This window comes from Capricornis sumatraensis, chromosome 8, assembly GCF_032405125.1.
Source record: "Capricornis sumatraensis isolate serow.1 chromosome 8, serow.2, whole genome shotgun sequence".
In the NCBI taxonomy this organism is placed as follows: domain Eukaryota; kingdom Metazoa; phylum Chordata; class Mammalia; order Artiodactyla; family Bovidae; genus Capricornis; species Capricornis sumatraensis.
The window spans coordinates 110,688,047-110,760,135 of record NC_091076.1 but is presented as its reverse complement, the minus strand read 5'-3'; the positions used below and the strand labels follow the sequence as shown (position 1 = coordinate 110,760,135).

The window sequence follows — 72,089 nt, the reverse complement described above, 5'->3', positions numbered from 1 at the left end:
CATAAAGCCCATCCCAGTGACGACGGGAGTTGTCTGTACAATGCAGTGAAGCCCAGACAGCCCCAAAACACAGTGAAGAGAGAGGCAACCACGCCCGTCAGGATGGGTCTCTTTATCAGCACGCAGAGGAGGAAAGCCAGTGCTATCTGAAGGAAGAAAGAAAAGTTCCAGGGGGTATATTTTTTTCCTCTGAGTATCATGAATTGCAATATTCACTCGTTCATCACGTGAACAAAAACTTTCTCAAAAACATACAGAAACCAGAGTACAAAATGAGAAGCTCTAGGCTACCAATACCCTGAAGAAATATGGACACTGGCTTATATATCTGAGACTTGAAGTAGGATGAGAAATGCATTTTGCCAACTCACCAAAGACAGGCCATACAGGGTGAAAAGCGTGACTACCACCATGAAGCCAGTAAGGATAATCATTTGGAATAATTTTATGACCAGAGTCATGAAAATGGATACAACAGAGACGAAGCCAGCATACATGAGCGCCCAGGAGAGCCTACGGCAGAAGCAGAGAGTTAATTCAGAATGTCGCACGTCCACAGACACGCGAGAGGCGGTATACGAGAGCTCACAGCGCACACTCTGGGAACGAACAGACTGGAGTCACATTTATTATAAACGTGAGGCTCTGTGCACTCTAGCGGTGTGATCAGGGGCAAGCCTCTTTTCTCACTTCGTCTGTAAAATGGGATTAATCGTGTTAACTATCTCATATGGTTGTTTTGAGGATTCAATGAAAGAAAGCCCATGAAGACTTTTGCCTAGCAATGATTAAAATTATCTCAACAAACACAGAATGAAAGTTAAAATTAACATTGCCACGGTTGCTCAGCTGCCAAGTCGTGTCTGACTCTGCAGCCCCGTGGCCTGCAGCACGACGGGCTCCTCTGCCCTCCAGCATCTCCCCGAGTTTGCTCAGCCTCAGGTCCTTTGGGTCAGCGCTTCTATCCAACCATCTCATCCGCTGCCACCCTCTGCTCCTTTTGCCTTCAGTCTTTCCCCAGCATCAGGGTCCTTTCCAACGAGTTCCCCCAGGTATTAACGTGGGATACACAGGTGACTCACCAAAATGCTGACTGCTGCAGACCCATCCCTGTCATCAGCTTCTTAAATTTTTTCCGTTCCTTTGTAATGTTTAACGATGCAACATACACGAAAGGGGAGAAGTAAACAATACAGATGAAAATGAACCACTCGTTTATAATCTCTCCCTTAGAAATGAAAGGGGGCGTCCTCATATTTACTCCAACAACTGATGTCAACTCTTCCATAACAGAATGATTCGTTGTGACCTAAATTGGGATGTTAACAAACACATTAAATAGGTTAACCACAGAAGAAATAGACTAGAAAACAACATTCATTGTTTTTTTCATTTTCATATAGAAGAGTTTATATATTTCTAGCAGCTTAAAATATGGGGAGATAGAGGTGGAGGGAGGAAGATGAGGCTGGATACATAAATGACTCTCACAGTTCAGGCAAGAGATGAACATGACCTGAATAAATGCCGGTGGCAGAACTGAAGAGAGGTAAGTAGAGCTGAGCTTACAGTTGACAGGGCTGGATGAGAGAGAAGACGTAACGGTGATGCACCAGAAGTGACCTCTGATAACCCCCCAGTTAAGTGACTGGCTTTGGCATTCACTGGAGGGAGAGAAAGGGCTTCCCAGGTGACTCAGCGGGTAAAGAATCCACCTGCCAATGCCATCCCTGGGTCAGGGAGATGGCAACCCATTCTGGCCTGGAGAATCCCCGTGGACAGAGGAGCCTGGTGGGCCACGGTCCACGGGGTCTCAAAGAGTTGGACTCGACTGAGCACGCATGCATGAGATGGAGAAACTTTTTTAAAGACTGGGTCACATTTAGAGAAAAACACCCACATTCAGGTTGGAACATACCAATCTGAATTGCTTATGGGGCATCAAGTAGTCAGCTCCTCAGGACTACAGTGGAGCAGGCCTTGCCCATCACCTGTGTTTGTGAACGGTTTTACTGCGATGCAGTCAGCACACTGGTTTATGAGTGCTGCCACATGAAAAATGGAAAGCTGAGTATTTGCAACAGAAACTGTTTGGCCCCCAGACCGCAGAATACTTGCTCTCTGGTCCTTTAAAGGACGAGTTTACTGGTCAACAATTAAAGCAGGGTTCTTACAGTTATCAGCATGTAAGCTGTAAATGAATTTATGGTAAAGGATGGCACCGTGTGGAGAAAGTATGGAGAAAATTGCCTTGAATGGGACCTTGTAGAACCACAGATTGAAAGAGGTAGGAGTGTGACGACGGATAAGACTGCCAGAAGACGGAGAACTGCTGGAAAAGTGGAGAGCCGGGTGAGGGCTGTGGTATTTAGCTAAAAGACCAAGGAAGACAGGAAGGAAAACGTCACGTGTCACGTGAGCGTTGTTACTGACCTCAGAAAAATCATTTTGGTGGCATGGTGGGAATAGAAATTTTATTGCGCTGAGTTGAGCTCAAAGGAAGCCAATGGTTTCAAGAAGTAAAGAGGTTAAGGGGAAAGAGGGTGTTTGAGGAGGAACCGTGAATGCGAGGTCTTGATAAAAAGGAAAGAAACTGATCGTTGTTAAGTACTGAAGAGAAGAATGCTGTTGAAAAGGGGAAGCTGAAGGAAGAGGTCGCGGACGGAACGCCCATCGCGCCACGCTCCGGATACCGTGCGCAAGGATGGCGCCTCCAGCCCTGGCGCTGAGGCGGGGCCGCAGGACCGGGCAGCGGGAGAGGGCGGCGGAGGGCGCGGGACGGCGGTTCCGCATCGTTGTGCTGGGAAGCGGGAGGCTGTGCGCCCCGACAGCTTCTCTGCTGCGAGAAGGCAACGGAGCAGCCTCTCCTGAGAGGGCAGGATGGAGGAGGAGGAGGCAGGCAAGAAACGCGGGCAGAAGTACAGACTTCAAACAGGTCTTGGAGGCGGGGCACGCACTTACTTCTATAATTGCAGCATTGATCGCAGTTTGAAAAGCCACAAACCCGTTTTGCCAGTATATTGACAAAAGACAGAAAGCTTCATCACGGAGAGCCCAACAGTGGTCTTCAAAGAAGAAAGACAGGCACATCATTACGCAATGGAAATCAATGAACGGAATGAAAACAGTAACCCCGGTTCTAAAGTGAACTATCTGAGTGTCCGCTCAAAGTCCATGGCGACAAAATCCAGAGCATTTTTAAAGCAAAATCGCAACAAAGGAGCACAGCATTAAATAGCTGGCAAAAGAGTGAGACTCCTCCTGTAAGGAAGACATCCTGAAGGTCAGAAGTGAACAGCACACTGCTCCTTGACTTTATTAACGATTCCGTCAGGCATTGCCCATAGAGGATGGGACGAAGCAGCAAAGACTGCAGTCAGTTCTCAGCTGCTTACCCGAGTACTCGAAGTGCTCTCTTATGACCGGGACCCTGTGTCCCCAGCTGAACTTCAGCCGGTATGAGAAAGTGTCGTTGAACACAATTCCCACCATCTCAGAGTCGTTCCTTGGGCGCACTCTGTCCATGGCGTCTTCATTAGGGATCCCAAAGATTGTTCTTCCTGCCAGGTGTGAGAAATGCGACTGATTAGACGAACTTTATTACTAGAGGACACAAGACCAACAGCAATCGCTTAGGCTTCCATCTAGTTATCGGTCCCAGGGGTGCCTGTGTGCTAAGCCTCGTTAGTCACCTCCGACTCTTTGTGACCCCGTGGACTGCAGCCCACCAGGCTCCTCTGTCCATGGGGTTCTCCAGGCAAGGGTACTGGAGAGGGTGGCCACGCCCTCCTCCAGGGCATCTTCCCAACCCAGGTCTCCCGCATTTCCATCTGAGCCACCGGGGTAACCCACTGGTGCCGTATATTATGGCATCACCAAGCAGCTGCCTCTAAGTTAAGGGCTGAAAGTCTTTCCTGTTGTTTAAGGCTCAATGTAAATACCTGAGAAGATGGGAACGATATGCCACTGACTCTGAATGCCAGAGGTTTGGGCTGCACGGGACCCTCAAACATGCATTTTTCCCAGAAGTAAATGCTGCATTTCAGCACTGCCCGGGCACTGGTGGAATGTGAGGTTGCAGAACCCTGAATGGAGGGAGCTCAGATGCTGAGGAAACACAGATACAGGGGCCAACAAGGAATTACTCGGGTCTTTAGCTTCCTGAAGAGGAGGTTCCTCTAGCCCCGCAGAGGTTCAAGGGTCAACTACATTGGTTTTAAAAAAGCAGTTGTGTGTGTCTGCTCAGCTGTATCTGACTCTTTGAGACCCCACAGACCGTAACCACCAGGCTCCTTCGTCTATGGTTTTTCCAAGCAAGAGCTGTCCTGGCTTGCTGCGGGGTTTAGGGATGTCTGGGAGCATCAACTTCTGGGCGCATTTCTTCTTCTGAGGATTCACTTCCCTAACATTATGGCACGGAGGCTGCGTGCCTCCACAGTGCTGTTGCTCAGACTACCCTCTAGGACTTGAATCTGGAGCAAAAACAAAACAGCACCTGGTCCTCAGTTATCCAGAGCAGGGCCTTGGTTAGGGTAAATCAAACTATTGAGCTCACTGAGGGGAAAAAGCGTCTGTTTCTTTCACCTTAGCATCTTTAAATCTGAGAATGCTAGCTGAGGGCAAAGAGCCTAGAGTTAAGGCTGCCTGGACACGTCTCCTCTGCCGCTTATTAAAATCTTAGCTGAGCAACTTGGAACCCTGGTTCCTCTACAAGCAAGTAGTTCCCAACAATTTAGCATAATCATAATCCCCACTGAAGTAAAGAACAACTGAATTTGTGCACCTATGTGCACACATGCCTACATATGTGACGGTGTGTGTGTGTGTGTGTGTGTGTGTGTGTGTACATATTATCCTAGAAAGATACACACAAATTTTTAGAGGAGGAAATGGTGGCTTGAATGAACGCAAAAGCTTTCATTGTTGGCTTCAGACAAGTTTGTTCTGCTTAACTTGTTTTAGGCTGGCTGTTACTTTGGCAGTTAAAGTAATTTTAAAATTAAAAATATTTTAAATAACCAGTAAAAATGCTTCAGAATTTGGTGGGGTTTTTCTCTGCCAAGATTATAAGTAGATTTCTATCATATGAAAATAGTATGCCAAAAGTAATAAACAGCACACAAAAAATCAGAGTACAAAATCAGAGGTAAAGTTAGAACCCACCCAGGCTCTTTGGAGTCAAGGACACTATCTTAAGAATTAAGCTCATACAACATTTATAATGAATGAGTTCACCATATTAAAAGAGATGTTACTTTGCCAACAAAGGTCCATATAGTCAAAGCTATGGTTTTTCCAGTAGTCATGTACAGATGTGAGAGCTGGACCATAAAGAAGGGTGAGCACCAAAGAACTGATGCTTTTGAACTGTGGTGTTGGAGAAGACTCTTGAGAGTCCTTTGGATAGCAAGGAGATCAAACCAGTCAATCCAAAAGGTAGTCAACTCTGAATATTCACGGGAAGGACTGATGCTGAAGCTGAAGCTCCAATACTTTGGCCACCTGATGTGAAGAACTGACTCATTGGAAAAGATCCTGATGCTGGGAAAGATTGAAGCCGGGAGGAGAAGGGGGGCGACAGAGGATGAGATGGTTGGATGGCATCACCAACTCAATGGACATAAGTTTGAGCAAGGTCTGGGAGATGGTGAAGGACAGAGGAGTCTGGTGTGCTACAGTTCATGAGGTGACAGAGTCAGACATGGCAGTGTCTGAACAAGAACAACAAAATCTATGTTCCTTTGAGACCTACCCGTACTTGAAGCTTCACACCAAGCCCTCCACCCCATGTGAAATGAGGATCCTGCCCCAGTTGAAAATCACTGACTCACGGGCTGGGTAAATAAACTCAACTTGCAAAACAGACTTCAAATTAAATGCAAACAGGTTGCATAATAATGAAGCATGGGCCGCTGAACAACGCACCTTTCATGAAGGCAGCTGCAGCCACCTTATCCATGATGCTCTGGGTCACGTTAGTGACCGGGGTGTAGGCCACCAGCACCGGGTTGGAGTCGTTAAACTCATCCACACGTCCCAAGACCCGAGGCGGCTGTTCCAGGAAATGAGTAGCTCTGAAGAGCTCTGCAAAGAGGCAGAGAGCGAGCCCCAGGAAGAGCACCATGGTCCACTCCTGCAGTGCACGGAAGAGAAAGGGGCCCCGTCGCCACGGGCTCTCAGACAGGGAGGGGCAGGCGAGCACGCTGAGGACGGAGGCACTGCCACCGAGCTCGGCTTCACTTCACTCGCCCACGTCCTCGCTTTCTCAGTTACCAGCCGGCTGTTAGGCAGACCACCATTTCACTCGACAGCCAGCCTGACCCTGGGAGCTCAGCCCGGGGCCCTGTGACACCCGAGGGGGCGGGAGGGGCGGGAGTGGGGAGGCAGGCTCGGGCGGGAGGGGACACGTGTGAACCTACGGCCGATTAATGTTAACGTGTGGCAGAAACGCACCCGACGCTGGGAGGCAACTACCCTTCAAACGGAAACAAATTAGAAATAAAAGAAGCCTCAAGGATAGATTGTACAACACGGGGAATATGGCAAATATTTTATCTCAAGTGGAATATTACAGTTGTGGATCACTCCATTGGACCCCTGTAATAACATGTAATATTGTACAGAAACTATGCACCAATTTTAAGAAAACCTTTTAATGTCCAAAAAAGTTTTGAGGTATATAGCAAATATGGGATGGATTTATCTCCAAATATAGCTTTGAGATAACACCAAGTATGTCCATTAATCTTAACCTAGAATCGTAGCACCCCTCATATACTCCTGATTATTCGCCCTCATATGGATAAAATAGAAATACACATCATCCCATAAGAGATACTTTTGTCAAAGGGTTTAACCCAAAGTTAAAAATCTATTTTTTAACGTAAATACTGTTTACAAGAAATGCAGACGGCTGTAAATCAGCCATGTCCGACTCTTTGCAACCCCATGGACTGTAGCCCGCCAGGCTCCCCTGTCCATGGGGATTCTCCAGGCAAGAATACTGGAGTGGGGTGCCATTCCCCTCTCTAGGGGCTCTCCCCCACCCAGGCATTGAACCCACGTCTCCTGCGTTGCAGGTGAATTCTTTACCATTGAGACACCACGGAAGCCCTTATTGTAAATCAACTATACTTGAATGAAAGGTTTTTAATTAAAAAAGTTAAAAAATCAGAAAAGGAATGTAGATGGCAAAGGAATGAGTTAAACGACAGCCTGAAGCGGCTCCAGGCAAACGCAGAGCACGGGTGTTCAGCCGGACAGTGACCGGCTCCCTGGTTTGAACAAACCAGCGTTAAGAGGCATTCCAGGGAGTTCTCCGGGGCTCAGTGGCTGAGGCCACGTGCGTCTCCTCAGGGGCCAGGCGCTAGGTCCCACTTTGATCCCAGAGGCCGCACAGTCAAAAAAAAACGTTTGACGAGATATTTTAGAGGAAATTTTAGGAAACTGAATTTTGACATGGAATTAGATGACTATACGCAATTGCCGTGAACTTTGTGAAGCGCATTAGCGGTTACGAAGGAGCCTGTCCTTGATTTTCGTGGATGCTAGCGGAAGCCTTCAGCGGTCATGTCATACGTGCTAAGAGAGGAGCTGAGAGAGATGAAGAGATGCAGCCACACCAGCAGATGCTAACAGGTGTCACACCTGGGCTGAGTTCACTGGGCCATTCATCCTAAGCTTGAGGTTTTAAACATTCCGTAAGCTTTTTAAAAATTGACTTGGATGATCACTGTAAAGGTTACCCTTTATCAATACAGCAACTAAAATATTAGAACTGAATGCTTCAAGAGCTAAGGATGACCGTGTACTTCAATAAAAAATTAAAAATTAAAAAACAGAAAAAAAAAGAACTGCTATTTTTCAGCGGAACATAGCTTCTGTGTAGCCAAGGCAGCTCCAGGTGTATTTCTTGAGAACATAAGCAAAGATCCTCATCTCGATGGCCTTGACCTTATACTAGAGACTGAACAGAGGGCAAAGACGCTGGCAAGCAGGGACCCGGCTCCCTGAAACTACTCCAAGTTTGCAAAAGCATAATCTTCAAAAGAAATCCCCCAGAGTTCCCAAATTTTTGCTCAGAAGCCATTTCCCCAGTCCCATGAATTAACAAGGGCCTCCCTGTGGCTCAGTGGTAAAGAGTTTGCCTGCCAGTGCAGGGGTGGCAGGAGACCCATTAGAACCCTGGGTCGGGAAGATCCCCTGGAGGAGGCCATGGGAGCCCATCCCAGTCTTCTTGCCTGGAGAAACCCATGGACAGAGGAGCCTGGCGGGCTACAGGCCACCGGGGTGAAGAGAGTCAGACAGGACTTCGCAATGAAACAAAAACAATTCACAGAATCTTGTCAAAACGTCCCCAGTAGAGTGCGATGGTTCACCTGTTTAAAATCTACTTCATTTTGCTCCCCACCCCCACCCAACCTTTTTTCTCACACTAAAGTTGGCCTGGGGTAAATCAGGATAATTCCACAAGTTTCAAGTGGGTTATTTACTTGGTGAATGGCTAGTTACGTTCAATAAGAAGTTATCTACTTTGCTTTTTAGGAGCAAACATATGAGCCTGCGCCTTTTGCCATAAATATGATCCTATTGTGCAACATTTGCAAAACATTACCTTGGGAACTCCAAATCAACTAGCCCATAGAATTTGTGAACATAAAAAGGCAATAAAAATGGCATAATGTGAAATGACGGATTTTCATTCACTAAATATGGAAAGATATATATTGTGAACCATACCAACACGCTCTCTTTTTTCATTCTCCATTTTCTAAGAAAATTCTTGTGCAGAAGGGCCCGAGTCTGTTGACACATGCTCCTCTCTTTTTTAACCATTTTGTCCTGTTCATCAACAGAGAAGGCAAAGTCAATACTGCAGAGCAACAGCCAGTCAAGAGAAAGGACAAAAAACCCGAACAAACAGTTAGAACAAAGCTCCTGAACACACAGTCCCAGGAGCCCTGGCTGAATGCCTCATCTGACATTACTGGTAACACACAGGCAGTTTTTTTAAAGATTATAAAGTGGTAACGAATATAAAATGTCCTGCCAGCTGACCTTTCTCTGAAGGCTTGATGGTTATGAACGAGGTAAGGGCTGTGGTGTGGGAGCTCTTTTGTCCCAAAAGCAAATTTTCCTGCCACCATCCTGACTTTGCAACAATCTAAAGCAAATAACTAACACAACATTGTAAATCAAGTGTACTCCAGTAAAAATAAATTAAATCAGAGAATAAGACGTTAGCAACATTAAGACCCTGATGCTGGGAAAGATTGAAGGCAGGAGGAGAAGGGGGCAACAGAGGATGAGATGGTTGGACGGAATCACCGACTCAGTGGACATGAGTTTGAGTAAACTCTGGGAGATGGTGAAGGACAGGGAAGCCTGGTGTGCTATAGTCCGTGGGGTCACAGAGAGTCGGACATGATTTAGTGACTGAACAACAATAAAGTTTAGAATCCAAAACACATTTGCCTTTGACTTAGTACTTTAAAAAAATGCGTAACGGGAATAAAACCTCCTCCGTTTTTCTGTCCACTGGAGATCTGCACTTTGAAAGGCACGCTTTTGGAGGCTGATGTGATGACATCTAGTGGTAAAGACAGAGAATGAGACGGTTGGACAGCATCACCGACTCGATGGACATGAGTCTGAGTAAACTCCGGGAGCTGGAGATGGACAGGGAGGCCTGGCGTGCCGCGCGGTCCCTGGGGCCACAGAGAGTCAGACACGACTGAGCGACTGAACCGACTGACTGAGCGAGTGGTAAAGAATCTGCCTGCAAACGCAGAAGACAGTCCCCGGGTGGGGAATAATCCCCTAGAGGAGAAAAGGGCAACCCACTCCAGTGTCCTTGCCTGGAGAATCCCGTGGCAGAGGAGCCTGGTGGGCTGCAGTCCGTGGGGTCACACAGAGTCAGACACAACTCACACCCAGAGGAAACCAAGGGGAATCACTGCACAGGCCTTCTCAGGGACCCAGGGCACATTTCTACTCTTGAAACTCACGGGTCCCCCTTTAGGACTTAAGTCTGTCAGACACACAGCTGGAAACCAAGAGCCTGGGCTAGCGAGTGCAACTCGCTGTTGCTGCGTGTAGACCGCCACGCGTGTCAGAGGGGTCTCCTCTGTTTTCAGTTTAAAATGCCAGAGATGATCATTTGGTGTCACAGTTCTGGTGACTTACATGCACTCGAATAAATGCTGATGCTACATACAAACTGCAGTATTTATAGAACTTGCTGGATTTCCTTTTCTTGATGAAAGGAAAAGGTAAAGCTACCAAATGCCAAAATAATCTCTAAATTCTATCTTGAGAAAGTTTCTAAGGGAAAACATTCATCTTCATGAAAAGAACATAGAAAAAACCACGAGGAGAAGCAACTTGTCCTGCTGTGTGCACAGTCCCAAGAAACAAAACTCTGCAGGGTCTCAAATGGCCAACCAGACAAGCGCAAACCCGACACAGAAAGAGAACACCCTTTACACACGTTTCTGGATCTGCCTTGCACTTTACTATCACGCTACAACACCATTTTACTGCGTTGAGAAAATGAAACTCCTCATCAGGTCCACCACATAAAACAGAATAATTTAGAAATATCACAACTATATAATAATTTTAACCATGTCAATCACGACGCTTGCCATTGATTCTGCCCTTTGTACCTCATTACCTTATGCGGAATGAAAGGCAAAAACAAACTCAACTTACTGTCAGGAGAGTAAGAGTGAAGGGCACCTCTGATGCCCTGGTTTCTTTCTGTCCAGGAGAGTTTCAAGAATCCTTCAAGAGCTTTCCTTAAAGCTGTCTTCATTCAGTCTGGCTTCTGCAAACAGGCCACGGTCTGTGTGGAAGGCGCCTGCCAGACACATTCTCTACTTGCGAAGCTGCTTTCCTCCCGTCCAACTGTGCCACAGGGAGGCTGCAGTCACAGACCGTGCCCAAGGCTGTCACGTGCGCTTGCTTATTGCTCTATCTTTCTGGCACAGGCAAAACAGCAATCAGATTCCAAAAGGGATTATTAAAAACCCAGGCCTGAGTAAGTCTCTATTAACTCTGAATTATTAAAACTTTGAGAGCCAGCACAGAAGAGAACAGAGTTAAAAGAAGGGAAGTTGAACGGAGGCCGTGAGAATGATCTCAGAAACGAGAGTAACTTATACAGGAAAAATGTGAGCAAAGACTTTCCTGCACGGCAGGCAGCTAAGTGGTGTTTGCTGCTGCCTGGCTCCTATAAGCCAGGAAGTATGCGTGCTTATGCAAGCGCGCTTGGTTCTGTCTGACTCTTTTCGACCCCACAGACTGTGTAGCCCACCAGGCTCCTCTGTCCATGGGATTTTCCAGGCAAGAAGAGTGGAGGGGGTTGCCATTTCCTCCTTCAGGGGATCTTCCTGACCCAGGGACTGAACCCTTATCTCCTAGGTCTCCTGCACTGGCAGGTGGATTCTTTACCACTGAATCCCCTGGGAAGCTGCTAAAAAGTATGCTAAGGGTTTACAATGAATTATTTCATTTACACTCAAAGCAAACCTGTGAGGTGGGTAGGATATTTTTACACATTTCACAGGTTAGAAACAGGAGACTCAAAGGTGACATTATTTGCAGATGTTCAAATAAAAGCTAGTAAATTCAAATAATTTAGACTAGATGGGCAGAATGGTTATTTTTTTAAGCTGCAAAAATACTGGACATTCTCAGAATTGTAAATAAACCCATCTTTCACAATTTTAACTGTAATCAGCACATTTCTTGGGGATGTGTACACAATAACCACTCAGGAAAGTGAAGGACAGAGAGAGGGTGGGGCACTCAGAATACTGGAGCTGTTTCCATTTTCATTAAGATTATGGAAATAAGGACTTGCCTGGTGGTCCACTGGCTAAGACTCCACACTCCCAGCGCAGGAGGCCTGGAGTCAATCCCTGCTCAGGGAACTAGGTCCTGCATGCCCCAACTAACATCTGGCACAGGCAAACGACATTAAAAAAAAAAAGAATATGGAAATAAACATTTTATTTGACTTTCATTGCATCCCCTCCTGTCGTTAGCCACACTCCTCTTGTTTCCCCACTCGTTCTTTGCTGGAAGTACAAGTCCATGAACTAGAAAACAACAAATATTTAACCTGGTTCCAATCCCAGGCATGGATGACAATATTTATTTTAATGGATGGGAAAAACAACTAAAATCGTATCATAATAGACACATGCTCTCTCAGTAACCTACAATGAAAGGGTAACGCACCCATCTCCATAACTTTAAGGACTGTAGTCTCCAGTGTGATGCAGCGAAGCGGTTACAGGGTTAGGTGTTTTGAGACCTGCATTTCTAACTGTCACGCATAGGTGCTTGCCTCGGACAGGTGACATCTGTAGGAGGCTCTGACTCTTTCTGGTCCAGCTTCTGTGCCTTGATAACAGTGCAGCTCTACTATGGGGTCACAATTCTGAAATCCGCCAGACCGGGGTTTATGGGTAACTGCGCTGCGTGATGTCAACCCAGCCCTCATCACCCCGCTTATAGACCTATATTTCTTTTTAAAATTGAAATATAGTTGATTCACAATATCATGTTAGTTTCAGGGATACAACAATGGATTCGATTATCTCTATTTTCTAAGATTCTTTTACCTTATAGGTTATCACAAGACATTGACTCGAGTTCCTAAGCTATAGAGTAGGTTGCTGCTGTTATTTATTTTACATAGAGTGGTGTGCATCCCTTTACCCCACACTCCTGACTCATCCCTCCCCCGTTCTCGCTCCCATTCGATACACACAGGTTTGTTTTCTATCTCTGTAAGTCTGTTTCTGTTTTGGATATGGATTCATGGGAATCATTTTTCAGATTCCACATACAAGGGACATTATGTAATATTTGTCTTTCTCTGACTTACTTCACCAAGTATAATTATCTCCGGGTTCATCTATGTTACTGCAAATGGCAATATTTCATTCTCTTTTATGGCTGAGTAATATCTCCCCCCCACCCCGTCACACACACGTGTATAGATACAGGCATGTTTCACGTCTTCCTCAGCCATTCGTCTGTTGATGGCGGTTTGGGTTTTCCGGCTCTTGATGATGACAGCTGTAACGAGCACTGTAAACACAGCTGTAATGAACGCAGGGTGCATGCGTCTTTTGAGGTTACAGTTTTTTGCAATATACGCCCCTGGGCTTCCCAGGTGCCACGAGTGGTGGTCAAGAACCCGCGGTCACGGCGGGAGAGGGAAGAGAGGCAGGTTGGGGTCCCTGGGTGGGGAAGGGCCGCTGGAATAGGTAACCCACTCCTGCATTCCTGCCTCGGAAATCCCGCGGACAGAGGGACCCAGCAGTCCACAGAGGCTGGAAGAGCTGGACGCGACTGCTCGACCGTATTTGGGCCCCTCCATGCTGGCCCCCCAGCAGCACCAGGGGACAGGCCCACGCAGGAGGCTGCCTCTCTGGGCCTCTTTCTGATCTCCCTGCCTCCTCTCTCCGGCCCTGAGTGCTGGTCTGCACCTTTGCTCTGGAGTGCACCCGAGGTCCCCTGGAAAGCGCCTCGCCCCGCCCCAAACTAGCCTCGCTAACCTCCTGGAACATTCGAGAACCAGCAGGTGCGGGGCAGGGACGCAGGGGCGGGTGCCGCAGGGCCGTGGCGCTGTCACACCGACCTTAATTTGTAAAAAACCCCGCAGTTTCTGCCAAGCGCAGTAAAGCGAGAGCCGCGTGGCCACGCAGTCATTGCTTGTTCATACCTCCCGAGTCCCGGCATGGAACCAAACGGGCCGAACCCGAATCCGGGGCCAGGAAGGAGGCAGCCCACTCCCCGCCTCCCACGGATGGGACACGGAAGGTTCGTGAAGCGGGGGCTCACGCACCAGGCGGGTCCGGGGCCTGGGGCGCTCAAGAGCATCTCCTGAGTTCACGTAGACGCCTCAACCGGGTTTGGTCACATGTCAGTCCCGACGGGCTGCGCAGACACAACAGCCCCCCTGGAGGCCGCGCCCTGGGAACGGCTCCCCGGGGAAGGGTGGGACTCTGGGGGCGGGGGGTAGGGGCGGAGAACCTTCCAGGGCGGCGAGGGCCAGGGCCCCTGCGATAGCTGGATCCAGGTTTGGGGTCAACCAGCGGTCACCTCCTCCTGATGAACCACCCTGCTACCAAGAGCTGATGTTGGCATTTATAACTGAATTTTAGGAGAATTTACTTCTTTATCATATTAAATGTGCCCTCTCCTAATATGATGAAACTGTTTTGGGCAGGATCGAGTGACTAAACAAATTAATTGCTGCTTGTCCAGACCACCTGACCTGCCTCTTGAGAAACCTATATGCAGGTCAGGCAGCAACAGTTAGAACTGGACATGGAACAACAGACTGGTTCCAAATAGGAAAAGGACTACGTCAAGGCTGTATATTGTCACCCTGCTTATTTAACTTATATGCAGAGTATATCGTGAGAAACGCTGGGCTGGAAGAAGCACAAGCTGGAATCAAGATTGCTGGGAGAAATATCAATAACCTCAGATATGCAGATGATACCACCCTTATGGCAGAAAGTGAAGAGGAACTAAAAAGCCTCTTGATGAAAGTTTAAGAGGAGAGTGAAAAAGTGGGCTTAAAGCTCAACATTCAGAAAATGAAGATCATGGCATCTGGCCCCATCACTTCATGGCAAATAGATGGCAAAACAGTGGAAACAGTGTCAGACTTTATTTTTTGGGGCTCCAAAATCACTGCAGATGATGACTGTAGCCATGAAATTAAAAGACGCTTCCTTCTTGGAAGAAAAGTTATGACCAACCTAGATAGCATATTGAAAAGCAGAGACATTACTTTGCCAACAAAGGTCCGTCTAGTCAAGGCTATGGTGTTTCTTGTGGTCATGTATGGATGTGAGAGTTGGACTGTGAAGAAGGCTGAGCGCCAAAGAACTGATGCTTTTGAACTGTGGTGTTGGAGAAGACTCTTGAGAGTCCCTTGGACTGCAAGGAGATCCAACCAGTCTATTCTGAAGGAGATCAGCCCTGGGATTTCTTTGGAAGGAATGATGCTAAAGCTGAAACTCCAGTACTTTGGGCACCTCATGCGAAGAGTTGACTCATTGGAAAAGACTCTGATGCTGGGAGGGATTGGGGGCAGGAGAAGGGGACGACAGAGGATGAGATGGCTGGATGGCATCACCGACTCGATGGACATGAGTCTGAGTGAACTCTGGGAGATGGTGATGGACAGGGAGGCCTGGCGTGCTGCGATTCATGGGGTCGCAAAGAGTCAGACACGACTGAGCAACTGAACTGAACTGTCTAGAAGAGCAGGATTAATTTTGCATGTTACTTTGAATTTTGCTGAGCTCTCTATTATCATTGGAGATTTTTTTGAATTTTCTAAACAATATGTTCATCTGTATTGACGCAGTTTTACGATTTCTATTTTCTAATGATTTACGATTTCTGTTTTCTAATAATCCTTATAATTCTCTGAAGTTGAATTCCTGGGATAAAGTGGGCTCGTTCATGATGTAGGTCTCATCCTCGGACTTTTTTTTTTTTTGAAATAATCTCCTGTTTCCTTTAATGGCTCCGTATTAATTACATCTTTTATCCTTGATATTCCCTTTCTCAGTTTCCCCTTACCTCAAATTGCCTTTTTTTCCCTGTTTGGTCATTAATTTTAAAAGCATACAGCTAAGCTATGCTCTAATTTCTGACCTATAGAAACTGTGAACTGGTTAATCTTTATTGTTTTAAGATGCTACATTTTGGGGTGGTTTCTTATGCAAAAGTACATCACAGGACCCTGGGTGGTTCAGTGGCTAAGTCTCTACACTCCCAATGCTGGGGGCCCAGGTTGGATCCCTGGTTGGGGAACTAGCTAGCGCCCTCCTGCTGCAGCTAAGGCCTGGCACGGCCAAATAATTTTTTTAAGCAATCAAAGAAAATACTTCACTAAAGTGATACTTGTGACTCATCTTAATGCTTTCTCCCACCTGAAAATTATCATGGGCATCCCTAAGTCCTCATTTATATGGGAAAAAAAAAAAAACCAGTTTTCTCAAGTATGTATCACTAGTTTTACTATTTGAAGCAGTAAAAATCAGGCTGTGATCATATCTTTATTACCAACGACTCCCCCAGGACTCATTTCCTGGAGGTTTGTTTTACGGTCTCTGCCCATCTGCCTCCTAGTTATCAATGAAATTCACCTTTGTTTAAGAGACAATGATAGAGGATTCTCTACAGGGCTTCCCTGGGGACTCAGACATAAAGAATCTGCCAGCAATGTGGGAGACTCCAGTTCGATCCCTGGGTCGGAAAGATCCCCTGGAGAAGGAAATGGCAACCCACTCCAGTATTCTTGCCTGGAGAATCCCATGGACAGAGGAGCCCAGGGGGTCGCAGAGTTGGACACGACTGGAGTGTCTAACACAGCACTGGTTGCCTTGCCCAGAGGACCTGGAAGGCTTGATTTTGCGGCTCCTAAGAGAAAAGCTAAGGAGGGGAATCGACGCTGACGATGTAACTGAAGGCCGGCCTGGAGCTGGGCCGCACGCGAGTGGGGTCCTTCGTGCCCTGGCTGTGCGCCCCTTCCTCTGACAAATGCCTGGGGCGCTTTCTGGCTCCCTTGCGTTTCTTGTCCTTCGTTCGGACGCTCTGAACCGTGCTGTCACCTCTTTCACACCTGAACTAGCGTAAGGATGCCCGTTCTCTCCGCGGGAGGCAGCCTCCAGCTCCCGGGCTGACTTGCTGGCTCCAGCTCGGGATCCTCCTGGGCCCCCGCGTTAGTTAGTGGCTCAGTCGTGTCCCTGCACGCGTGCGTGCTACGTCTCTTCAGTCGTGTCCGGCTCTGTGACCCCGTGGGCTGGAGCCCGCCGGGCCCCTCTGTCCATGGGTTCTCCGGGCGAGCACACCGGAGGGCCTCTTCCTTCGCGGGGATGGAGCCCGGGTGTCCTGCGTCGCAGGCCGACTCTCCGCCGCCGGGAGGACGCACGGCGCGCTGGGGCCACCTGGTGGCCGAAAGCGCTCCCGTCTCGCCGGCGGCTCTCACCCGGGCCCGGGTGGCTGGAAACGGCGCGCCTCGGGCTCCCCTGAGGGCGACCCTGGTGACTCCGCGGGAAAGAACCACCTGCCAATGCAGGAGCCCCGGCTTCCACCCCTGGGTCCGGAAGGTGCCCTCCCGCGCTCTTGCCTGGGAAGGCCCATGGACAGAGGGGCCTGGCGGGCTACTGCCCACGGGGTCACAGAGCCGGACGCGACTGTGCCACTGAACAAGAGCAAAAGGTCAAAGCACGAACTCGAACAGCCCCCGGGACAGGCCCCAGCCTGCTCTCCGAGGTGAGACCGGGTTTGCGCTTCTCACCCTGGAGAAGCTCCGATCCCCACCCGAGCTGCCTCACTCGCATCCTCCATCTGTCTCGCGTTATCCGGAGGTGGACTTCAGTGACCTTTGATGGCTTTATTTAGCAAATGCTATGACCCTGGCGAGGTCCGTGTGGAGACACGGGGGAAATAATTAATTACTATACTGATATTCTTTGGAAGTCTGCATTTATGCAAGAGCGGCAGCGAGACTTCTGATCATGTAGTTTTGTGTTTGCTGGTTTTATGCTACATAAAATCAATCTGATTAATTAGATTTGCAAGAGCTGCTTAGGTCCTTGAGAAACATTGGTTCATTAAATTTAAAATCTTACCTAAGTGTTGAACCAATTTATTTAAATATCCTAAGGAAAATGATAAATATGTATTAAATATTTGGGAAGAATTTAATCTGTTAAATGTAATAAAATATAAGCAACAATGATTGCTTTATATTTGTACAAAATAGATTTGAGATAAAAAAGATCTACAAGAATGTCTAAGCTTAAAATATGAATGTAAACTAAAACACAGGTGACTGGCAAGGCTGGGCTGGATGGAGCAGAAGCTGGAGAACCGTCATCAACTTCAGGTACGCAGGTGAAGGTGAAGTGAAGTCGCCAGTCGTGTCTGACTCTCCGCGACCCCATGGACTGTAGCCCACCAGGCTCCTCCATCCGTGGGATTTTCCAGGCAAGAGTACGGCCGCTACTGCTGCTACGTCGCTTCAGTCGTGTCCGACTCTGTGCGACCCCAGACAGTGAAGGACAAGGAAGCCTGGCGTGCTGCAGTCCATGAGGCTGAAGAGAGGCGGACATGACAGCGACTGAGTAATAACAACTATCAGTGTTCCTCCTCGAACATTCTTGAAAACACTGCTGCTGCTGCTAAGTCGCTTCAGTCGTGTCCGACTCTGTGCGACCCCATAGACGGCAGCCCACCAGGCTCCCCCGTCCCTGGGATTCTCCAGGCAAGAACAGTGGAGTCGGGTGCCATTGCCTTCTGAACAGATACTAAAAATAAATTACTAACAATTTCAGTGCCAGATTTTTCCTTCATTTTTAATATACACTAAGTAACAAAGTATCCATTTCATACAAAATGAAAAGTTGTGCTAAAGTTTCAGTTCTTAAAGCTTACTACTAATACTATAATCATACTTACTTTTCCTAAATGGGTACACTGAGAATTAATTACATGTAACGCATTATGAATAAAAAATAAACTTTTACCTTATAAGAATAGCTGATATAAAAATTATTCACCTGAGAAAAGATTTTTTCATTTTATGTAACGTGTTCTTTCAAGAAAGAAAATGAAAAATCATTTAGCAATATTACAAATACATTAGAGAGGAGCATTTCTATTTTTAAAAGATGAACACCTATTAATGCATTACATAAAAATACAGCATAATGTTTTGTCAGATTCTTAGTACAACCAGAAGAAAATCTGTAGCTAACAGAATGATAAAAGCAGGATGCCACTAACCCTCAGTAGAGCTCTGCCCCAACCAAACATTGTACAGCCAGCAAAGCGCCATCATACGGTATCAGAGTCAGGACCCAAGGATCTGGGGGCTTCTCTGGGGGCTCAGGGGTGAAGAACAGGCCCACCACTGCCGGAGACGCAGGTTCCATCCCTGGATCAGGAAGATCCCCTGCAGAAGGAAATGGCAACCTACTCCAGTGTTCTTGCCTGGGAAATCCCGTGGACAGAGGAGCCCGGCGGGCTGCACTCGTGGGGTCGCAGAGTTGGACATGACTGAGTGCTAAGTGACCCAAGTTTCTAATGTCTCCCTGCTGCACTGTAAGACCTTACAAGGCCAAAGCGGAGAGTTACGGTCTTATCCAAAGACCCACCGCTTGAAACGTGATCACTCAAATGTCGGTGGAATTAAATCACTCTAAAAACATTTTAACGATAAAAACAGTGGTTTTAGATAGTTCGGGGCGATTTAAAGGAAAGTAGGCTTTTAGGGGAACATGCAGCCTTTTACTGAGAACAAACCCGCCAGAAAGACCAAGCGGCTCAGGAAGGGACAGAGTGGAGCCTGCTCTTCGCTGCGCCTCTCCTGTCTCCTTCCTGAGGCTGCAGATGGCCGTCTGCCTTGTTGGTCACTGACCACCGTGACTCCATGAAGTCCAGTCTTTTTACTGTTAAAATTTGACTGTGGACGGAAAACATAAGCCGGGGGTGGGGTGGGTTTTCTTCCTAGCTGCTTCCTAATATATGTACTTATTTGCATTGATACAAAAAAAAAAGCTTTGAGGTTATAATTTAAGACATTTGAACTGTACAGTCAGTGAAGGTAAACTCCGTATTTGACTTGCTGTGTCCTTTTCTTCAAACTCCACTCACCCTGGTTTTCCTAAGTAGTAGTTAAACGGTACTTCTGATTAGGAAAAATGCTCCTACTGTGAGAAAATGGGAACAGAACATTCCTATGAATAATTTAATTCATGACCAAGATGTATCCACTCAAAGTATGTAAAAACTTTTAAAAAAGGTTGTTTTTTTTTTTCAAATGCTTACAAGAGCACAGTAACAGCACAATGATGAGCCTGACAGATGTGAATGATGGCCGGTGAGCACTACTGCAGAACTGTACCCCCAGAGAAGCCCCGGGTGTTACGCTAATGTCAGACACTGAAAGCTACCTCTTTAAATCTACAGCAACCGATTTGCCATGACTTGCTTAGAAAGCACAGAGCGTTGCTGATTAATTCATCTATAAAGGGAAGGGTTTTCCCTCAAATGTTTCTGGACTTGTATTCATCATCCAGTGCTACAGTTTAATAGTGACAGCTTTTACTAAAGATTCGAAGAGTGAGATTCTCAGGTGAAGAACCAAAGATCAGCAGCGGGAGGCGAGTGCCGTGGTAACAGGAGGTTAGACTAGCGCCAACTGAGTCCTACAAGGAGAAATCACTCTGGTGCGGGCTGCAGATGCCAGCGGAGGCTCTAAGACAGCTCGTTAGAAGGAAGACCTGAGACACCAGGCAAGGTCCGGTACTGTCAGGCATGTGACCGGAACAGCAGAGGGAAACGCCGGTCGGGCACCTCGTCCTGAGGCCGAGGAAGGTGCGCTGCCGTATCCTCAGCCGCACAGCCGGACTCACAGCCGTCTCACCCCACGGCACAGCCAAAAGTTCAGGTTCACCACGAGAGTCAGCAGCCTCATCACAGGGTGTGCGTCTTCAGAGAAACTCGGCACCAAACCCTTCTATTGCGACTGCTGTTCTCTAAGACTCTCTGTCACACAGTATAGTCACACCCCAATATACTTGCTTTTCCAAAGTTGGTAACTCTCATTCATCTGGTTGAGATACAATGTCAACTGGGACTTCCCAGGTGGCACAGTGGTAAAGAACACGCCTGCCAGCGCAAGAGACACAGGTTTGATCCCTGGGTTGGTTAGACCCCTGGAGGAGGGCATGGCAACCCACTCCAGCGTCCTTGCCTGGAGAATTCCATGGACAAGGGAGCCTGGCGGGCGACGTCCAGGGGGTTGCAGAGAGTCAGACAGGACAGAGTGGCTGAGCTCACAGCACAGTATGATTTATGTTATATCCTTACAGTCCACACACGGGGTCTATGCAGAAGTATTTGTACGGATACCTTAACCAAAATCTCACTTCAGCTCTGTCACAGAAGAAAACTGGTTTCTTACTAAAGAGAATTGTGTAGAATTTACTTTTCCTGAATGACCACAAGTTTATCTATGTTCCACCATATTCCAAAGTGAATCTGAGGTGAGTAAACAAATTCACAGTAACATACTTACAACTCTACAAAGGAGAGATATTCAAATAACAAAAGTTCATTTATATAATAAAATATATTCTTTGTAATGAAGAAGACAAAAGCTTTGCATTTTCCATCGGGGTGGAGGAGAAGGTATGGATTAATTCTTGCAGCCCTATAGATGTCATCATTCCAGCCCCGAACAACGCAAGAATCAGACTGCTACGCTGTAAGATTCTAGACAGTCTTCCACCGTAACTGACACGTCTCTAAATTTTACCGTAAGCACAAGAACTGTACCTGAGTTACTGATACCTACAATCACCTAAGAGAGCAGGGTCTCCTTTCAGTTATTTCGGCGCATGCATCTTGCCCAGCGAAGGTCACGGCCTGCAAACCTCTCTCTGCAAGCAGCCTGTCCAGTGTTTAAGCTTTTTAGGAGGCCAATTTCCATTCAGTTTCTCTTAGAAATTAAAAAGGAGAGCGGACTTTTGCTTTATGTCTCTGTTCTATGTATCTGTCTTCTTATTTAGATTGGGGCATTACATACTTAGGTAACTAGATGGTATAAACTTACAGATAGCTGCTCAAAATAAAACGATCCTATCACTAGGTCTTCAAACCATAAATTCACAAGCGCTGCTTCTGAAAAGTGAACAAGGACACGGTCACCTTCACACACAGACTACAGCACAACACGCTGCAGACGCCACCACGCAGGCTCACGTGGCTGTACGCAAGGGTTATTCGAAGAAAAGTGAAACATACAACTGACGGCATTTCAATGCAGGGAGTCAGGAAAATCCCAAGTGCTTTCTCGGCTCTTCGATTACTGTTCAAGCAATGAACTGTCAACCCAAAACTAAATCGTAAAAGAAAGAAATGCAGGACGTGGGGCAAGCAGCGTAAATTCAGAACACGACTCTGTCCTCCTGCGTTCTTTCCCACCAGAGCGTGCTGTTGAAGGTGCCACAGCTGCTGTCTTCCTCCTCTTGCTCTTTGGTGAGTTCCACAAAAACCTACGTGGAAATAAACGAGTACAGTATTCTGCACTGCGATTATCCTAGGAACATTTTAACTAAAGCAGCAGTGGCATGGAGCTGTACCTAAATACACGAACCACTCAAGTATCAAGAGATACACTTAATATTATTTAAACAGAATGATCCCCACTAATCCTATATACTGATGAATGTCATTTTAGAGGATTAATAGATCATTTTTTTGGACTGATAAAGTAGCACGGTGGTAAAGGATAATTTATAAATATTTAAGCAATGTAATTTCAGATGTGCCAATATGAATGCCATCCATCATGAGTCATTTTCTTGAAACTAAAAAACAAAAAAAATGAGCTATTCGAAACAAGCAGATGGAGAACCTCAAGTTGTTTAAAATTCACACAGCTGCAGAACACTCCACAGTAACCGGTCTCTGGCTCTCAATCTCCTTCCCTCTCCAAAACGAACCTAAACACTTAGATGCTACACGCTTTCTCCTACAGAACTGTTAACAGTTTGCTTTGTGGTACCTGTTCCAACGTGGCTTGAGAAAAGCTGTACTCTTCAATAGCGAATGCATGTTTAGCTGTGAAAACACAAAAAATACTATTTCACTAAGTAATATTTTTGAATAATCAAATAGCAATACCTACTGAGTGGCTAACCACTTGTGCTTTTTTCATCTCTCTGATCGGCCCACTCAGCTGCAGGCTGTCAGTGACGTCACCCCCTACACAGCCCCGGGCGCGGGCTCACGCAGGCTCACGGGGGCGCGCGGGCTCACGGGGGCGCGCAGGCTCACGGGCCGCCCCACAGCCCTGGGCGCGGGCTCACGCAGGCTCACGGGGGCGCGCGGGCTCACGGGGCCGCGCTGGGTCACGGGCCGCCCCACAGCCCTGGGCGCAGGCTCGCCGCCGCGTCCCACGGCCCCTTCTCACAGCAGCTCCTCGCCCCCTCCTCCGCTTCTGCCGCGTTACTCCATGCTTCTGTCGATCCCTGCTCTCTATCTCCACCCCCACAATTCCAGCAGGCTGTCCCGGACTTCTGCAACTAGATTCCGGATATCAGTCCTGTGTCTATATACTTCTTTATGCTTATTTCAGGTCCTTTCGCAATCTAATCCAATATCGAAGTTCTGCTTTTCCATTCACTCCTTTAATTCTCGGCTTCACTTCTCACGTCCCCTTTAACCACAGAGCGAGCACCAGGAAACACAGGCTGCTTCATGGTTTTCAGATGCTTTTTTAGGAAGTGACCTGGACCTGAACACATGCCCGTCCAGAAGATGCCTCTCTCCCCTGGGGAGGTGTCTGCATGCCCCCTAACACTTATCTTGAAAACGCTGACATCCCACAAGCGTCTCCGCAGGTCGGGTCAGGAAGGCCCACCCGAACGCACCGCGAGCTCTCCTCTCCTTCCTCCTGCCGCCCCTGGGTCTTGTTCCCGTGGCTCCTTCCATGGTCTGATACAAAGTGAGGACTCAGGAAATGCAAAGCTCCGGCTTCTGGACTGAACTAGTAGGGGCTAATTAAACTGAACTTTCTCAGACGCAACGTAAAAACTGCGGTGACGTCCTCTCAAGAGGGTGAAAGGCTTACACGACAACACAGCTCATCGACAAAATCCCAGGCTGTATTTTCGTATAGCTTAGATTCAATTAACAGAAGGTCATCTTACTCACTGTAGTTTCTGCAGTAAACAGACCCAACTTCTAAACTTTTTCATAAAATTCCCTCATAATTTGAAACCATCTCACAGTGTTTTTCAAATTATTACTCACCTTCTTCCAGCTTAGAAAAAGACTGTGAAAGGGACTGAACGTCTTCCTTAGGAATTTTATAAGCCAGAATAGTAGAGAAACTGAAAGCAAAGATGAAGGAAAATTCAGAAGTGACTACTAACTGTGTGTTCTGAAGCCAAAATTCAATACTTTAAAACTTCAAAATAAAACTCCCATAATTTGACACTTATTTAGATAAAAATCATTTGAAATCTTAAAATATTTCCATGCACAATAAAATAACTCTTTCCTTATTACCAAATAAAAGCTGTCAAACCTTTACTATCACACATTGAAACATCTAACATTAAAAATAAGTTAAATGTGAAGGCCATTCATCAAACTACATTAGTCCAATAATGACAGCATCTCCCCCCCCCAATCCTTAATACAGTAGCCAATTTTCAGGATTACTGCTCTACTGAGAAACACAGCTGCATTTTTAAAACGTCACCTTTCCTGGCGGCTTGCGTTTGGGAAAATACACCGGATTTCTCTTTGGAGACGGTCTACTTCCAGGCCCTCTATCCAATCCTTTAATTTGATTTCCAAAAAGTACCCTTTTCCAAATTTACTCTTCAGATGTTGCACTGTCCCGATACACCTGTAGTGAATTTTAAAAGGGCGTATAGATATGAAAGAAGCTGATAGTTTCAAAGGTAATTTCTCACTTAAGGATAATTTAGGACGTCCGTGGTGGTCCCGTGGTTAGTCTGCCAGTCAACGCCGGGGACATGAGCTCAGCCCTGGTCTTGTTCCAGCTGAGCCCGTGGCCAGAGCGAGCCTGTGTGCCTCCACCAGGGAAGCCACCGCGTGGAGAAGCCCACACCCGCCGTCAAGAGGAGCCTCCTCGTCACAACCAGAGGAAGCCTGCTCACAGCAACAGACCCAGCACAACCAAAAGTAAAGTTCATTACAGAGAAAACACTGGCTGAGTAAGATTCTTATACTGCAGTCCTTGGCGAATCTACGTAAAAGTTGCAAACGTAAGAGAGAACAGGGAGTCTCCACAGGCAGAACAGCTGGCCAATTCTGGGGAGAAGTAACATGTTTCCAAGTAATTCTACGGAAAGCTGACTAAACAAGGAAGCATGTCTCAACACTTAAAACTGACAGGATCATGAGACGTCTCTGAAATGACACACCCTGCCTCCCACCGGCCGACGCCCACCTCAGCCGCCCGGACACCAAGACGGCCACCCGGTCGCAGACGGCCTCCGCCTCCTCCATGTAGTGAGTGGTCAGGATAGCAGCCCGCTTCCTGTTTTTGAATGCGGTTCTAATTGCTCTCCTACAAAATACAAATGAAACGAACAGAAGGGAAGATGGCACCTGAACGTTAACAAAAACACCTGAGTTTTTAAAAATCCAGCTCTTGGGTTCACAGATTTACCAAATATCAACTGCTATTCTTATTAGACTCTGCCCAACTGTGATTCCTCTAGCCTAACTAATTTACCTTATTTCTGAAACCTTGTCAAGTGGAAAGAAAAGTTCATGATTTCAAGTGTCCCTATGGGTTGAAAGTGTGTTAACCAACCAGTTATACAAACTGAAAGCTTTTCATGTTAGAACATAAATAGCCACAGAATCACAGGGAAATCTTAACATATGTCTGACCCAAACCTCACATTTCATAGACGTGGAAACCTAGGCTCAAACAGTCAACTACTTAGCAGAGAGTTTCATTGTACATAATGTACATTCTAGGCAGTACGGTTAGGAGATGTTCACTTATGTATGTTACTTTAGACAAGAAGAAAACCATTTTAAAAACTATTCAGACAACAGTATTCTCAATTTGGTCCCAGAATACACAATGTATTGTCAACACTTCATGAAAAAGATGATTAAGTTTAAGGGGATCTCTAGAAACGCATAATCACAATTTTTCCTTCCTTGCAGGACTTTGAGTATGTATCCGTACCTGACAGGACCCGAGTGATGGCGGCCCAGCGCGGGGCCTCGCGCGTCCCCACCTCACACTCACCACATGTGCTGCTTGGCTTTGGGATCCATGCCTGTGGACGGCTCGTCCAGCAGCGTGACCGGGGGGTTCCCCAGCATGCTCAGGGCGAAGCACAGCTGGGGGGGACGACAAACACGGGGGGGCTGTAAGACACGCGGCCGGTGCGGTGCCAGGCGCTGGGCTGCATGCGCGCGCACGCGCTCTGACAAACGCACCTTGCGCTTGATTCCTGCAGGAAGTTTCTTTACCGTTTTCTGGAGGTGTTCTTTGAGATCAAGTGCATTTGTTATTCTGCAAAAGAGATGGTATAAATGAGCATGCCATGATACCCTCAGACACAATTAATAATACGGATTGTGATCCCTGAAGCTTTTTTTTTTTTTCCTAAAACAGTTAAGTCGGTAGAAGCTCATTTCAAATAAATCAACATCATGGCTAAAAGGTTCGCTTTTAATTAAAATAGGTTTCGTGGCAATTCATAAGTACATTGATTCCGTATTCAAAAATAGAAGTGTTTTCATTTTCACAGCTGTCATAAGTTGGTAGAAGAATATATGGGGAAGTAATGATCTTTTCCCATGGAAACTACGATCCAGGGAAATGCCTGTTGTGAAATTTTGAAACTGTGCGTCATGACCTTCCCCAGGTGACAGAGGGAGCTGAAGGCAGGGCCTCACCGATCCGTGACCTCCTGCACGTCGCTGGCGCTCATCCCTTTCACAGCCCCGTAGATCTGGAGGTGTTCCTCCAGGGTGATGTCTTGCCACAGAGGGTTGATCTGGGGACAGTAGCCCATACACCTCACGGAGTCGTCGTCTTCAGCTGGGTGTGAAGAGTAGTCTCCCAGGAAGACCTGCAGAAAGACAAACTGAGTGGAAGGACTGCTCCTGCTTCACCTAGCATCATAAAGGAAGTGGCTGGTGGATTCACTCAAACTCCTTCCCAGAGCCAGGATAAGGCGAGGTCAGACTCTCACTCCTTCCTGAGGAAGACAGGACCTACACTGCCGAGCTGGAGGTGAGTGACCTGGTCAGAAACAGGGACCAGGGATGCAAGGCTGGGGCAGGGGTCACAGATTTAACCACGAGGGTCAGGGGCTGGTTTTATGTGTTCATTTATTTATATATTTATTTCTGGCTGTGCTGGGTCTGTCTTGCTGCTACAGCCTTTGTCCAGGGGCAGCGAGCAGGTTTCTCACCGCGGCGGCCTCCCTGGCTATGGGGCACCGGCTCGAGGGCACGTGGGCCTCAGTTACGTGGCTCCCAGGCTCTCAAGACACGCTCAGATGCGGCGCACGAGCTTAGTCGCTCGGCGGCACGTGGGATCTTCCCAAACCAGGGATCAAACCTGGGTCTCCTGCATTGACAGGCGGATTCTTTACCACTGAGCCACCAGGGAAACTCTGAAAGGTGCTATTTGGGCCAAGGAAATAAGTGAACTTGATCATCTGGTTTTCCACGGGGTAAGGAATAGCCAACATACGCAACACCCAAGGTGACAGAAAGAGTCAGGTGTGCTGGGCGTTTTCTGGGAAAGCAGTGAGCCAGAGCTGCTGGCGAGAGGGAGGCGGGAGGTGGGATCAGGGCAGTCGTGCAAAGTTCATGCAGAGAGCTTGGGAGGTGAGCCTGTCACCAGAGGCTGGCTGAGGGCAGGCTCAGCTCCGCTCCTCCACTTCCTGAGGTCAACACAGGGGTGGCTGTTAAAGTCAGGGGACGAGTCACCTGGGCTTGTAGTCGCCACAGAACAGGAACCCTGTATACGTATGCTCTGCGTGTACGCACGGAAACTTCACTATGTACAGTATTCTCACAAAGAGAGCATACTTTGATCAAGCTCTCCTAAAAAATTAACACCAAACCATAAAATCTGAGCACTGAAATCCCATTTGTCACTGTCGTCATTGTTATTGTTACGAAGTCGAGTCTGTTTCTTTTCAACTCCATGGACTGCAGCACGCCAGGCTCCTCTGTCCTTTACCGTCTCCCAGAGTCTGCTCAGATTCACGTCCATTGAGCTGGTGATGCTAACCATCTCATCCTCTGTCGTCCCCTTCTCCTCCTGCCCTCAACCTTTCCCAACATCAAGGTCTTTTCCAATGAGTCGGCTCTTCCGATTAAGTGGCCAAAGTACTGGAGCTTCAGCTTCAGCATCAGTAGTTCTAGTGAATATTCAGGACTGATTTCCTTTAGGATGGACTGGTTTGATCTCCTTGCTGTTCAAGGGACTCTCAATAGTCTTTTCCAGCACCAGTTCGAAAGCATCAATTCTTTGATGCTCAGCGTTTTTTACAGTCCAGCTCTCACAGCCATACATGACTACTGGGAAACAAACGCAAACTGTATTCAATACAGGCCACACGCTAGACCATACCTGGCCTGACGTTGGCTCGCTGTCACCAGCCAGGATATTGATGATCGTGCTTTTGCCTGCGCCATTTGGACCCAGCAGTCCCAAGATCTCTCCTGAGGGAACGAGAAGGAAAGTCACCAAATGCAAATCAAACTGGAAAATGACAACTACTCTTCTGGGAAAGTTATTTAAGAAAAAAATAATTAAATACCAGCCTTTTTTCACACAGAAGGAGACATATTTATTTGCCACTTTCTTTACTTTTCTTGTAGGAAGAAAATCTTTCTTGTCTTCATATTCTTTATGCAAATTATTGACCATAATGGCTGGTTTCTAAAAAGGAAAATAAAAGAGAGTTATAAATCAAATATCTATCACTAAATGAAAGGCAGTATACACCTTATGTCCATGTCATAAGAACTATATTTCCTAACGAGGGGTACCGTACAAAGAAATATCCCATTTATGGCTGAAATAATGGCTTACTCAAAAGTAACTGGACAAAAACAGTTTTTCAAAGACAGGACTTTTTCCAGATTGATTCATATGAAAGAGGACTATTTTTCCAGGCTAATTCCCGTGTGCGAGGAGCTGACCATTGCTGACCACTGCAGACGACCCAGCAATAAAGACTAACTCACCTCCTCGCAACACTGACAGCTCATCAGCTCTTTGACCTTCAGCCTTTCAGCTTTGACATCTTCATCTTCATCCTCATTGTTGGGTGGTTCTGAAAACTTTCTGTGTTTGGACTTTGTCGAAAGACTCCTGAAAGTATAAACAGATTTTCAGGTAATACTAAGAAATTCAAGCACTAAGTACAGAAAAGACCGGGGCGGGGAGACAGCAACGCATGGGCACGAGCTCTGACGTTAGAGAGAGCTCTTAAGCAGGTGAGGAAGCTGGAGCGGACGCCATGTCCTCCTCCAGTGGGTCTTCCGACCCAGGGGTCGAACCTGCATCTTGGGTCTCCTGCATGCTATACCGCTGAGCCTCCTGGGAAGCCTCTACAAGGTAGCATCACTTGGCAAAAACAAACCAACAGGTAATGAGGTCCTGCCACCTGCTTCAGCATGGGTGAGCTTTCAGGACACTATGCTAAGTACAAGAAGCCAGACAAGAAAAGGCCGCGTCTTATGTAACTCTACTTATACGCCTGTGAAATTGGCAGATGTATAGACAGGAAGCAGATTAGTGCTTATAGAGGGCTGAGGGGAAGCTCAGGGGGGAAAGGAAGTGACTACTAACGTGTACGAGGTTTCTTTTGGGGAGGGGGGTGATGGAAATGAGAAAGTGAAGTGAAAGTCACTCAGTAGTGTCTGACTCTTTGTGACCTCATGGACTATACAGTCCATGGAATTCTCCAGGCCAGAATACTGGAGTGGGTACCCTTTCCCTTTTCCAGGGGATCTTCCCAACCCAGGGATCAAACCTAGGTCTCTCTCGAATTGCAGGCAGATTCTTTACTAGCTGAGCCACACAGGAAGGCCAAGAAAACTGGAATGGTAGCCTATCCCTTCTCCAGTGGATCTTCCCGACCCAGGAATCGAAGCGGGGTCTCCTGGATTGCAGGCGGATTCCTTACCAACTGAGCTATCAGGGAATTAGATGACAGTGTGGTTGCACAACTCTGTCAATATTCTAAAAAAAAAAAAACCATGAAAATTAACAACTGACCTGAAAAAGGGATCCTTCCTTAATGATCTGCCACCATATTTTTTCTCGTAGTACTGCAGGAGAAAAACCCACAGCACACAGTGCAGGTAAGGCTGAAAGAAAAACAGCTCATGACTGGACAGTTTTTGGTTATTTTTTCTCCTGCCTGTACCAACGAAACCAAAAAGCCACTATCAGTACATCGGGTTCCTTGCCATCACGGAACGCATTCAGCGTCTTTTTTTTGCATGTCATACAGTGAGGCAGAGACGAATGTGAGTACTAACCGCGACAGACGTTTGCTAACGGTCTCTGTGTAGTTTTCTACTGCTGGAAAGTTCATTTGCTGTCAGCTTTGTAAATTACAGAAATTTTCTAAAAAAGCTGTTTTTTTGCTTCTATGGAAGCCAGATTTATTGTTAAATAGAATTAGTGGCATGTCAAAAAGCCCAGTATATTAAAGTGGGTGTGTGCAATACGCACACATTAGACAGCAGGACCAGCACGCCTGGCTCCCACGCGCCTTTGTTTTTATGCAATGGGATGACAGCTGAACAGAGGGTTACGACCTCTTGGCCAAACTACGGTCAAGTGACTTCTTACCGAAATAGCAGCCACCAGAAGGCTATCCCACGGGTCATGGGTGTCCTCATTTCTCTGAAGATTCTTCCAAGTAATCTGAGACAAGAACGTTTGGAAATCTGCATGCGGCTGTTGACACCATGATGCGATGAGATCTGGTGTCTGTCCACAGTGTCTGGCACAAAACTTCTAAAGCCCTTGGGGTTTCCTGAGTGACAGGTGAGGAGAACCAGCCCCTTCCTGCTCGCGGAGTCTCTGCTCCTGACGAGACCCTCCGGAGACCCTCCGCCAGAGGAGCCAGCCAGACCCGAGAGCTGGCGCTGCTGGTCCAGGCCACCGCCCCGGAGGGAAGGAGGGCCTGGAGACTCATCAGCGCCTCCTCGCCAAGGGACTGAGCCACCGGTTTCTGCCCCAGGGCTCAGGAAGCGCCCCAGGCGGGGGGCGGCTCACCGGATGGCTCGGGGGCAGGAGCCCTGCCTGCGGCCCTCTGTCCCTGGGGTCTACTGCAGGCCCACCGTGACAGGCTGGGACGGGAATTCAGGGCTCCCCTAAGTTCTGGGAGCTGCTGGGGCACATCACCAAACCTCTGAGAAGGGGTCCAAGTCAGACAGAAGGTGGGTGGCGGGGGCACCCACGACCTGCGTCTGGAATCTGAGGTGGGGGGCAGCCTGCAGGACTGACCCCTCGGCCCCCCGAGTCTGCACTGACTGTGCTCAGTGTCAGAACTGCAGCACGCGAGGGAAAAGCCCACGTGTTTGGTGTCAGAAGCATTGTGGGTAGAGGAGACCATGTTCTTTGCTGCAATGTGCAGAAATAGTTGGATTAAAATTAAAAAATATGTATTTAATAGCAAACATGTCTCCTCCATAAACTAGCTAGCTATTCATATTAATAGCCATGTTTTGTAGTTAGATTAAAATCTTCCTCACCCCAAAATATGCCTGTCAGGGCAGGTATAAATCAAACCTATAAACTGAAGCTAAAAAAGGGGAGGGGAGGAAAGTAGATACATGGGCAGAATTAATCAGCAATCATCCTAAACTAAGAACTCATCATTTAAATTTTTTTTTCTAAGCACACAGCAATTATATTCAATTAACTAGGCTTAATATAATTGTGGTATATTTTCCTCCAGAAAAATTCTCTCTCACCCTTTTAATACAATGTTTAATCTTTGAAAAACTCCCCCCGGACAAATACTGACTGCAGTCAGATCATCATTCTAATTTAGGTATATTGTTTGGGGTACGAAAGATGTCCTAATGAGTACAGTCCTCTCCTTTGAGAACTGACGGCCTAAATGTATGACTGAAAAGACTTCAGTCATTTTAAACTGCTGCCTTAAGTAGTAGCAGCTAACTCGATTTTATTATTATTATTATTTCAGTACAAGAATTAAGATCCCAAAGAATTAGGCAGTATTTATTTCCGCTTTTCTAAAAATATTCAAACATCTAAGAGGCCTACCTTTATGAAACCAATCAGGCAACCTAGAAGCGGATAGATTGGAATGGTAATGCAAAAGATATAATGAAGAATAACTGTAGCTGTGTTTCCCATGAAGTAAGTTATTTCGGTGACTGCAATGCAAGCCAACGCTGTCTAGAGAGAATGACGAGAGAACAGGTGAACAGGTGTTTAGAAATTTCATACAAACTTCCTGTGTGCCTCAGCATTAACTGAGCCTTTACTCCTCAAATAAAACAAGGAACCATAGTAGACGCTTAGCCAGGAAGCACCAGTTGGCTGACACCAGCTGTCTGCGGCTGGCACCGTGGCCATTGTGGTGGTGGTGTCCAATTGCTACGTCTGTCTGTGTAAGTCTATATCACTGATGCTCTGCGAGCCCCACGGCTGCAGTTCCTGCACTATCTCCCGGAGCTTGCTCAGATCCATGCCCACTGAGTCGGTGATGCTATCTACCCATCCCATCCTCCGTCATCCCCTTCTCCTTTTGCCTTCGATCTTTCCCAGCACCAGCGTCTTCTCTAATGAGCTGCTCTTCACATTGGATGCCCTGGGCATGCCAGGTGCGGGATGCAGCAAGACACCATCCCATCTCGGAGCGGACGGGGCTGAAGACAAGCGGACACACAGGCAGACGCTGCCAGCCAGCCATCTAAGTTCTGTGCTCAGGAAAGACACAGCAGCCTTTATGAGTGTGACCACAAAAAGGAAGGGAGCCTGTGACTCCCGAATCGTGTGCTATGGAAAGCTGAGACAAAACGGTATAAAAGGTGACTTACCACAGAATACATAAATGACCAAAACTCTCTGGTATTGACAATTTTTTTACAGGTGAAGGAAGTAACGTAGGTAAACAGGATGACTGATGGGACGTAGCCAATGAGGCAAAAAACCTGGAAAACAGAGGTTTGCATTTTTATGTAAAAATGAGTAGCTAGCCATACATATGATGTAAGATACCTGCCACATTAGAATATCCAGGAATAATTATTTTTCAAGTTATACTGCTCTACAAATTGCTTCAAAGATTGAAATTGTGGTAACCTAAGGGGTTACCATCCACCCATCCACTTTTCTCCTAAATCAATAAACCTCATGTTTTCAACTGTTCACACAACCTTGAATAAGTCATTTAAAACTAAATACTATTTGTAGTTCTTTTTGATGCCAAGTAAAATATTATTTCATCATTTTATTACAAAAAAGCATAATGTTACACATTTATTAATCTCAAATAAACTATTAGCTTCTACTTTAATGTACAGCACTTAATGCATTTTATAAATGTGTAAGAAAAACGTTTATTAATTCATAAGGTAGAAATTAACATGCAAGGTCAGTATGCTCCCTGGTTACAGCTGCCATGTTTATTTTCAGCAAATCTAACCTACCAAGCTCTGTCTTCCTTTTTTCCTAATATAATTCACAGGAAATTATCCAGTATCAGTCACTCACTGACATACAAATATGAATCCAAGTCATTCTCATCCTTAGTATTTTAAGCCAGATTTTAAATTAGGGAATAAAAGAGCTTCCTCTTCATGAAATTATTCTCAGGCACGGAGACAAAGGAGATACTTAAAGGAAACACTCTTTACGTTTTCCTGAGGACAGACCAGTAGGCCCTCCACATGAAGGATCGCCTTAGCTCCAAGGAAGTGTTTTACAATGGTGAAACATTGTTTTTAAAAGCCACTTAGAGCAATATGACCTGTGCTGGTTATAGGCACCATATACAATAATTAAATAGACGCTGGTTCTATTTTCTGGAACATCATAATTACTTAATCAGACAACTGTCACATTTATAAACATTTAGCTTTTTAAGATAACATTTTATTTATAAATAGCATGAACACAACTGATGTTAACTTACCACAGAAAGGAACTTGACAGCATAAAAATATAATCCATAATGAAATGCAAACAAACTGCCTAACATCAGAGTAAGGACCACAAAAAATAAGGGGATGTCAACAACAGCCTGTCCAAGCCAATACGCAGAAGGCAAGAGCCCCGAGAGCTTAAGCTGAGTATAAGCTTTGATCTAAAAAAAAGGAAACATTGATTATAATTTTAAACACACTACAAACAAAAATCTCTAGCAGATGACTGCAGAACTTCTAATTTTACATCAACAAGAAGGGTCACATTCCAACAGTAGGTAATAAAAGCCCTCTGACAGCTAAATATAAATTCCATTTAGCCTTTAATCTGGTTCGTTATTTCTGAGGCATAACAATTTCAACGGTATTTTTCAGCATCAGAACACAGCAGCACTGCTACAAAACAGAAAACTGAACTAAACTAAAAGGGCCACGGGGGGTTTAGAGCTGCGCAAACGGTAAGCTGCTGAAATGTAACTGGTTTTGAAATTCTGTGAAATAGAAAAAATATGTCTAGGAAAAAGGATGCTTACTTTTAAACACTTGACCTTTCATGAAAACACTAATAAATGGCCAAGTATCATCAGACTTACACAGGGCTTTCAGCTTAAGTGTGAAACTTGTACTTGGATGCATCTGAAAACCTCTTATGCATTCATGTGGAGAACAAGAGTGTTAATTGTGATTATTACCACGAGGGAATACCATTTTCACCTGTATGAAAATTTAAACAATCATTGTTTTCCTGACATTCCCATTATATAATTTGAAATTTTAAGATCTTCCATAAATGCAAATGCCTAACAATCTTATTCAGGTGATTTTTGTCATCTATAAAAACATCTACTCATAATAAAAAAAAATCTACTCCTAGTAATTCAATGTCTGATATGAAAGAGCTGGCCACAGAGGATGAAAGAGGGATATAAACATTCGTTAAGAAGAAGAAATGATTTTCTGGGCTATAAATATTAGTTAAGAAGAAGAAATAATTTTATAAGTGGACAACATTTGTGTTCAGTGAACACAAGAACAAAAATATCAATTCCAATATACACATAAAAACATAAAGCATGTCAAATCCAACCATTTTTTGAAAATTCATGTTATTGTCCCTCATACACTGCTGGTGGGAGTGTAAAAGGCTTTCATCTACCCTGAAAAACAGACCAACAATGTCTTATAAAACTAAACACGCAATCACCATATGACATAGCAAGTGTACTCGTAGGCGTTCATGCCAGAGAAAAGAAAACTTAGGTTCACCCAGGAACCTGCAGCAAATGTCCAGGGCAGCTTAATTCATAACAGTCAAAGCTGAAAAAATTCAGATCTGCACCCTGGGACACTTTTAAAGCGCATGACAAGCACTCAAATAAGTGGCAGTTGTTACTCTTACTGTAATAAATATATTTATGCTCCATTTACTTACTTTCAAAATAACAGCTGCACGTAAGTCTCGCACTCACACAGAAAAGCTCAGTTTCTTCTCTGAGAATTCTTAACAGTCAGCTGCACCTGTGATTTTTAACTGAGTCATTACCTTGTGATTCTCTGCATTTTCCATGGCGAAGTAGGGAGGCATTGCGGTAACAATAACCCCAAGTAAAGCGGCTTGGAAGTACAGCTCAATTTTGAAAACGATGTCCGTGATTTCCTGAAAGACAACCTCAGAATGAGAGACAGAATGGAGGATCACTTTACATCAAGTCACTAAATGCTTCCTAACAGCCCATCAGAACTGGACAAAGCCTCTATGAAGAGACAGGTGCAGAGTAGTTAACACGCAGTGGCCACAGTGCCAACCTCAGCTCAGCCGCTCAGTCGTGTCGACTCTTGCGACCCCATGAGCCGCAGTGTGGCAGGCCACCCTGTGCATCACCAGCTCTGAGTCGGTGATGCCATTCGGCCATCTCATCCTCTGTCGTCCCCTTCTCCCACCTACAATCTTTCCCAGCATCAGGGTCTTTTCCAATGAGTCAACTCTTCTCATGAGGTGGCCAAAGTACTGGAGTTTCAGCTTTAGCATCATTCCTTCCAAAGAAATCCCAGGGCTGATCTCCTTCTGAATGGACTGGTTGGATCTCCTTGCAGTCCAAGGGACTCTCAAGAGTCTTCTCCAACATCACAGTTCAAAAGCATCAATTCTTCGCTGTTCAGCTTTCTTCACAGTCCAACTCTTACATCCATACATGACCAATGGAAAAACCATAGCCTTGACTAGATGGACCTTAGTTGGCAAAGTAATGTCTCTGCTTTTCAATATGCTATCTAGGTTGGTCATAACTTTTCTTCCAAGGAGTAAGTGTCTTTAAATTTCATGGCTGCAATCACCATCTGCAGTGATTTTGGAGCCCCAAAATAAAGTCAGCCACTGTTTCCACTGTTTCCCCATCTATTTGCCATGAAGTGATGGGACCAGATGCCATGATCTTAGTTTTCTGAATGTTGAGCTTTAAGCCAACTTTTTCACTCTGCTCTTTCACTTTAATCACCAACTTGGCGCTGATTAAATAGCTGTGTGATCCTGGGCAAATTATTGTACTTTTGTGTTCTTACAGATGTACACAGGATAATATGGCATATTAATGAACATTCACCTTTAAAAATAATACTGCACGTGAAGTGCAGTTAACCTGTGCCCGAGTGGTTCTAGCAAGGAACGTGACTCTCAGAAAGTCTTCACTGATGCCTGGACTATAAGCCAGCAGGCATCTTGGAGACTCCTCTTCTCCACTAGGAAAGTCACGCCCAAGCTCAGCTATCTGTGGAGCCAGGAGCTTCTTATTCCCAGCAGGGTGGATTGTGACTCCCTCAGGCCCATGGATCCAGGTGCAGACAGCAGATGCTTCAGACAACCTGGTAACCAGCTGGTGCCCCAAACAAACTACCCAGCACCACTCTCAGCAAAGCCGTCTCCCGACCTGAGCGGGTCCTGCAGCAGACCCAGACCCAGGACGTGAACCGTCCCCAGCTCAAGTTTAAGAAGAGGAGACGTCACAAGATGAACGTCTATAGGTTTCGTTTGTTATTGTCATTGGTTATTTCACACACACACAGACACACACACGCAGACACACACAGACAGACACAGACACACACACACACACACACACAGAGACACACACACAGACATACATAGACACACACAGACACACACACATGGACACACATACAGACACACAGACACACAGACACACAGACACACACACACAGACACAGACACACACACAGACACACAGACACACAGACACTTCTAAGTTTGCTCACCTGAAAGAATGGGGTATTCCAGACCTGGATGCTTTCAGTGACGTTTGAATGATAGAGATAGTAGTTACTAATGATATTCATCAACACGGGTAAAGAGTAAACCATAGTACTGTTGAAAACAGCAGTAAAAACATAGTCCTACAATTCAAAAAAAAGAGAGTTATTATACATAGTATATGTGTAAATGAATATATGATTGCTGTGTACCCAGATATGATTGCTTTTCTCAACTAAGTTAATTCTCACTATTTTGAAAACTGATGTAACGAATCATAGAAATAATACTTAATGATAGATAAAGATAACCTAGTTTGGAATCTAGATATTTTGCTATTTTAAGCAAAAAAATATGATAAATATAATTATATTCTTCATAGCTTTATATATTGGTTTTCCATCATGGCATAAAATATGTTACAAGTAAACACAGCAAGCTATTTCCCAAAGTAAATTTTAATTTCCAACTCATAAGGTCAATCAGCAAACAATTAATTTTAGAGGAAAGACTTCAATCACATGCATTGCTCTCACCCTTTCTGACCGCACCACGTTCAGAGCGGCACTGTGGGGTGCGGCAGACGTGTAGTCACTGTCATTAAACATTGTCACCATTATGTTCTGATTTGTGAAAAAGCTAAGAAGGTCACTGATATCCGAGTCTGGTATCAGAAAAGAAGCAAATGATAAACAATTAGCTTAAATGAAAAACAGACATGGGCTTTTAACAATATTGCAAAGCGCTCTCTTTCCTGTTAGCCAAGACGTGAGTAAGAACACTGGCTCTGCAGCCAGTCTGCTGAATCCAAACCCACATCGACGCACAGACCTCAGAGCAGAGGCTGACACCAGCAATGTGCCACGCTCAGTTGCTGCTGCCGTGACTCACGCTGAAAGTGGCCCATCACACAAGAAATCCGTCTGAAGACTCCTCCAACCAGACTTTTGTGAGAACAAAAGTTCACCCGGCAATTTTATGTAACGAGGTAACATGCCAGGCTCAGAGATGCTGAAGCCAGGGGCGGGGTTAGGTAACATCCCACCTGGAGGGCTGCTCTGTGTTCTGAACAAACAGAGAATTTGTGAGTGTACGAGGGGTATAAGAAATGCAACTCTCCAATGTGTTTCAGCAAGATAAGCGAAGAAGCCACTTGTGTTTTACTGAAGATTTGTATTGTTAGCTCACTTTAGCTTCCTCCTCAAGAACCTTGGGACTATAAACCATCTACACAGATGGGAGATGTTGTAGAAACACCTAATTCACGTCAAATTCTGAATTAGGTTTTAACATTTTGAAAATCAAAGTCTTGTTATCAGGTTTTAAAAATTTTATTCTGAGCTTTGCTCAAAGCCATGGGTTTTAAATTTTCTTTCATGTTTGATACTTACATGATAAAAATAACAACAAATCCACAAATATCCACTACAAATTTAATGTATTCGATTATAGAGATTTCCATGACAACTGTCCTTTATTCTAATTTTTCACATAGTCTTAAAAACTGTTTAAACACTTCTTTGTAGATATGTAGCTGCATTAAATATTATATGCCGTAACTCTTTCTAGAGTTTTCAAGTTCTGAAGTTTGTTTTGCTCATCATAAACTTTTGAGATGAATTACGCTGCTCTGAGAATAATGCCACTACTAAAAAAGGAAATTTTATGAGTATCAACAACATAAATCAAAATATTTTTTGAAGTGTTACATCAGTCCTGGGTGTTCACTGGAAGCACTGATGCTGAAGCTGAAACTCCGATACTTTGACCACCTGATGTGAAGAGCTGATTCTTTTGAAAAAACTCCGATGCTGGGAAAGATTGAGGGTGGGAGGAGAAGGGGACGACAGAGAATGAGATGGTTGGATGGCATCACCGACTCAATGGACATGAGTTTGAGTAGGCTCTGGGAGTTGGTGATGGACAGGGAGGCCTGGCATGCTGCAGTCCATGGGGTCGCAAAGAGTCAGATATGACTAAGTGACTGAACTGAACACGTAAACCAAAATTTCATAAATCTGTTACTCAGCATCAGTGAGGGGTTTTATTTAACGTAGGTTTGTGCAGACAGACCATGCCTTTATCTTAGGTATATTTCTAAAATCCAAATCTCTGACCAATGTCTTCCCCTCACCCCATGCCAACAAGCACACGCTCACAAACCTTCACACACTCTCACCAGTGGAGTTCTGAAGGAGCAGACTGGTTCTGTATTTATCGGGTTCATCTCCAGGTTTGAGGAAGTATAAGTCTGGAACAAGTCTGATGGGAACCACGGCATTTTTCAAAGAGTAATGTACCAGAAACATGAAAATCTGAACTGTGAAAAAAATTAAAAGTAGAAGCAACCTGAAAGGAAAAAAAAATACAGTTGAAGGCATATTAACATGTAAATATACAAAATAATCTTCCTTCCCATGATGGTTAAAAGGTGCTCATTTGAAAAAGAAACTTCTCACCAGCTCTGTTTCCCACGAGAGTGCGCGATGTTGGGGCCACTCCCCCCTCGCCCCCTGCCCCCTGCGCCCACAGGCCCGTCATCTGCGTCTGGGCCTCCTGCTCCTCCCCTGTGAGCAGGCTCATCCTTGCCGTGTGTCAGGATTCCACAGATATGTGTTGCTAGAGTTACTCGCGTTTCTCTTTCTGACTCGCTTCGCTCAGCGCACAGGCGGAAGGCTCCCCCACCTCACTAGAAGTGACTCAGTGTGTTCTTTTTTATGGCTGATTCAGGGTGCCTTGGAGGGAGGGGACTTATGTATACATAGGGCTGATTCGGGCTGTGGCACAGCAGAAACCAATACAACACTGTAAAGCCATTTTCCTCCAATTAAAAAATAAAGAAAGAAAAAGAAAGAAAAATCTTAAATTGAAAAAACCCCAGCTCCTTGGGCAGGAGAGTGCCTGTGCTTACACAGATCTCAGGGACTTGCTTTCGCGTCTCAAGTTGAGGAAGTGAAACCGAGCAATGGTAAACACCTGCTGCCTCCAGAGGCCCTTGGCGCTCACCAGAGCAGCCTTGCTTTCGGAGAGAATAAGCAAGCTCTGCTCCATCTCGTCGAAGGATTTTGATTCCAACTCTTCCTCCTGCGGCTGCTGAGAAAACACGCTGTAATCTATGTGCCGAAACAGAAGGATGGAAAGTTACGTTATGGCCCTTAGGAAGATGGAAACCTTCCCGAAGCATGTAAATTTCAAAGCAGCACATGCCTGGCGGGCAGCGACACGGGACAGAGAGGCTGTCACGGACTTTGGCTACATGATCGAAACTGAACGTGTGCACAGCTCATGACCAGGACTTGCCCTCTCTGGCAGGAGCCCAAGAGAACTAGGTGCAGAGATTCACGGAAACACACGGACAGGGACATCCGTAGCGACTGCCCTATCCAGCAGCCACACGTGGGACGGAGCCCACACGTCCATCAACAGGTGAGAGCATAGAAAGCCATGAAGCTCAGCTGTCACAGAGCCGTGTAAAGCCACGAAGTGACCAAACTGTTGTACGACTGGGGCGGCTTGATCTTACAAGCAGTATATTAAGGAAAAGAAGCCAGAATATATGTGAGTAAGAGACACAGTATATGGTTGATGCCAAGAGACTGACACTAGCTGAAACGTGTTGATGGGGATAAAAATCAAGATACACGATTTTCTAAACAGTGATCCAAATTAAGAGAGGTGAAAAATAATAGAAGGAGATGAAGACTCGCTTCAGCGTGAACAAGGGCTTAAAGGTGCTGCAGGAAGAGCCAGCAACAGGCCTCTCATCTTCATCCCCACGACACAGACATTTTCTAGAAACCGCCTCGTGTCCCTCAAGCTGTTGAGCACCACACACCGGAGCGCCTTCTGCGTGGCGCCGTCCTCCCCCCCATCACACCCGCTCACCGACAGCGCACCGCATCCTGACGCCAGACTCCCTCTGTCGCCCTGCTCCCACACCCGCGTCTCTGCTCAACTCCATCCAACTGAGGAACGCCTGCACCTCTCCAGCTGTCTGAGATCTAGAGACTTGCTGTGAGCTTTCCTTCTCTAATCACAATATAAGGAAGGGACTTACGGACACAGCGGGGGAAGGAGAGAGAGGGACGAATGGGGAAAGCAGCGTGGCCGTGTATATGCTACCACGTGTAAACAGGCAGCTCGTGGCACAGCACGGGAGGCTCGGCTCCCGGCTCTGCGGCGACCGGGAGGCTGGGCCGGGGAGGCGCACACACACACACACACACACACACTCTCACAGCTGAGCGACCTCGTGTGCAGCGGAGGCAGACACACTGTAACGCAACTTTCCGCCAATTAAAAAACAAACAGGAAGAGTACAGTGACACCACGCTCTCATCGTAAAGTGATTTTCCTCCACGACCGAGAGGACCACCCCACGCCCACCCTGCTGCCGTCAACCCTCCACTCTCAGCCTCACCTTGAGAAGCGCTCATCTCAGCCGCGCCGCTGACGGTACGTCAAGCTCCCGACCGGCTTCCCCACTTCCAAGTTTCTCCATCTTCCAAGTTACCAAAACCACCCTTTCTGTTATCACCCAGTTCTCACAGCGATCAGCAAGAAGCGACCGCCTTCTTTCCTTAAACACCACGTGGTCCTGGCTGCCCCCCTCCTCTCATGAAGAATGAAAGTGCAATAATGGTGCCTTCCCGCCAGCGCCTCCTGCCCTTCACTGCCCACGCTCGGGTGGCCCCTCTACTCCATCTAAGGGGCCGCACCCGACCCCCGAGGCCGTCTACACACAAGCGACGGCAGAGCGCGTGTCTTCAGCCCTAGCAGCCTCTCCCGGCTCTAAGCATGCGTGTCACAGCCCATGGACATCTCCACGGGGATGTCTACCAAGCGTCTCAAACAACACAAACGAAATCACGCCTGGAATCCTTCTTTCCAGCAACTGGCTGTTCCCCTTTGGTCAGGAAACAGCGATTCCATTTCCAATCCTCAGGCTGAAAGCTTAGACACCTTCCTGACTCCGCCCTTCCCCAACCCCCGACAGGAGCCCAGCAGCAGGTCACCACCAGTGCCCCTAACATGACCCAGATCTGTTCGTATTTCCCAGTTTCCACAGCCATCCAAGTTCAAACAAGGGTCACAGCAGCGACAGCTTCCCGACTGTTCTTCCTGCTTCCAGACTTCCCTCACAGTCCATCAGGCATAAACAGCCGGGACGCGCTCGCTGAAGATGCATGGCAGCTCACGCTGCCCCTCTGCCCCGGAACTCTCTGCGAGCTGCGCGTCACGCAGCACACAGCTCTCCTGCAGAGCTTCGGGGCTGCACGTGCCCCCCCCCCGCCTCACCCCCGAGCTCCTCGCGCCATGCTCTCCCTGGCGCTCCGGCAGCCCTTCTCTGTCACCAAAAATATCCCACCCAGTCCTCAGTCAGCACTGCTGTGGCAGCAGCTCCCTCCACCTGGGAGACTCTGCAGGGAAAGCTCCTCTTTCCTGCCTCTGGATCTCACGTGCGCACCGTCTCCGCACCTGCCGCCCCAGGCCGCGCCACTGTCTCCTTCACAGCGCCTACCGCTATCCGCAAACATCCCAGCTACTTACTTACCTGCTTACTCCTACCCTTTCTTTCCCCAAATAAGCATTCCACACACACTCACTCCACACGCTTACACTCACTCCACACGCTTACACTCACTCCACACGCTTACACTCACTCCACACGCTTACACACTCACTCCACACGCTTACACACTCACTCCACATGCTTAGTCACTCCACACGCTTAGTCATTCCACACGCTTACACAGCCACTCCACACGCTTACAGTCACTCCACACGCTTACACAGTCACTCCACACGCTTACACAGTCGCTCCACATGCTTACAGTCATTCCACACGCTTACAGTCACTCCACACGCTTACAGTCACTCCACATGCTTACACAGTCACTCCACACGCTTACAGTCACTCCACACGCTTACACAGTCGCTCCACACGCTTACACAGTCACTCCACACGCTTACAGTCACTCCACACGCTTACAGTCACTCCACACGCTTACAGTCATTCCACATGCTTACAGTCACTCCACACGCTTACAGTCACTCCACACGCTTACACAGTCACTCCACACGCTTACACAGTCACTCCACATGCTTACACAGTCACTCCACATGCTTACAGTCACTCCACACGCTTACAGTCACTCCACACGCTTACAGTCATTCCACATGCTTACAGTCACTCCACACGCTTACAGTCATTCCACACGCTTACAGCCACTCCACATGCTTACACAGTCACTCCACACGCTTAGTCATTCCACACGCTTACACAGCCACTCCACATGCTTACACAGTCACTCCACACGCTTACAGTCATTCCACATGCTTACACAGTCACTCCACACGCTTACAGTCACTCCACACGCTTACAGTCACTCCACACGCTTACACAGTCACTCCACACGTTTACAGTCACTCCACACACTTACACAGCCACTCCACATGCTTACACAGTCACTCCACACGCTTACAGTCATTCCACACGCTTACACAGCCACTCCACACGCTTACAGTCACTCCACACGCTTACAGTCACTCCACATGCTTACACAGTCACTCCACAAGCTTACAGTCATTCCACACACTTACACAGCCACTCCACACGCTTACACAGCCACTCCACATGCTTACACAGTCACTCCACACGCTTACAGTCATTCCACACACTTACACAGCCACTCCACACGCTTACACAGTCGCTCCGCACGCTTACACAGTCGCTCCGCACGCTTAGTCATTCCACACACTTACACAGCCACTCCACACACTTACAGTCACTCCACACGCTTTCAGTCACTCCACACGCTTACAGTCATTCCACATGCTTACAGTCACTCCACACGCTTACAGTCACTCCACATGCTTACACAGTCACTCCACAAGCTTACAGTCATTCCACACACTTACACAGCCACTCCACACGCTTACACAGCCACTCCACATGCTTACACAGTCACTCCACACGCTTACAGTCATTCCACACACTTACACAGCCACTCCACACGCTTACACAGTCGCTCCGCATGCTTACACAGTCGCTCCGCACGCTTAGTCATTCCACACACTTACACAGCCACTCCACACACTTACAGTCACTCCACACGCTTTCAGTCACTCCACACGCTTACAGTCATTCCACATGCTTACAGTCACTCCACACGCTTACAGTCACTCCACACGCTTACACAGTCACTCCACACGCTTACACAGTCACTCCACATGCTTACAGTCACTCCACACGCTTACAGTCATTCCACATGCTTACAGTCACTCCACACGCTTACAGTCATTCCACACGCTTACAGCCACTCCACATGCTTACACAGTCACTCCACACGCTTAGTCATTCCACACGCTTACACAGCCACTCCACATGCTTACACAGCCACTCCACATGCTTACACAGTCGCTCCACACGCTTACAGTCATTCCACATGCTTACAGTCATTCCACACGCTTACAGTCACTCCACACGCTTACAGTCACTCCACATGCTTACACAGTCACTCCACACGCTTACAGTCACTCCACACGCTTACACAGCCACTCCACACGCTTACAGTCACTCCACACGCTTACACTCACTCCACACGCTTACACAGCCACTCCACATCCTTACACAGTCACTCCACACGCTTACACTCACTCCACACGCTTACACAGCCACTCCACACGCTTACAGTCACTCCACACGCTTACACAGCCACTACACATCCTTACACAGTCACTCCACATGCTCACAGTCATTCCACACGCTTACACACTCACTCCACGCGCTTACACACTCACTCCACACGCTTACAGTCACTCCACACGCTTAGTCACTCCACACGCTTACACTCACTCCACACGCTTACACTCACTCCACACGCTTACAGTCACTCCACACGCTTACACTCACTCCACACGCTTACACAGCCACTCCACACGCTTACAGTCACTCCACACGCTTACACAGCCACTCCACATCCTTACACAGCCACTCCACATCCTTACACAGTCACTCCACATGCTTACACAGTCACTCCACACGCTTACACAGTCACTCCACATGCTTACAGTCACTCCACACGCTTACAGTCACTCCACATCCTTACACAGCCACTCCACACGCTTACAGTCACTCCACACGCTTACACAGCCACTCCACATCCTTACACAGTCACTCCACATGCTCACAGTCATTCCACACGCTTACACACTCACTCCACGCGCTTACACACTCACTCCACACGCTTACAGTCACTCCACACGCTTAGTCACTCCACACGCTTACACTCACTCCACACGCTTACACTCACTCCACACGCTTACAGTCACTCCACACGCTTACACTCACTCCACACGCTTACACAGCCACTCCACACGCTTACAGTCACTCCACACGCTTACACAGCCACTCCACATCCTTACACAGCCACTCCACATCCTTACACAGTCACTCCACATGCTTACACAGTCACTCCACACGCTTACACAGTCACTCCACATGCTTACAGTCACTCCACACGCTTACAGTCACTCCACATCCTTACACAGTCACTCCACACGCTTACACAGTCACTCCACACGCTTACAGTCACTCCACATGCTCACAGTCATTCCACACACTTACACACTCACTCCACACGCTTACACACTCACGCCACACGCTTACACTCACTCCACACGCTTACACTCACTCCACACGCTTACACAGCCACTCCACACGCTTACAGTCACTCCACACGCTTACACAGCCACTCCACATCCTTACACAGTCACTCCACATGCTTACACAGTCACTCCACACGCTTACAGTCACTCCACATGCTTACAGTCACTCCACACGCTTACAGTCACTCCACATGCTCACACAGTCATTCCACACGCTTACACACTCACTCCACGCGCTTACACACTCACTCCACACGCTTACAGTCACTCCACACGCTTACAGTCATTCCACACACTTACAGTCACTCCACACACTTACACAGTCGCTCCACATGCTTACAGTCACTCCACACGCTTACACAGTCACTCCACACGCTTACAGTCACTCCACAGGCTTACACAGTCACTCCACACGCTTACAGTCACTCCACACGCTTACAGTCACTCCACCCACTTACACAGTCGCTCCACATGCTTACAGTCACTCCACACGCTTACAGTCACTCCACACGCTTACAGTCACTCCACAGGCTTACACAGTCACTCCACACGCTTACAGTCACTCCACACGCTTACAGTCACTCCACACGCTTACACAGTCACTCCACAGGCTTACACAGTCACTCCACACGCTTACAGTCACTCCACACGCTTACACAGTCACTCCACACGCTTACAGTCACTCCACACGCTTACACAGTCACTCCACACGCTTACAGTCACTCCACCCACTTACACAGTCGCTCCACATGCTTACAGTCATTCCACACGCTTACAGTCACTCCACACGCTTACAGTCACTCCACAGGCTTACACAGTCACTCCACACGCTTACAGTCACTCCACACGCTTACAGTCACTCCACACGCTTACACAGTCACTCCACAGGCTTACACAGTCACTCCACACGCTTACAGTCACTCCACACGCTTACAGTCACTCCACACGCTTACACAGTCACTCCACATGCTTACAGTCACTCCACACGCTTACAGTCACTCCACACGCTTACACAGTCACTCCACACGCTTACAGTCACTCCACACACTTACACAGTCGCTCCACATGCTTACAGTCATTCCACACGCTTACACAGTCACTCCACACGCTTACAGTCACTCCACATGCTTACACAGTCACTCCACACGCTTACAGTCACTCCACACACTTACACAGTCGCTCCACATGCTTACAGTCATTCCACACGCTTACACAGTCACTCCACACGCTTACAGTCACTCCACATGCTTACACAGTCACTCCACACGCTTACAGTCACTCCACACACTTACACAGTCGCTCCACATGCTTACAGTCATTCCACACGCTTACAGTCACTCCACACGCTTACAGTCATTCCACACGCTTAGTCACTCCACACGCTTACAGTCACTCCACACGCTTACAGTCACTCCACACGCTTACAGTCACTCCACACGCTTACAGTCATTCCACACGCTTAGTCACTCCACACGCTTACAGTCACTCCACACGCTTACAGTCACTCCACACGCTTACAGCCACTCCACATGCTTACACAGTCACTCCACACGCTTAGTCATTCCACACGCTTACACAGCCTCTCCACATGCTTACACAGTCACTCCACACGCTTACAGTCATTCCACACGCTTACACAGTCACTCCACACGCTTACAGTCACTCCACACCCTTACAGTCACTCCACACGCTTACACAGTCACTCCACACGTTTACAGTCACTCCACACACTTACACAGCCACTCCACATGCTTACACAGTCACTCCACACGCTTACACAGCCACTCCACACGCTTACAGTCACTCCACACGCTTACAGTCACTCCACATGCTTACACAGTCACTCCACACGCTTACAGTCATTCCACACACTTACACAGCCACTCCACATGCTTACACAGTCACTCCACACGCTTACAGTCATTCCACACACTTACACAGCCACTCCACACGCTTACACAGTCGCTCCGCACGCTTACACAGTCGCTCCGCACGCTTAGTCATTCCACACACTTACACACTCATTCCACACGCTTACACAGTCACTCCACATGCTTACACAGCCACTCCACATGCTTAGTCATTCCACATGCTTACACTCATTCCACACGCTTACACTCATTCCACACGCTTACAGTCACTCCACATGCTTACACAGCCACTCCACACACTTACACAGTCACTCCACATGCTTACAGTCATTCCACATGCTTACACAGTCACTCCACATGCTTACAGTCATTCCACACACTTACACAGTCGCTCCACATGCTTACAGTCATTCCACACGCTTACACAGTCACTCCACACGCTTACACAGTCACTCCACAGGCTTACAGTCATTCCACACACTTACACAGCCACTCCACACGCTTACACAGTCGCTCCACACGCTTACAGTCATTCCACACGCTTACACAGCCACTCCACATGCTTAGTCACTCCACACGCTTACACAGTCATTCCACATGCTTACACAGCCATTCCATACGCTTACACAACCACTCCACACGCTTATACACTCATTCCACACACTTACACAGTCACTCCACACGCTTACACACTCACTCCACACACTTACACAGCCACTGTCGGGATCGCTGCCTGAAATGTTTTGCTAGATTTGTTTTTACCTGCTTGGTCAATTTCCGCTTCAACTTCTAGTTTTAAGAATACATCTTCCAAAGTCGTCATGGAGACACCATAAGAAATAACACCTAAGTTTGAATGACTGTCTAGAGCAGAAAATAAGCCTAAAAGGAAAAAAATGAAAGAACTTTGTGTAGCTAAGAATACTGTCACGAATAATTCTAAAATGTCCTTTAAAAGTAGAAAACGACTGAATTTACTGTGTTGCCACCACGGTTCCCAAACTTTCTGGTCTCAGAACCCCTTCAACATTCCTACAAATTGCTGAGGACCCCACGGAATGCTTGTTTAGGGACATGTACCTGTTATATGTGAACCATGACATAAATTAAAACTAAGGAATGTTTTACAGGCAGAACGATAGGCAGAATACACTAAGTTGACATGTACACTTCAGTTAATTAGTGATTCCTTTTCTTCAAACTAATTCAACTAACATAGAAAATTTCTATCTAACTATAGGAATGCGATGGGATTTCTGTATAACTTATCTTAAGCAGTAATATCCTTATGGTTATTAAGAGATCCCTCAACAGATATAGGAGACTGAGCTTGAGTTCCTCATCAGAATGCAGAAAATTAAGGCTACAAATAAGATAATTCAAGAGTTTACTGTATAATAATGTAAATCATTATGAAATCATGAAACTGGAAGGGCAGTTGAGGGCTTACACAACCATGTGTGTGTGTGTTGTGTACATGTGTCCACATTTGTGTGTGCACACATTTGCATGGGTGTATATGTGTCCACATTTGTGTGCCTATGTGTGTGCATGTGTGTATATGTGTGTCCACGTGTGTGCATGTATGTATGTATATGTGTGTGTATATTTATATTCTTATTCCCAGGGGACCTAAAAACAAATGGAGCAGTTTCTTTCCTGATAATGCAAGCAATTATTTACGTAGGTTAATATACTAGTTAGGAATTTCTTGCATGACATTTATGAAAAAAGAAACGCTGGCTTACAGCATTTCTGGCTTCCAAAAGTAAAATAAAGCAGAAACAGAATATTAACTCTGGGTACCTGGGAGCGAGTAAATATTACACAGAAAAATAAACCACGTGAAAAACCAAGTAAATTAAGAGAACCAGTCCCCAGGGAAGGATCTTAGCTTAGCAATCATGAAACCAGAAGTAGGGAATACCTGAAAACTTGTCCATGTCCTTGAAAGGCAAGCTGTACACAAGCTGCTGCTCATTCTGTTGTAACAAAGCGGCCGCAGGTATGTGTCGTTTAACCAGAGAAGAAAGAGATTCTGTGGCACAGTCTCTGTCTATGCACACGCTGGAAAAACCCAAACCATGATTTCTCATGATGACTCTGAACAGCCCAAAGTAAATTCTGAGGGCTTTAAGCAAAAGTCTGTGCCATAGGGCTTCCCTGCTGGCTCAGTGGTAAGGAATCCAACTGCCAAAGCAGGAGACAGGGGTTTGATCCCTGATCCAAGAAGATCCCACACACCCGGGAGCAACTAAGCCGTGTGCGTCACAACTACTGAGGCTGGGAGCCGCACCACCGAAGCCTGAGCGCCCCAGAGCCTGCTCCGCCACCGGAGAGGCCACGGCAGTGAGAAGCCTGCACACCGCAGCCAAGAGCAGCCCCTGCTCCCGAAAATAGGGGAAGCCTGCGCAGCAGGGAAACCCTGCAGCCAAAACCCTTAGGAAACAAGTGAAAACGGTTCAAAAGAAAAGAGGGAGCCATACCTCAGCCGGTAGCCAATTCCCCATTTGCTTTTGAGAAAAATTGAAGAACCAACACATTTTAACATTCCTTGTGATATGACAGCCTTCCTATCTGCAAAGAGAGATTGGCGTTTCAATTTTACCATCTGTGACAGCATTAATAACTAGTGTTTGCATTTTCTGGATTATCCTATGAGATACCAATGTTAATACGGTAAATTATCACATCAATTACCATTACACTGTTACGACAACTTCCCACACGTCAGAACAACTGAGTGCGTCCTGAGCGATTCTGTGGGAAGGGCCCCCGGGAAGTGTGTCTGGTTCCCACGCAGGGTCAGCAAAGCCTCTGCTCTCTGCCGACCCTGCCCTGCACCCTGTCCGCTTCACTGCAGTAACTCATGCTGGGAGTGGGGTCCTGTGAGCTTTCGTGGCAGATTACCGAACCTGGAGGGTCAGGGGCTCGCCCCCAACACAGAAACATGTGATTTTAAAAGCAGTATAATAATACCTTTTTGGTGAAGAACACACAATTTATTTACTCCTCAGAATTTAGCATTTCTATGTCTAATTCCCACTTGGCCCCAAGACCTCATCCTTTAAAAAAAGCAAGTAAAAAATCTCACCAGCAAGAATGTCAGCTTCGTCCATGAAGTGAGTGCTAAACACTGTCACCCGGCCCGCTTTTCTGTGTTTGAGAAGATTCCAGACAATGTGACGAGAACACGGGTCCATCCCAGCTGTTGGCTCGTCCAACAGCAGCACCTGCATGCAAAGGGGTGGGTGAGGACAGGAAGCCTCAGGAATCTGAAGGTATATAAAATCTATGTGGACCCTGAAAAGCCTCCCCATTTAAAGTTACCGTATTAAAATGTATTAGATCTGAGTTTTTCACTCATACGTGAGTTAGCATCAATTTAGAAAGTGATCAGTTTGGCACGTGAATCCTTTCTTTGGTTTTAATTTTAAAGACTAGAGTCTGTAATATATAAGTCATAAGTTTAATAACCAGATAAATAAACTGAGAAACAAAACACTGAAAAATTAACTGGAAAACAACACCGAGTGCATCGCTTTTGGCTAAACAGTTAAATTTTGTAGATGTAACAACCGCTCATTAGAGAATGCTGTTCTGTATTAGCTCAAGGAAAGCAGTTTAAGACTATCTTTCATCTCAGAAACATGGAGGAAGAGGGACTGCCGTAAGCCGGGACGCCGGGTCCCCCAGCCACAGCAGCGGGGTAAACGGGGCAGGGTGGGGGACCCGGGGCTCCTGGCTGCAGGCGGGCACCTGGAAGCCTTCTGACCCAGGGCACAGCCCAGCTTCTACAGGACTGAGAAGAGCACAGACCAGACACAGAAGCAAGTCAGCAGAGCAGGCAGAGATCCCTTTGATTCTGTCCTTGTTATTAGATTATTACTATAACCTTAACAAATGTGCAGAGACCTGCAGAGAGGAACAGAACAGTACTTTTGCAGCCGCCACTGAAATGTAACAAATGGTGTCTTACTTCAGATCTTTTTTCAGAGAAATAAAACACTGCAGACACAAGTGAAGTCCACCTGACCCCTTCCCCTTCTGAGAGAGGACTGCTGTCTTCAAGAGACTGTGTATCTTTCTGACTTCAGTTTTAAAACTGTATTATTATAATTACATCCATAATAATATATAGTATTTTATGTATGTTTCATATACTGTGCCTATGTATCTATTTCTACAACTTGCTTTTTCATTCAGATTAAGTTGAAACTATCTCATCGACAACACTGTTATCTGCTCACCTTTGGGTTCCCGAGAACAGCAATTCCTAAGGACAGTTTTCTTTTTTGGCCGCCACTTAACTTTTTAGCCTGATTATCTTTGATAGCCTGCATGTCTAAATCCAGTAAGACTCTCTGCACCTGTGAAAGGCAAGTGTGAATAAATGTGGTTTAAATCTCATCATTTACATAATTATCAACACTACTTTCTAAGTGTTCCAATTTAATATCAATCTTTAAAATGTTCTCCTGGTATAGAATTTAATTTTGACATATTGCTGCTGTTGTCTAGTCACTATGTCTCGTCTGACTCTACGACCCCAGGGACAGAGGAGCCTGGTGGGCCACAGTCCATGGGATTCTCCAGGCAGGAACACTGGAATGGGTTGCCATGTCCTCCTCCAGGGGATCTTCTCAACCCAGGGATAGAACCTGTGTCTCCTTCATTGGCAGGCAGATTCTTTGCTGCTGAGCCACCAGGAGAAGCCCAATTTTGACACATACTCACCAATAATTTTGAAATAACAAAAAGATTCCTGATGGAAGGGGCTGTTTTACTTCTGTGACCCCTGGCCGGTGGGGAAAAGGGGGTCAGTGCAAAGGCTCTGTGTGTATGTGTTTGTCTGGCGGGGGAAGCCGGCAGGAGTGAAAAGAAAAGAAACACCCACACGGAGAGACTGGAGTCCTCCGGCCGGAACGAGGACTTTCTCTACGCGCTGCAACTTTTGCTCCAAGTTCCATCTGATTCTTTGTGATGACTTTCTGCTCACTGGCTCAGAAGAGGTTTTTATATGTAGATTTCCAAGCATATTTTCATTACACAGGTTACTGCAAACAGTTACTAATTTATAGCGAATAAGAGTAAAGGCTTCTACACAGATAACATACTTCCTGTAGGACATCATTGGCTGGTATTCCTTTGATTGATGCCAAAATGGACAAGTTTTCCTCCACCGTCAGGACATCAAAGTGTATGTCTAGCTGTGGACAAATGCCAATCATTTTCCTGGCTTCAAACATTTCATCTATTTCTGAGACTCTGTGTCCATATATGGATGCGAACCCTACAAAGCAAAAAATGCATTTACATTAAATATATTGAATATTAATACGTGTGTTTTAAGGTATACTAGTAATTCAGTTTTTTGTATGTATTAATAACAGACATAAAACAAGAGTTAGTATACAGCTGGAAGACACAACACACCCTAATTTCTATACAAATGGTGATCTGCTTCCACTTACATTCCAGCCTCACTTATATTCCCTATAAACGCCCTTCGTTTTCAGGGCATATTACAGAGCAGAGACAGCAAGGGATCAGAGGTTTCACACCAAGTACAAGGGTCCACCGATGCGTGAGTTACACTATTAACAATACTCCAGCAACAATTTCCTCTCCCTTCTAAGCACTACGCAGTGGCAAAGAGAAGAAGTTAAAATTTACCCCTGAACAGCTGCGTGACTTTGGGAAAATCACCTGACCTAAATTCGAGCTTTCTTATCCTGTAAGCTGAATATTAATACATCTCGCTTTACTTAAGAACTAGTGAATCAGTGTGATAGTGTGGAAAATTGCACCAAAAGTAAGTAAACCCTTACATGAATGGAAGACATCATAAAGACCACAGAGAGTGACAGAGAGACAAGCAACAAAATGAAGCTGGCTTTAAGTCGAACCGCTGCTGCTGTGCGGCCGAGGCCGACACAGGACGCCGCAGCAGGTAACCTCCAACTAAAACAGAGCTGAAAGCACATCTGAGAAGACGCAGGTTCGATACACGGAGACGCGGCCCTTTCTCACAGTGAAATGTCTACCGCCCTGCAGCTCTGTGCGGTTCTGGAAAACCGGAACAGCTGTACTAGAGTCTCACCTGCAGGGCCACCACACACAGCAATTGCGCATCTGAGGCGTTGCTCTAAGAATTCTAAGGAGACTGCACTGACACTCGGCATTCTTCCCTTCTGAACTGACTGGTGCTCACTTAGAAATGTTCATTTTCTCAACCAAAATGTCTACAGGCCTCATTTAATTTCCAATTAATTGGTTTATCCTTCCTTGAAAATGACCAATAAACATAAACACGAGTACAACATCTGATAAAACAGGTACAGAATCATTTTTACTTAAATATGACTGAATCATCTTTATTTTCTGCTGAAGAACAAACGTGTAATAAAAAGGAGAAAAAAACGAACACAGAAGTTTATACCAAATCACTGACAAAAATCAATCAGTACATATTTCAAGGATAAGTAAATGACCATGGTGCCTGAGTTACTAACCCTAATAAAACAAATCAACAGATTCTTAAGTCAGAAGGCTCTCACCATCCGAGGGCGGGCAGAGCCCGCACAGGATATTCATCAGCGTGCTCTTCCCTGTCCCGCTGTGGCCAAGCAGGGCAGTGATCTGGCCCTCGTATATGTCAAACGATAAACCTGGAGCGGGGAACAAGACGCTCAGATGCGATCTTTATTCACTGAGTCTTGCACAATAAGATAGATCATAATACTTGGGCAATCTTGAAATAAGTCAATAGATTTAAAGACAGAAGTTACCAGCATATTTAATAATGCAAGATTTAATACTGTAATACGACAATAATTCTTTCTTATAGTCAATAGTATGAACAGTAAGAAAAGGTAACACAAAATAAACTTTTATTTTTTTGTTACACTGACAGAGTCAGGGGGCACAAAATATCAGGAGGGAGGTTTCCATGTACCCACTTTTGGGAACTCCCGAGGGTATTAAGAAAGCCCACGGACAGAAAGCGACTAAACAGCAACGGAAATTAAAACAAAGAGAAGAACAAAAGTTTGTTTCCAAAGGTATTTAGAGGCATGTTAAAAATATCAGCAAAAGTTAGACGTTAACCAACAGAATTTTGTTGTTTGACTCGCTAAGTTGAGTCTGACTCTGCAACCCCATGGACTGTAGCCCACCACGCTCCTCTGTCCATGGGATTCTCCAGGCAAGAATACTGGAGTGGGTAGCTGTTCCCTCCTCCAGGGGATCTTCCCCACCCAGGGAGCGAACCCAAGTCTCTCATGCCTCCTGCACTGGCAGGCGGGTTCTTCACCACTAGCGCCACCTGGGAAGCCCCGTATACACATGCATGACAATAAAATTAAAAAGGACACAGGTTTAAGAATCGACAACTTTCCATCTTAGTAGATATTACTTTTTTCTTTTACCACTTTGACGTTGTTAACTTTTATTCTGAACATTCATCACATAAAGAGAGTATCTCTAGAGGAAAGACGGAAAATTGCGGTAAAGGAGTCTAAATGTTCCGTTTGTACCTTAACCTACAGACTGAACAGGAGAGGTACTCACTTCTCAAAGCCTCCACATTTTCACCTCTCGTTCTGTGGGTCTTCTGAATACCACTGATTCTGAAAGACACCGTTCACTCCTCTAAGTATTTAAAGCAGAGTCCAAGTATGTGTTTGTGCATGGTATTTTTAATCAAAGCTGTCATATTTAATGGGAATAAAGTATCTTCCTACTAGAACAATAAATCAAGGAAACCTGGCAATAATAATAAAAGCATTTTAAAGGAACTAAGAGAAAAGAGTGTATTACTTCTCTCCATTCTAAGTGTGATTCATTCACTTTTCATGGCAAGTCAACCTCTAAAAAGAAACTGAAACATTTGACTCAAGCAATTTACAGATTTCTTATTTCACATTTGATTCTTTTCCATTTGTAATTAATTAATAAAGGGAGCTTAAAAATCAGATGCTACTTCACATCAGTACACTTTTCAAACTGTCTTGAAGTGATTCTCTCAATGTATTTTAAATGCTTGACGTAACTTTTTAAAGATTAACGGTCTTGCTCAGCAGTTTAACTTTCACTCTTACGAAGGCCGACCACCAGTCCACTGACTCCACCTTAAATACCTAGTTCTCCTTTGCATCTGTATGTTTTTCTTAAATTAAAAAAACACAAACTATGCTCCACTTTTTCTTTCACTTTTCTCTCTTTTCTCCTTCTCCTTATTTTTTTAAATTTGGTTTTGACTGAACTAGTAAGGAATAGTTATGAACTTCTCTGGTTCTCTGAAATTATGCTGGTGGGACAGGTTAATTATGTCACAGTTTCTAGGGGTCTATCAAATTAACAGCACAATTTAATGTCTGGCATGTCTCAGACAGTGCAGCTCGAATAAAAATAGAAAACTAGTATCTATTGCTTTAATTCACATGGTTTTAGTAGCTAAGTCGTGTCCAACTCCTGCGACCCATGGACTGTAGCCTACCAGGCTCCTCTGTCCATGGCATTTTCCAGGCAAACATATTGGAGTGGGTTGCCATTTCCTTCTCCAGGAGATCGTTTCAACCCAGGAACTGAACCCAGGTCTCCTGCACTGCAGGCAGATTCTCTGCCAACTGAGCTATGAGTGAATCCCTCTTAATTTACATAATGAAGAAATTTTTAAAAGGCTTAATTTTATAAATACTAGATTTTATTACTTAAAAAATTTTCTATTCAAACGTAAAATGTCAAACCTAGCAGCAAATTTATTCTAAATGGTTACAAAGAAAACAAAAACTTAAAAGAGAATTGGCCCTTGATACTGTTTTTTAAAAATCACCAAACGTGTACCAAATCTCCTAAAATACCATGCTTACATACATTACATAAAAGACAGGATTTACACATGGCATGTCCCATGAGCAGTTCTTTAGACCTAAACTGCCAGAGATTAAATCATACCTGATGGCTTCTTTTCCTATAAATTCTGAAGAAACAGGCTCAACAATTTCACTAAAACTAACATTCCCATTCACGTTGCCCTCTGATAACTCCTCATAATTCCTTTTGCTCTTTGACCAATATGATGGCTTCAGAAAATAAAACGATGATCTCCGTAAGCCAAATTCTCCTGAAAAGAGAGAGAGAGAAAAAAAACACACACACAACTGAGTTATCCTAACAAATTATTTCTGAAAACTAGTGTTTAAATCAGAAAGGCAGTCTGTGAAACCTAAGACAACCTAAAGTTTAGACATGAATTATTAAGTCAACAGTGCGGGAAAAATAGAAGTCTTACTGACAGATAACTCTTGTCCATAAAAAGTTTCAGGGTTGCTGCGAGTCCATGGAATGTAAAAGGTAAGCAGGGCACATTTTCTGCCCTAGAGACTTCCATCATTACGAGGACACGTACATATCTAATGGCTAACACGCGGCATACAACGTGCGGCATGAGTGCCAGCAAGAGTTCAGAAGGTGAAGAGGGTACATCCGGGTATTCTGAAGGCTTGAGTCGGTATCACCTTAGTCTTTTCGGAGCAGACAGTATTCTGAAAGGCTGCTAGAGCTCACAGAGAGGACTTTTTAGATGGAGGAGAGTAACAGGGCAGGACCGACACAGGAGACACCAGTCTGGCGGCCCATGGCACGGGCGGACTTTCTCCCTCTCTCCCCAAGGAACCAACATTCCCCACCCTTTCCAACACGCCCCGCCGATGACCACGTTTCAGAGGGAGCCGCTCCCAACTAGAGAGAGTCCAGTGGACCAGACGGGCACCGTGCAGGCTCTGGTGACTCCTCTGCTTCAGCCACGAGCAGGCACCAACTAGAAAGAAGCGAAGGGCTTGCTGGGCACAAGTCTCCTGTCCCTCTCCCACTGGACGTGAACGAAGAAGTGCAACCCCATGCAGGCACCAGGCGATAAATCCGCCAGACTCTGAGACAGGAGCAGCAACATGGAGAAGGTGGGATCCTGAGGGCACAGCCAAGCAAGGCAACCAACTAGGAGCCCACCCTGACTCTGGACTCTGAATGCAGAGATTGATTTCCTCCTTGTTTAAGACAATTTAAAAAAGGTCCTCTGTTACATGAGTAACTAAACATAACTAACTGATACACTGGAGACGTGCTTAAATAAACGGGACTGAATGGATGGATATAAAACACAGTAAGGGGAGGGGACAGTGGCGCCAAGGGACTGGACGCATAAAAGCGCCGAGCGGGGCACCGACGCTGGACAAGGTTCTCTTTAATTCACCAGGATGTGCTCAGCACGGTTTCTGAGCAGGTGATCAGCTTGACTAAAGGCAACGGCAAGGTTCGTAGACAGACTTGAGGTAGGTGATTAGACAAGCACTACTGCCATGGTCTCGAACAGTGCAGCCAAACAGGACTTCACAGCAGTGGGTGAGACCTCGTCTGCGCTGTAACCAGGGACCAGGCGCAGCTGCTGACCCCTCGGCAGGCGCCTGCGCTGCTCCCTGGGGGCTCAGCTGGTAAAGAATCTGCCGGCCCCGCGGGAGACCTGGGTTCAACCCCTGTGTCAGGAAGATCCCCTGGAGGAGGGCGAATCTGCTGGCACCGCAGGAGACCTGAGTTCCATCCCTGGGTCAGGAGGATCCCCTGGAGGAGGGCATGGCTGTCCACTCCAGGATGCTGGCCTGGAGTATCCCGTGGACAGAGGAGCCTGGCGGGCTACAGTCCATGGGGTCACCAAGAGTGGGACATGGCTGAGCGACCAACACAACACTCGCCCTGCTGAGGACGGAACTGCTCATTTGTTCAATTGTAAGTAATTAAAACTTAAAAGTCACATGTGTCTTGTCATGTAAGACTGCAGATCAAGAAGACAGACAAAGGAACGAGGACCTCAAGGGGGAAGGGAGGGGGCAGGGGTCATTCTAGAATATTCTGAACCTGCAGAGGCTTGAAGTAGGTGGAGGGTAGAAGACACGGGGATGGGAGAGGTTGCAAGGTTGTTCCACTGTCTCGGACCTTAGAGGGTACAATAGAGAAGTGCTTCAGCCAAAAACATGGACATGGGGAAGGACTGAGTTAAGAAGCTCAATTAGGGATTTAAGGCTTTCAAAACAAACTGTCTCTTTTTGCCCAGTCTCCTTACATTCACTGGAAGTTAAGGTATAAGGTACAAAATACAGTTACAATTAAATTACAAGCTGTTAACAGTGAATACGACTTAGAGTACTCAGCTAGAAAAAAAGCTAAAATTAAGTTAACTCACAGGAAGCTCAACTTGGTGCTCTGCGACGACGTAGCGGGGTGGGATGGAGAGGGAGGTGGGAGGGAGGCTCCAAAGGGAGGGGACATGTATACATGAGGCTGGTTCACGTTGATGTATGGCAGAAACCAACACTATATTGCAAAGCAACTATCCCGCAATTAAAAATAAATGAATATTTCAAAAAGAATATTTAAAAAAATCAAAAACAATACACCATTAATCTTGTAAGAAGAAAAATTAACTGTAGGTGGACAAAAACCTGAAAAATCTTTTAAGTAAAATTCAGCAACTACCTGCGTACCTGGAATGACTTGATCAAGATAAACAGCCAAGAGGACGTAGAAAATGCTGTTAAGAAGCAGCATCATAATGGCAATGATTAGAGGACACGGGCCTTCAGTCAAATTAGAAACTAAAGCACCTTCATCAACGTCTTCTAAATGCATGACCTGGAAAACAGAAACGTCCACCTGATAATATGAAAATGGCCAAAAACAAGCAAAAGCCACGTTACGCCCAGAGTCAAGAAACCAGGCCGCTAGGAGAGTGAACGGTCCAGCCAAACGAGCAATGTGAACTTATACAGAGAACAATAAAAGCTTGACCAGAACGTGAGTTACCCCGACAGCCCTGTCTGATCATGTTTTTAAAGTCGGTCGGCTCTTGCAGCGTGTCTTGTTAGTGCTATGGCTATCAAATGAAATGAAAGCTGACGCTAGCGAAAGGGTTTACGGTCCAGAGAAGTCACACAAGTTATCGGAGGATAAACTTATGGTCAGCACCTTTCAACCCTGAAAAAGGAGAAGGGGCTATAACTACTCAACGCTGCTATTAAATTATTCACAGCAGGTGTGCTGGCAGAGCGGGAGGAAGGACAGTAGTGCTGAGGTCTCGCCCACGTTGCAGGCCCGCCGTGAAGGGACAGACTCTAACTGCACCGCAGAGGGCGTCAGCATCCCTATCCAGCCAGTTACTTCTTATATGAAGTGATCACATTTTTTCTTCTTTACACGTTAACTAAATATATGTCCTAATATATAAAGCAGTTTTTTGTGAGAATTTTCCTCTTAGAGCCTCACTGCTCTTAAAAACTAAGAAAAATCACATTATAAACACCAACGAAAGAGAAAGAGAAAGTCGCTCAGTTGTGTCCGACTCTTGGCGACCCCATGGACTATACAGTCCATGGAATTCTCCAGGCCAGAATACTGGAGTGGGTAATATTTCCTTTTTTCCAGGGGATCTTCCCAATCTAGGGATCAAAGCCAGGTCTCCCGCATTGCGGGTGGATTCTTTACCAGCTGAGCCACAAGGGAAGCCCATAAACACCAATACTATTCAGGTAAAGACAATCCCCTGAGTCCTGGACCTATAAAACCCACCAGGGTTTCCCTGGTGGCTCAGATGGTAGAGAACATGCCTGCCAGTGCGGGAGACCTGGGTTCAACCCCTGGGTCACGAAGACAAAATTTTGATGACCGTAGTAGTGAGATAAGAACTGTGGTTGTCTAGGTACTAAGTCGTGTCCGACTCTTTGCAACCCCATGGACTGTAGCCTGCCAAGGCTCTTCTGTCCATGGGATTTCCCAGGCAAGAATACTGGAGGGAAGAGGTTTGCCATTTCCTCCTCCAGGGGATCTTTCCAACCCAGGGGTCAAAGCTGTGTCTCCTGTGTTGGGAGGTGAATTCTGTACAACTGAGCCACCTGGTGCTTTAACCAGTGACTTCTAACAAGCTGAGCTGTTCCAGTGAAAGAGACTACTGAGTTCCATTAAAAGAAAAAGTGGAGAGCTCGTTGATAAAAAGGTCATACAAATGAAAAGCTTAAAAATGGAGAAAACATAAATGATATCAATATAAAAGATACTCCGGTTTTCAAATAGCACCCCTTCTCATGTCTAACCGTAACCAAAGGCAGGGTTCACGGTAGTATACTACGCTGCATGGAAGTGGAGAGAAAGCACGCACCTGGGGAAAGCGAGACTGAACACGTCACGTACCTGCGCAATGCCAATCAGGAAGGTGCACTGACAGAAGGGGCTGAGCAGCCACACTAGCGATCGGGGGAAACGTTCCATGAGGACCACCACGAGGCCAACAAATCCAAAAGCCACCGTGACTAAAAATTCAGCTATTCCCACATGCTTTGATTTTTTAAAAAGAGGCGTCAGCATTAAAGCAAAAAATACCTGTAAGATACAAATGTTAATGTTAATACATTGTTCATGTACACCGATGTAAAAATAAGATTAAATTTTTGCTTGTGAAAAAACAAGCTATTTTCATTAGAAACTACGTTCACTAAAATTCAATCAATTCCTAATTAATTCCTTGGTGGCTCAGTGGTAAAGAATCCGTCTGCCAATGCAAGAGACACGGGTTCAATCTCTGGGTTGGGAAGATCCCCTGGAGGAGGAAGTGACCACCCACTCCAGTATCCCTGCTCAGGAAATACCAAGGACAAAGGAGCCTGGTGAGCTATAGTCCATGGGGTCCCAAGGAGTTGGACACACATGTCTTAGCAACTAAAAAACAACAAAGGTTGTTTCTAAAGGTCATGCTGAGATATTTAATTTTCATACAAACAGTGCTATACATTAACAATATAAACTGCCAAATATTTAAAACTGCTCTTTATCTATGTAATAGGCAAACATGACCATCTCAGCCTCACAGAAAGCAGAAACTACCAGCTGTCTCTGCAGTTAGACATGTTCAAATATGAACAAAACCACAACTCGGCAAGCTTTCAAATAGAGGACCTAGCTTTTAATGTGTTGATAGGAAACAGAGCCAGTTAAAAACCACGCAACTATATAGAGAAGCATACATGTTATTTGAGGTAGGCTTCCCTGGTGACTCAGCTGGTAAAGAATCTACCTGCAATGTGGGAGACCTGGGTTTGATCCCTGGGTTGGGAAGATCCCCTGGAGAAGGGAAAGGCTACCCACTCCAATATTCTGGCCTGGAGAATTCCATGGACTGTATAGTCCACGGGGTCGCAAAGAGTCAGACTCGACTGAGCGACTGTCACTTTCGCATACAAGTTCTTTATAAATTGTCGTGTTAAAGAGCAGAGATGACAGTCACAATATCTCACAGCTGATACAGCACGGGCACGTGGGCCAAGCAGAACGGAAACTAGGGCCACGGGAAACAAAGGCTGGGGGCGTCTCTGGTGGTCCAGTGGCTAAGACTCCACGCTCCCAATGCAGGGGCCCAGGTTTGATCCCTGGTGGGGGAACTAGACCTCACAGGCTGCAACTAAGCCCCAGCACAGCCAAACACATATTTAAAGAAAACAAACAAAGGCTGGTCGTGCACAACCAGCATTCAACCAAATACCCAACCCGTATCGGCAGTGTCAAAGAATTAATTTACAAAGACATATCTTTACACAGCATCGTCCTGTAACACATATTACCTTGAAACGTTTAGGATTTCACGAAAAAAAAAATGACAGAGTCTAGTACAAGGCCATCTTGATGCTGTAAAAGCACAGTTACATGAAGGTCATAAAAGACAGGCTCAGAGGAAGTGTGTGGAATGCATCCTGTGAAAACTAGTCAAATTTAAACGTGAGAATATTGTGTAACTTTCCTAAAAGTGAGGAGGTACAGTGATACAACTCATTCATCAGAATTAACCGAGGAACAATCCTATCTTTCATGGGAAGTCGACTGCAAGTAAACCAAAAAATAAGACTTTACTGTATTAATCAAATATTTTGGCAGTCCTTTATTCCCATTTCAAGTTAAAGTACTTACAGATGATAAGCCATAGAGGAAAAAAAGGAGAAATATCACAAAGCAGCTACTCTGAGGGAATAAGGAAGACGCTGTCGCGATGACTGCCATGAGAAGGGACATGAGAAAAATCAAACTTGCGTAGAGAAGAACCCAGGAAAGCCTGAAAAGGGAACACAGACACAGTCACGGCTAAAAACACAAGCCTTAACAATTTAAAAAAATCATTTTAAACAAAACTTCAGCTTTATTTTAGCCGTTTCATTCTTAAAATTAAGCCAATCGCTTCATTTCTATGTATGCTCGCGTACTGAAAATTACAGCTCTTGTACATAGTGAAAAATATAGTGCTGGTTAAGCTGTAGATAAAATTACCAAGCTATCATCTCATATAGAGATAAAATGGTGATTATCTTTCCAGGAGTCAAAAAACCCTTACAGATTTATAGCAAATCACAATTCATTTAAATCTAGTACTTTCAGAAGATCAACAAATGCACAATTCTGATTTTCTTAAAATACGAAAGAGTTTAATGACTGACGATTTTCTTTATGGTACACGTGACAGTTAAACTCTGACGGCTTTTGGTACTTTAGATAGTTGTGAAGGCCACCCTGCTAAGCAACAACGTTATTACTATGGAACTCGACGTGAGACCAAGATCAACAACAGATTCATCACAGGCCTCGACATTTCTCCTCAAACCGGAGCTCAGGGGAATTGCCCCACAGTCTATTATTTTGCTTTTACTTTTCAAGTGAGCAGGTAACGTAATGTATGGCATCATGAAAACCACCAAAAGAGGGCTAAAAGATACCTAAGCCACCAAAAGTAAACCAATTATTTTACAGAGGCAGAAACGAGGCACGGAGAAACTGATCTACCTAAATGCTTCCAGCTACCATCTCCTCACAAAACATTTAATACTCCAGTGCGGCTCAGAGACCGGCCACTAGTGAAGCACAGGAGTAAGAAATGAGCAGAGACGATGTCATACGGGATAACCCCATTATGTAATGCGGCTCAGCTGCTGCACTGAGCTAAATGGAATAAAATGGTTGATAATAACAACTCACATTTGACAGGACTAACGCCTCCCCCAAAGTGAGGTCAGAATAAATGTTCTTACTGCATAGTGGGCAAAGTATGGAAAACCACTTGGAATTTTATAAAATTGCATGCCTCTATAAAATTTTCATTGTATAAAAATGTTAATGTGCTCATTGTTGAACTTTCTTCATTTGTTTCCATGGAAATAATTATTTGTATATTTGCATCCTAAAAAATTCACAAAAGTAACTTTTCCCAGGGGACAAAAAAGCCCAAAACTTGAGTTTGTGTATATGAACGTAACAATGTGAGCAGGCTGCAATATTTGCGGAGGACTGTAACAGGAGATTAATTTCTAACTTTCCACAATCTCCTGTTTTTCTATACACTGAAAAACATAGAGCATGCCTCATTAAACAAAATACAAAATAAAACCTGAATATATAATATTGACATGAGCTTCCCAAAGCCCACCTCCCTTATGTTCGAACAAGCCAATCAACTGCTGGAGCTTCGCGATGAGTCTCAAACTCCATGACAAAGGCGGGAACTGCAAGAAGAGAGGGTCAGGGCCTTGCCGAGTCTGGTGAGTGACAGAGCTTCAGTACTGAAGGTGTGTGGGACTCACGCAGTTATTAGCCACACTGAAGAACAAGGTTCTGGTAACATACCAAAAGGCCGTGTCATGAAGTCCCATTATTTTTAAAAACTCTTTTAACTTCTTTTCTTTTTCTGCCACGATATGAATTGCCAAAAAGTATCCAAAAGGTGAAAACGCTATAACTAGGTATATTAAAATCACTCCTCGGGGAAAGGTGTCAATTTCTACAACAGCCGTTTCTCCCATAAGAACAGCTTTAGTTGACTCCAGCTCTTTCCAAAAAGAAACATTGGTCTTCATCTACAATCAGAAAATGTAAACACATTCAGTTAACTTAGTCCTGAGAGCAGCTCCTGAAATAATGAGACAATTACATACCCAAAGTTAGTCCATAACCTACTGTAAACACAACCCTCAAAACACTACACACCAGAAATAAAGTGACTGACCCCAGTATCATGGTACTGCATAGAACATTGTTTTCACTCGTTCTGGAAGCATGTCAGAAAGTTTCAAGTCTGAAGTTGGGAAGTACATACGTTTCTATTAAATAATTTGTCAAAGAAAATAAAACTGCACCATAACCATCTTTAGTGACAGCTATATGCATCTTAATAAAAATATGTGTTTATAAAATCGAGAAGTTAAAGGATGATGTCAAGTGCCATGAAAGGATAACTCTCTTTTTTAAAAATGTTCTTTCAGGTAGTGAGTCCTTCTATTGCATATTGCATATATACGTATGCAGCACGCACAGAGACAGGGTAACAGAACCATGTCTGCCATATGACACGCTTCCACCTCATGTTCACATGGACAGCACGGAGCTCTGCTCCACCTGCTCGTGCGGCATGGTCTGGGCTGTGGACAGCTAAGGTCTTTGGCCAAAACACAAACAGGTACTTCAGCACCATCAACGCAACATGCCCTGTGTTTATTTCACCGTCATTAGCCTGAGCTTGTGTGTTACTGAATCCTGTGTCTACGATACATTAATACCATGCTGTGAGAGCTTGTAGGACACTTCTGTGTATCATCTCATGTGGCTCTAATGACAACCCTGTCCAGTAAGCATTACTTCTGCAGCCATTTATGCACAGCAGTCTAACAACTGGCAGCGACAGGGCTCCTACCCAAGGTCTGCTGTTCATTTCCACTAAAACGAGAAACACTGGGTCAGGTCTTCAGAATGTAAACACTACGTTTATACACAACGTTAGTGGCAGTATACTACTAAAACGCAGAAATGAGAACCCAAAGGCCACAGTCTGAATTAGCTTTGCCACTAATCAACTGAGGTTTGCAAAGTCACTCCATCTTCCTGAGTTTCAAGTGCATAAATGAAGTGTAAACAGCAGCACCAGCCTCACGGTGTCGAGACTAAACGGGCTGATGCTAGTACACAAGGGAGAAACAACGTTTTTCAGACAAGCGATAAATGTCTGTTAAAAATAAGATCGACCACTATGATTAAGATAATAAAGGTAACTTCTTTAACCTAAGTTACTCTTATTCAAGGGAGAAGTCTGTGAATACAGACCTTTCATAAATATTGCCTACAGACAGCACAGACAGGATAACACAGGCATACAGAGTGCTGAACAGCGTGCTTGGAGACCAAGAAACTAAAGTGGGTTTCAAAAAAAATTAAATCAGGAAATGTGACTTCTTCCTTCTCTTTTTTTGTAACGGAGCTGACCTGCATGATGTAATTTGGTACGTGTGACAGCAGTGAAATGGACTCCGACGGTAAAGACGCGGGGCATCGTATCAACCCCTGCCTTCCTCCAGCACCTTTACCTGTATGATGGCTGCGTCTATCGAGGCCTGCAGAACCGTGAACCCTGAGGACCAGAACTGGACGGCGTCACATGATGGGGAACAGCCAGCTACAGAGGAAAACACGTGAGCAGTAAGGCCCAGCACGATACACAAGTGCTTTCCTTAGAGACAGCACCCAGTGGGTTACCAGAGTGCCACAACTGATCCATCTCTAACAGAAGCAAAGAAGCAACTGCCCTCCAAAGGCAAACAAAGTCTATCACATACCTTACCGTTTGTTTGAAATGTTTGAAATCAGAGAGTTACATGCGTTAGGATACTGAGTAGCAAATGCACACAAATGGAAGAGAAGAAATCAGTGGCTGCTGCTCAGCTGCTAAGCCGCGCCTGACCCTTTGCGACCCCACAGGCTGCAGCACGCCAGGCTCCTCTGTCCTCCACTGTCTCCAGGAGCTTGCTCAAACTCGTGTCCTTTGAGTCCGTGATGCCATCCACCCACCTCATGCTCTGCTGCCCCCTTCGCCTTTTGCCTTCCATCTTTCCCAGCATCAGAGTCTTTTCCAATGAGGCTTTTTAAACAAGTCACTCTTCTGGCTTAACCTAAGTCCTTCTACAGTGAGTTATCTGCTTTAAAAGCTTTCCACGTGCAAAGGCAGCTCCAAGTAAAGAACACAGAAAAAGAGAGAAAGTATCTGAAGGCTTTTTGGAATCAAGTCACAAATACAGTGACTTTACCACTGTTTCAATAAATGTTTTTGGTTGATAATTATTTTTTCAGAGGCTTAGGCATTGAAGGCTGTTTTCCATGTTTCAAACATAGAATTAATAAACTTTACTGGTAGAAGAACTTGAGATTTTAAAATATGTACCATACCATGTACAAAAACAGTTATGTGGAGAAAAGAACATAGATTTAGAAAGTCATATCAGTTCAGTTCAGTCACTCAGTCGTGTCCAACTCTACGACCTCATGAATCACAGCACGCCAGGTCTCCCTGTCCATCACCATCTCCCGGAGTTCACTCAGACTCACGTCCATCGAGTGGGTGATGCCATCCAGCCATCTCATCCTCTGTCGTCCCCTTCTCCTCCTGCCCCCAATCCCTCCCAACATCAGAGTCTTTTCCAATGAGTCAACTCTTCGCATGAGGTGGCCAAAGTACTGGAGCTTCAGCTTTAGCGTCATTCCTTCCGAAGAACACCCAGGGCTGCTCTCCTTTACAATGGACTGGTTGGATCTCCTTGCACTCTAAGGGACTCTCGAGTCTTCTCCAACACCACGGTTCAAAAGCATCAATTCTTCGGCTCTCAGCTTTCTTCACAGTCCAACTCTCGCATTCATAAGTGACCACTGGAAAAACCACAGCCTTGACTAGACGGACCTTTGTTGGCAAAGTAATGTCTCTGCTTTTCAATATGCTATCTAGGTTTCCTTCCGTGGAGTAAAGTGAAGTAGCTCAGTTGTGTCCAACTCTTTGTGACCCCATGGACACCAGGCTCCTCCGTTCATGGGATTTTCTAGGCAAGAGTACTGGAGTGGGTTGCCATTTCCTTCTCCAGGGAACTTCCCGACCCAGGGATCGAACCAGGGTCTCCCACATTGTAGACAGATGCTTTACCATCTGAGCCAAGGAGTAAGCGTCTTTTAATTTCATGGCTGCAGTCACCATCTGCAGTGATTTTGGAGCCCAAAAAATAAAGTCTGACACTGTTTTCCCATCTATTTACACGAAGTGACAGGACCAGATGCCATGATCTTAGTTTTCTGGATGTTGAGCTTTAAGCCCGCTTTTTCACTCTCTCACTTTCATCAAGAGGCTTTTTAGTTCCTCTTCACTTTCTGCCATAAGGGTGGTGTCATCTGCATATCTGAGGTTATTGAGATTTCTCCCGGCAATCTTGATTCCAGCTTGTGCTTCTTCCAGCCCAGCGTTTCTCATGATGTACTCTGCACAGAAGTTAAATAAGCAGGGTGACAATATACAGCCTAGACACACTCCTTTTCCTATTTGGAACCAGTCTGTTGTTGCATGTCCAGTTCTAACTGTTGCTTCCTGACCTGCATATAGGTTTCTCAAGAGGCAGGTCAGGTGGCCTGGTATTCCCATCTCTTGAAGAATTTTCCACAGTATATTGTGATTCACACAGTCAAAGGCTTTGGCATAGTCAATGAAGCAGAAATAGATGTTTTTCTGGAACTCTCTTGCTTTTTCCATGATCCAGCGGATGTTGGCAATTTGATCTCTGGTTCCTCTGCCTTTTCTAAAACCAGCTTGAACATCTGGAAGTTCACGGTTCATGTATTGCTGAAGCCTGGCTTGGAGAATTTTGAGCATTATTTTACTAGCGTGTGAGATGAATGCAATTGTGTGGTAGTTTGAGCATTCCTTGCCATTGCCTTTCTTTGGGACTGGAATGAAAACTGACATTTTCCAGTCCTGTGGCCACTGCTGAGTTTTCCAAATTTGCTGGCATATTGAGTGCAGCACTTTCACAGCATCATCTTCCAGGATTTGAAATAGCTCCACTGGAATTCCATCACCTCCACTAGCTTTGTTCGTAGTGATGCTTTCTAAGGCCCACTTGACTTCACATTCCAAGATGTCTGGCTCTAGGTGAGTGATCACACCATTGTGATTATCTTGATTATCTTGCAAAATAGCAAAATGGCTGTCAGGAGGCCTTACAAATAGCTGTGAAAAGAAGAGAAGCGAAAAGCAAAGGAGAAAAGGAAAGATATAAGCATCTGAATGCAGAGTTCCAAAGAATAGCAAGAAGAGATAAGAAAGCCTTTCTCAGTGATCAATGCAAAGAAATAGAGGAAAACAACAGAATGGCAAAGACTAGAGAGCTCGTCAAGAAAACTAGAGATACCAAGGGAACATTTCATGCAAAGATGGGCTCGATAAAGGACAGAAATGGTATGGACCTAACAGAAGCAGAAGATATTAAGAAGAGGTGGCAAGAATACACAGAAGAACTGTACAAAAAAGATCTTCACGACCCAGATAATCACAATGGTGTGACCCCTCAGCTAGAGCCAGACATCCTGGACTGTGAAGAGAGAAAGTCACAGAACTCAAGACAAAACTGTCTAACAGAAATCTCGTGCAGGACTGCTCAGTCACTTCCGTGGCATCGGGTCTTTGCAGCCCCACAGATGGGAGCCTGCCAGGCTTCTCTGTCTGTGGTATAATCCAGACAAGAATACTGGAGGGGGTTGCCATTCCCTTCTCTAGAGGCTCTTCCCAATCCAGGGATCGAACTGCAGGTGGATTCTTAACCACTGAGCCACTGGGGAAGCACAGTATAAATTATACTTCATATTATATACGTAGCTGTGGATACACAGATATACACACATGTTCTTATGCTAGAGTTGACAGTCTTCTGATCTGAATAATTATAGTTGAAAATGTCAATGTAGGCCTCCATCAAATTTTGCATTTGAACTAAGAGCAATAAAAACATGCATTTAATTGATTTTCATTGACTATTTAGGGCTACTTGCCTCTTGAATCCATATAAACAGAAGATACTGGAATCGTATCAGGAAAAAACCGGAGCTCGTAGGACATGACGTCTTTGAACACAACGCCTACAAAGGAGCCGGACTTGGAAAGACTAGATGTCACCAATTCTTCTTCATCTGCATATTCTTCAATAGTTACAACTATAAAATATCACAACAGAATTAGCTCAAATACATGAATAGTTTATTATAATACAACAGACCAAATTTACCATTATACTTGATGAATGTAGTATTTTATAAGCATTTGTTGAATGCTCTAACTTCTTAGAAAATGAATACAGCTCTTCTGAAAACCAAACTAAAAAGTAACAGATATTAAAGTAGTACAATTATACAGACACTATTTCTTACCTGTCATTTGACTAAACGTAAGCTATGTGTCGGTGTAATGCATAAGCTATTAACATAATAGATTACAGCACACACCCTACATGTAACATGTGTAGTTCATTTCCCTATCTCAAAGTGAAACCATGAAATAACTCCTTGATAAATGAATGGATATTTTATTTTCAAATATTGCTTCTTAGGAAGAAAATTCCACAATGCTTCTCAGAAACTAAATATGTATTTTAGTAACTATGACACAACTCTTCTTTGAATAAAAATTGACATTTAAACCCAATATTGCTTTTTTCTATCCTAAACGAATATGCTTGCTTCATAAATGGCCCATGATGTAAAATATTAAAACATAAAGTATGCTATAAATGAAAGTTTCACAAGAAACACAGGCTAGCAGAATCAGATAACATTAACGCTTTATAAAACTCTGTTATGGTGAAAGCATATATACCTATATGTTAAGAACGGTATTTACTCAATAAAGCAAACAGCACAACACAGAAGAGGCCATCTGTAAGGGACAGGACCCACGCCAGCTCACAGTACCGTCAAGAAGGTGGTCCACAGACACTTTCTGCATGACGCTCCTCGTGATGTTAGTCGCGGGCGTGAATCCAAGCACGACATTGGCGAGGACGGACGCGTCCAGGGCACTGAGTTCTACATCAGGCGCTTCTTCATATTTCTTATTTGGATGCATCATGCTAATTAATATTAACCAAAACAAAAAGAACAGTGGAAAAAGAATTTCCTGCAACAAAGGAAACAAAATGATCACAAAGCATAGCAAAGGCAGCAGAAAGCATCACGCTTTCCGTGAATATAACTAATACTAAGAAAAAAACATGAAGAACCTGGGTCTCCTTTCTTAAGAACATAAAGTAAAAGCACTTCTATGCTAAAAGAAATTTTGTGCTGAACCAAACCCCACAGCAGTAAGTTTCCCTTTACATTCAAGTTCACTAAAATATTTTAAAATCCAAGTCACCATAACATATTTAAGTGACATAAAAGCTAGTATTTAAACATCTGAGATTACTAACATAAAATATAATAAATTTACTCATATATAACTTTAAAGTAACTTACCAATTATCTGTAACTCAAAGACACCATGAAAATGTCTTTGAGTCTGAATTAAAACTTATGTTTAATTACACCTAAATTTCTACTCCTGAAACTATACTCAGTTACATTCAATAGTTGACTTTAATGGGGATGGACTATTTACTGTTTCATCTTGCGGTTTAATTGTTCTGCTGATTTCGAAAGAATAATACCATTCCATCCTTTAAAATCATTCTTGACTGGTTCATCCAGAGTTCTTACTTCCTTTTATCTCTTAGACCAATGTATGCTAAACAAATAAACATATAATAAAGTGATGCATGCTTGTGGAGACAGATGTGTGACATGTCTGTAGTAATCCTGGCCAATTCAACCCAGAGTCCAAAAGATGGGAGGCCATGGGGAGGAAATGTGGAATAATGTTCCAGGAAGTTATTTGCAGACTTTATTTTTCACCTCATGAAACAGGAAATACATGCCTTGAGGTTCACAATCAAGCACTGACATGAAAAAGTCACTAAATTTGGACACATATCAACATTTCTGACATTTAGAAAACGTTGGATAATTTAGGTATTTTTTTCTGAGGCTGACGCAATAAGTTTTCATTTCTCAAGCAAAATTGTGATAAAAAGGCATCCAGCAGAGCAAATCAGCTCTTCAAGGTGGAACATATCAACGCGAGCACGCATGACGGCCGTGCCGCTCACCTGGACACTGCTCTTCTTGGTCCTGCATTTCACCAGGCAATTCTTGAGGAGCAGCGTTCTTGTCTGCCTCCAGACCCCGTCTTCCCGGACTGTAGTCGCCATGTTTTCTGGGCTAGTTTACTAGAGAAGGGAGAGCAGAGGGAAAAAACACCTGGAAGCACACAGTCAAGTAGAGGCCATTTTTAACGTAAAAACAGACAGACAGACAGATGTCTGAGTCGCAGATCAGATAGGTACGCATACTCCACACTCTCTCTCCTACCTGGACAGGATGCACTAAACGAAATGAGAAGGTTCTGAAAGGTAAATAGCAGCACATGAAACCAGCGAGGGGCCCGCCGGGAATCTGAAAGCGGCAGGGAGGGCAAATGGACGGAAGGGCTTAGGGAAGCAGACCACTGCCCAGACAGACGGGTGGCGGGGTGG

General features: G+C 45.5%; 2 protein-coding genes across 2 annotated transcripts in view; both read right to left on the bottom strand.

The window, feature by feature from the left end:
* The window catches only part of ABCA10 (ATP binding cassette subfamily A member 10), a 48,571-nt gene extending 42,597 nt beyond the window's left edge, over nucleotides 1-5,974 (bottom strand). Inside the window, exons 1-6 of the mRNA XM_068976296.1 lie at nucleotides 5,926-5,974; nucleotides 3,396-3,560; nucleotides 2,962-3,065; nucleotides 1,083-1,309; nucleotides 372-513; nucleotides 1-146 (exon numbers count right to left, since the gene is read on the bottom strand). The exon at nucleotides 1-146 is cut by the window's left edge and continues 40 nt beyond it. Of these exons, the coding sequence (XP_068832397.1) occupies nucleotides 1-146; nucleotides 372-513; nucleotides 1,083-1,309; nucleotides 2,962-3,065; nucleotides 3,396-3,560; nucleotides 5,926-5,959 (818 nt within the window). The 5' untranslated portion in view covers nucleotides 5,960-5,974. The remainder of the gene's footprint in view (nucleotides 147-371; nucleotides 514-1,082; nucleotides 1,310-2,961; nucleotides 3,066-3,395; nucleotides 3,561-5,925) is intronic.
* Nucleotides 5,975-21,255: 15,281 nt separating this feature from the next.
* On the bottom strand, nucleotides 21,256-71,765 carry ABCA5 (ATP binding cassette subfamily A member 5). Its single transcript, XM_068976862.1, has 38 exons — nucleotides 71,664-71,765; nucleotides 70,432-70,636; nucleotides 69,517-69,678; nucleotides 66,024-66,112; nucleotides 64,294-64,523; nucleotides 62,593-62,734; nucleotides 60,826-61,014; nucleotides 59,127-59,274; nucleotides 56,545-56,713; nucleotides 55,159-55,217; nucleotides 54,147-54,257; nucleotides 52,704-52,879; nucleotides 51,837-51,956; nucleotides 50,681-50,819; nucleotides 50,073-50,163; nucleotides 49,514-49,653; nucleotides 48,349-48,468; nucleotides 39,957-40,158; nucleotides 39,225-39,394; nucleotides 37,582-37,709; nucleotides 37,051-37,188; nucleotides 35,324-35,437; nucleotides 33,771-33,941; nucleotides 32,674-32,787; nucleotides 31,895-32,029; nucleotides 30,449-30,523; nucleotides 29,867-29,958; nucleotides 28,831-28,957; nucleotides 28,405-28,522; nucleotides 28,211-28,302; nucleotides 26,518-26,693; nucleotides 26,056-26,131; nucleotides 25,862-25,956; nucleotides 25,043-25,162; nucleotides 24,326-24,475; nucleotides 23,872-23,951; nucleotides 22,622-22,677; nucleotides 21,256-22,109 (listed from the first exon to the last, which is right to left on the bottom strand). Exons 1-38 carry the CDS (start codon nucleotides 71,763-71,765, stop codon nucleotides 22,002-22,004), a joined length of 4,929 nt encoding a protein of 1,642 aa, XP_068832963.1. The 3' UTR covers nucleotides 21,256-22,001.
* Nucleotides 71,766-72,089: the final 324 nt, after the last annotated feature.

What these genes read in the sequence shown, in the direction of transcription:
- ABCA5 (XM_068976862.1), bottom strand. Translation starts at nt 71,765, where the DNA reads ATGGCGACTACAGTCCGGGAAGACGGGGTCTGGAGGCAGACAAGAACG. An exon ending in TGTTTATATGGATTCAAGAG is followed by an intron (nt 66,113 to 69,516) that starts GCAAGTAGCCCT and finishes TTTCCTCTGTAG; the next exon opens with CTGGCTGTTCCCCATCATGT. An exon ending in AAATGTGGAGGCTTTGAGAA is followed by an intron (nt 54,258 to 55,158) that starts GTGAGTACCTCT and finishes TCCCCGCTCCAG; the next exon opens with GTTTATCGTTTGACATATAC.